We start from the raw sequence: 72,089 nt of genomic DNA, 5'->3' as shown, positions 1-72,089 counted from the left end.
CACACCAAGACACATTGTAATGAAGATGGCAAAGGTTAAAGACAAAGAGAGAATAGTAAAAGCAGCAAGAGTAAGGCAACTAGTAAATTATAAGGAAGCTCCCATAAGATTATCAGCTAATTTCTCAACTGAAAATTTGCAGGCCAGAAGGGATTGGCAGGAAATATTTAAAGTGATGAAAAGTAAGGACCTACAACCAAAACTACAAGACAGGGAAGAAGGGGAGCACCGAGAGGAAGATGCAGCAGAACAGGAGGTGCATGAGGTTGGGGAGCAAGAGAAGAGGCAACGAGCATCGCAAGGGGGTTTGGGGATCTTTATGAAGTTTGATCGTGTGTGTGTGTGTGTGTGTGTGTGTGTGTGTGTGTGTGTGTGTAATGGAAAGGCTCTTTCTTTGCCATCTCTCCACCAATGTATTGCCAAGTACCCATTTCTTATTAACATGCTGCGATGTGGCCACCTCCAAGGTGTGGTACAGTGCTGAGCCCAGCTTTCCAGGATGAGAATAGATCCTGTGCACAGAGATGTATGTGGTCACATCCAGATTTGATAACCATCCAGGAAAATGCCTATCGTCCTCCTTTCAGCACTTGGGGTTCGTCATTGCCATCAGACCCTCTGGTTTCCTTCATAAGGTTCAAGTTTAAAGCTGCCTGCCCCTACAGTCAGGTAGGTCTCTATGTAGGTGTGTATGCAGACACCTGTGTGGAACCCTCCCTCTTTATCATGGGCAAGATTCAGCAAGCCAGACGCTGTCACCAGGAGAGTCTGCGTTAAACAGATTACATTAAATAAACTGACAGTGTCCTCTGCAGCTGTTCCAAACAACAAAACAGGTCTTCATGCACTGATAAGCAATAACCTCCAAGGTAGATGTCTAAGTGTAAAAAGCAAGATGTAAAGTATCATATGACTTGTGAGAAACCAATGGCACAGTAATACACTGATATATGCTCTTATGCATTAAGTACCTTGGGAAGAAACACAGGAAACTGGCACAGTGGTTGCCTCTGGGAAGGGAGAGGAGTGTGGTAGGGAATGAGACTTAATTTGTATTCTATACTCTTTGGTACTGTTTGATTTTTCTTTTTTTTTTTTTTTACCATGCATAAATTTTATCTATTAAAACAGTAAAAATTAAGAAATAAAATGAGGAAGGAAGAGAGGAAGAGAGGAAGGGAATGAGGAGGGAACAGAGTATTATTATTAGATGGGCGATAGTTCTTGAAAAGCCAGTTGAGCATTCAGAGCTGTTCCAGAGCAAGAAGCAAGCACGGGCCCTAGAGGATTCCTGCTGGCCACACTAGATGCCCACAGGCAGCAAGCAAAGTCTGTTCACCACGCCTGGGGCTCCCTCCTCCATTGCTTCATCCACAGGCTGTGGTAAGAACGTGTGGTCTTGAAGTCATGCCGACACCCGGGGTGGAAAGGCTGCATGGTGTGCCAAAGTGGAATTTCCAGCAGCTCCTCCAGCATGGTGTTAAGAGTTCAGAGGTTGTTTGGGGACTAAGGTGGCCATGGCAGAAGCAAGAAGGCTAACGTGCAGAAGGAGCAGAAACTTGGAAAGCTCTCTAAGGGCCCCCCGGTCACTGTCGGTGTGTAAGAGCTGACAAGCAGGAAGAGGCAGTGGTTATGGCTCTAGGCCCAGACTATCTGGGATCAAATCCCAGCTTTTCCACTTAGAGACTGTGAGACCCTCAGGAGGATCAGTCCCCCAAGTAGAATGGCAGAATCTACCACATAGGGGAGAGTGAGACTTAAATGGATTAATGTTTTCGGTTGGTGCAAAAGTCATTGTGGTTTAAAAATAAGTGCAAAAACCACGATTACTTTTGCACCGACCTAATATATCGTGCTTAAGTAAAGCCTGGCACAGGAGAAACACACAGCAGATGTTAGCTATTACGGCTCATATCTTATTTGAATTCTAACAGTACTCTGTCAGGCAGGAAGAGATGAGTGGCCTATTTTACTTTGATACACTAACATTTAGATAAATAGACTTTGTAAGGTCTAGAAAACAGAGTCTCTGATACCAAGGGTTTGGTTACTTACATCAGCATTTCCCACACTCGTTGCAAAGAACACTTCATGTCTCATCACCAAAAGTTTCATAAATGTCCCTTCAAAACAGGGTTTTGTGACCAACAAGTTTCAGAAACACTGGGTTAAGTGAAATCAAGCAGGTTATGTCCTGCAGGATTTACCAGAGCTTCTAAAGTGCAAATGTACCTGTGACTCAAAGCTGGGGTAGCATTTCCCAAGTCATCTGACCATTAAACAATTTTTTTCATGGCATTCCTATTAATACCTAGGGAAACATTAGGATTCCATGGAAAACAGCACTGGAGATGCTATCCTACACTTCAGGACAGGCCTGATTAGAAGAAAGAAGAACGATTCAACATCTGTTTTCATATCAGTCTGCATCAAAGAGAATGTCTGCAAATCAGAAAGAGTAGAACACATTTGGGCACGGTGGTTAAGAGGGAGACAATGAGTTGTGAGAACATGTGGGATCTGAACTGAAATCCTGACTCCGCTGCTAGGGCAGGTCATTTGCTCTCTCAGAACCTCAGTTTCCTCATCTGTGAGTTGGGAGAGTAGCATTTACTTCATTTGGCTGTTTTAAGGTTTAAATTTCAGTGGCTCTCAAGTACTTGCCACAGGATAATTTCTCAGCGCTAGTTTCCTTTCTTAATCAGTTAGAATGTTTTTAGTTGCAAATAATAGATAGCCAAGTGATTTGCTTAACTTGGCTCAAGCAAAAAAGGAAATTTACCAAAGTAAATAAACGTCCTGGGGTTTTACCGGAGTCTGTGATATCATAAAGTAGGTGGTAATTTTCACCACCAGAGAGCTTAATGCCCAACCCTGGAAAAATTCTACACTGATTATTGAATAATTGACCTATGAGTGCCTTGATTTCTCAGGAACAACACAAATTCACCAAGAACAAGTCATTGGAAGATTGTCATTTTTACTTTTTCAAAAGGCTTATCTCATCAGGGGACCAGTGATTCTCAAGCTGTGTGGGCAGGCACCCCTGGCAGCTATCGAAATTTCCAGAGGGAGTTTCCACCAAATCTCCTTGGCTGGTAGAGATACTTTAAAAACTAGAATAAATAATCATTACACAGGGCATGGAAATGAGAAAAAAAAGTTTGAGAAACACTATCTTAGATGTAGTATAACTGGATATCTGAAAGGACATTTGACAAAACCTCTCACAAAAGCTTCAGAGATAAGCTGGAGGAGTGTGAGCCAGCTGATAATAACAGCTGCTGCTGATGGAATGACTATATAGTTACATGGAATCTTGAATTTTCTCTTTAAGCAGAACTTTAAATTTGTTATTAAAGTGCAGTAGTTGTATGTACACTGCTGGGTGAATTTTTACATATACGTGCCTATGCCTATATGCCCACCCAGAAGGTTTCACCATGCCCCTTTCTTGTCAATCCCCTGCTTCAGAAACCACTATTCAGATTAGTTTTGCCTGTTGTTGAACTTCGTTTAAGTGAAATGATATAGAACTTCATGTACTCTTTTGTGTCTGTTGTTCTCGGCTCCTTATTATATCTACGAGAGTCACTGTGTTGTTGAATGCGTAATTCATTTTTTTCATTGCTATATAAATTTATCTGATGAGCAACTGGGTTTTGTAGGTATTTTGTTGATAACCTTTATTATCATATCAACAAAATACTTACTTTTAGTATCCAATTTAGTGGTAAAATATTAAACACTTTTCTTCTGAGTTTGAGAGTAAGACAAAAACGTCCACTATCACCACATATATTCAACACTTTGCCAGAGGTCCTAGCCAAGGCAATGAGTCAAGAAAAATAAATAAAAGAAGATTGGAAAGGAAGCCATAGAGCTGTCATTTTTCACAGATGACATGATTACATGCATAGAAAAGCCAAAGAACCCATTACTGGAATTAACAACTAACACTAGCAAAGTCGCTAGCTCGAAGGTCCACATAAAACATCAATTTTATTTCTATGCATTAGCAACGTTGAAAAATATCACTTACCAGTAATGTCTGTGTGTGTGTGTGTGTGTGTGTGTGTGTGTGAATGTATGAGAGAGGAAGGTGAATGATAAAGCAAATGTAATGAAATGTTCACATTTAGGGAATCTGGAAGAAGGGTACATAGAATTCTTCGTACTAATTTTGCAACATTTATTTAGGTCTGAAATTATTTTAAAATAAAAAGTTTTAAAATATCACTTATAATAGTATCAAAAGCATCAGATACCTAGGAATAAATCTATTGAAAGATGCACAAGAGCTTCACACTAAAACCATAAAATGTTGCTGAGAGAAATTAAAGAAGACATTAATAAGTGGAGAGGACACCATATTCATACATTGGAAGCCTCAATATTGCAAGATGCCATTGACATAAAGGTTCAATGCAATCTCAGCTAAAACCTCAACAGGACTTTTAAAATATAGATATGTAAAGGACCTAGAACAGCCAAGATTAGGGGATACAAAACTTTTTCTGTAAAGGGCCATCAATGTTTTAGACTTACAGGTCATTCAGTCTTTCTCACAACTACTCAGTTCTGCATTTGTAACACAAAAGTAACCATTGACAATACATAGTCAAACGGGCATGACTGTATTCCAATAAAACTTTATTTACAAAAACCGGCAGTGGGGCAAAGTTGCCATGTGGGCCATAGTTTGCTGATCTCTGGCCAAGATAATCATGAAAAAGAAAAAAAGGGTCAGCCAGTTGGCTCAGTGGTTAGAGCACAGTGCTCATAATACCAAGGTCACCGGTTCGATTCCCACATGGGCCAGTGAACTACACCCTCCACAACTAGATTGAAAAAACAACAACGACTTGACTTGGAGCTGAGCTGCGCCCTCCATAACTAGATTGAAGGACAATGACTTGGAGCTAATGGGCCCTGGAGAAACATACTGTTCCCTAAGATTCCCCAATAAAATTAAAAAAAAAAAAATTCATTAGTTACTTTGGAGGTTGAAGCAACAACTCATTCTGATAATTGATACATATTATCTTGCTTTCCTGGTAGGAAGTGTATTATTATCAACCAAATAATTGATAAGCAAGAGTACTTTATAAATAAATAATCATAGATACAAAAGGAATGTTACAATTAGAAAAATCATCATTTTGCAACTCCAATGAAATACTGGATCTAAGCAATAGCCTCCACTAAAATCACCAAGTGGGAGGTTGATGAGAAATATGATAATAGATAAAATATGCTGCCAACAGCTGAATCCAGTGATCTCGCTTAATATCAATTAAATGTAGACAACAAACACTATGTTTTTTTTTGCTGTGATGCAATAGATAATAGGAAGAACCACCTATTAACTACTCTTGAAAAAAAACATTAATATCATCTAGCCTCTAGGACTAGTTATTAGTTTAAGGGAAATACTGGGGATAAAGGACATATGTGGAATGCTATCACAAGGACACAATTAGCCAAATCCAGAATGGGGGCAAGTTAACAGGAGAACCGACCCAGGTGCTTCAACAAAGAGATGGCGTGAAAACAAAAGCTATGCCCACCAGCATAGCTAAAACAAAAAAAAGGCTGACAATACCAAGTAATAACAATAAATCCTCATACATTGTTGGTGGGAAAGTACTACAACTTTGGGAAACTGCCCAAAGTATCTATTATATAAAGCTACACATATGACCCCACAATTCCCTATACATTAACCCAAAGAAATGGGTTCACATGTGAACAAAAACACACATACAAAAATGTTTCTAGGAGTTTTAGTCATAGTAGTCAAACACTGGAAACAAGCCAAATGCCATCAACAGGACTAATTAATTAATTAATTGTGATGTAGTCATAAATGGATTAGGACAACAGCATAAAAAGAATAAACTCGGGTTTACAAAATGACATATATGAATCTCACAGATATTATGTTGAATGAAAGAAGCCAGGCACAAAGGAGTACCTACTATGTGATTCCATTTACATAAAGTTCAAGAATAGGCCAAACTACAGGAGGGGAGTACAGCATAAGGAAGATAGTCAATGGTATTGTAACAGTTATATAAGATGTCAGAGGGGTAGTAGCTTGGGGAAGGAGGGTTATCACTTTGTGAGGGGTGTAAATGTCTAACTATTATGTTGCTTTGTACACCTGAAAGTAATTTTTAAAAAATAGGCAAAATGAACTGGTGATGATAAAAGTCAGAATAGTGGTTACCTCTTTGGGAGGGGTAGACAGAAAAAGGGCACAAAGGAATCTTGTGGGTATGTTCTATTTTATAAAAATGTTCTGTCTTGATCTGAGTGTCCATATATAAAAAAACATCCGGGGCAGCCCGGTGGCTCAGGCAGTTAGAGCTCTGTGCTCCTAACAATGAAGGCTGCCGGTTCGATTCCCACATGGGCCAGTGGGCTCTCAACCACGAGGTTGCCAGTTCAATTCCTCAATTCCCGCAAGGGATGGTGGGCAGTGCCCCCTGCAACTAAGATTGAACACAGCACCTTGAGCTAAGCTCCCAGATGGCTCAGTTGGTTGGAGCGCGTCCTCTCAAACACAGGGTTGTCGGTTCGACTCCCGCAAGGGATGGTGGGCTGCGCCCCCTGCAACTAGCAACGGCAACTGGACCTGGAGCTGAGCTGCGCCCTCCACAACTAAGACTGAAAGGACGACAACTTGAAGCTGAATGGCACCCTCCACAACTAGGATCGAAAGGACAACAACTTGACTTGGAAAAAAGGCCTGGAAGGGGACACACTGTTCCCCAATAAAGTCCTGTTCCCCTTCCCCAATAAAATCTTTTATAAAAAAATCCATATACAGTTGTGTCCATATATAAAAAAATCATCAGGTTGTACATTTAAAATTAGTGCACTTTATGTACTCTACTGATATCATTTTTTAAAACAACAACATGTTTTAAAAAGAGAAGAAATTTTAGAAATCCAATTTAGGATCCCACGTTTGCATTGGGTTGTGATCACTCTTTAGGCTCTCCCACTGTGAGACCATTCCTCTGTCTTTCATGACCTTGACACTTTCGAAGAGTACTGGTCAGTGATTTTGTAGAATGTTCTTCAATTTTGATTTTTCTGATGTTTTTTCATGATTAGATTGAGGTCATGCATTTCAGGCAAGAGTAACATAGACATGATGTTGTGTTCTTCTCAGTGTCTTTTACTCTCTCCTATTTATAATTGTCTTAAATATTTCCTCTACCTGCATTGAGAACCACATCAGACAGTGTTATTTTTTTTATTATTATTGGGGAAGGGGAACAGGACTTTATTGGGGAACAGTGAGTACGTCCAGGACTTTTTTTTTTCCCTAAGTCAAGCTGTTGACTTTCAATCGTAGTTGTGGAGGGTGCCATTCAGCTTTAAGTTGTTGTCCTTTCAGTCTTAGTTGTGGAGGGCGCTGCTCAGCTCCAGGTCCAGTTGCCAGTTGCTAGTTGCAGGGGTCGCAGCCCACTATCCCTTGTGGAAGTCGAACAGGCAACCTTGTGGTTGAGATGATGCGCTCCAACCAACTGAGCCATCCGGGAGCTCAGTGGCAGCTCAGCTCAAGGTGCCATGTTCAATCTTAGTTGCTGGGGGCACTGCCAACCATCCCTTGCGGGACTCGAGGAGTTGAACCGGCAACCTTGTGGTTGAGAGCCCCCTGGCCCATGTGGGAGTCGAACTGGCAGCCTTCAGAGTTAGGAGCATGGAGCTCTAACCGCCAGAGCCACCGGGCCGGCCCAGACAGTGTTATTTTTTATTCAACCATTAAACATAATTTAGAAAACTTAAAAACAGAAACTCTATTGTATTTACCCCTAGTTTTACTCATTCCTTTGTTCTTGCTTCCTTTGTAATGTTCCAAGATTCCTTCTTTTACCATTTCCTTTCTGTTTCTCGAACTATCTTTAGCCATTTTTTAGGGGAAACAAATTCTGGAGAAAAATTCTCTTAATTTTCCTTCATCTGCAAACGTCTTGATCTATCCTTCAATCCTGAGGGATATTTTCTATGTCAATGGATATAAAATTCTGAGTTGACAGTTATTTTCTTTCGGCACTTGGAAGATGTTATACAACTTCCTCCTGGCTTCCATGGTTCTGTTGAAAAACATACTGCCATTTGAATACCTATAGATAAAGTGTCATTCATTTCTCTCTATACTTTCTATATTCTCTATACTTTCAATATATATTTTTTTGTCTTTATTTTTTAGAAGCTTGATTATAATGTGTCCTAGCACAGATTTCTTTAGGATTTTCCTGTTTGGGATTTTCTCAGCTTCTGGAATCTATGTCTTTTGCCAAGTTTGGGAAGTTTTTGCCCACCATTTATTTAAATACATTTTAAGTTTCACTTTCTTTCTCCTCTCCTGGGATTTCAATGACACAAATATATCTTCTGTTATAGTCTCACAGGTCCCTATGGATTTTTTTTCCAGTCTATTTCTCTCTACTGTTCAAATTTGAGGATTTCTGTTGTTCTATCTTCCAGTTCACTGATTATTTCTTCTGTCCCCTCTATTTTCTAAGTCCATCATCAGAGTTGTCAAGCTTTCGTTACTGTATTTTTCAGTCCTAAAATTTTCATTTGATCCTTAGGTCTTCTATCTCTTTGCTGAGATTTTCTATCTTTTCATTTGTTTCAAGCATGTGTTGTCATTGCATGTTGAAGCATTTTCATGATTAAAATCCTTGCCAGATAATTCTGACATCTGTGTCATCTGGCTGTCTGTTAACTGTATTTTCTCATTCAAGGGGAGATGTTCCTGGTTCATGGTATGCTGAGGAAGTTCCAGTTGAGTTTTGGACATTTTGGAGAGTATGTGATGAAACTTTGCATTTTATTCAAATCTTCTGTTTTAGCAGGCTTCCTCTGACACCACCCCAATCAGGGAAAGGACACTGACATCACCACATGACCCCGCGTGTTGCCCTTTAATAGCCACATCCACTTCTCTTCGCCCACTCTTGCTCTTAACCTCTGGCACCCACTGACCTGCTCTCCATCTCTGTAAGGGAACAACACCGCATTCCACCCTTTGCAACTGGCTTTTCTCACTCAGCATTACTCTCTGGAGATTCATTCATGTTGTTACATGTATTGTTTTCATTCCTTTTTTTTTTAGCTGAGTAGTATTCCACGGCATGGATATACCACGGTTGACTTAGCCATTCACCCACTGAAGGACACCTGAGTTGTTTCCTGCTTTGGGCTATCGCAAGTTGCTATAAACATTTATGTATAGGTTTTTGCGTGAATGTAAGTCTTCTTCTTTCACCTGGAATAAAAACCCAGAGTGGGATTGCTGGGCCATGTGGTAAGTGTCTGAGAAGCCTGCACCAGAGCTTGGCAAGTGAAATGTAGCAGGGCGACCTCGTCCAGAATCCAACCCACACAGTGAGAACAGGATCAGAGGGCAACAAGCTTGTGGGCGCTGGCCACAAGGAAAGGACCTTGATGATTAAGACACTGCTGTGTGACCCGGGTCAGCACTGTCCCCCAGGGAGAAACAGTCCCAAGGGGACCAGCCTTAGAGATGAAGACCCTGTCACAGAAGTTCCAGACCTGAGCTTAAATGGGTCTGGAAACCGTGTGAAATTTTATACAAATACAGCACGGTGGCCTGAGATGCTGAGAGAATTGGTTTCTGTTTTCCCAAAACTGTAACTGGAACTGAGAATCATAGGGACTAGATCTATCACATAGCAAAGTCTGTGAGCTACCAGCTTGGAAGAAAGCCACCTTCCCAGCAAGCCTGCCAAGCGGTACCACTTGGAAGAACCAGAGCTACAATCCCCTTCCCCACCACCCTGGTCTATAGAAAGCTGGTGGTTGGGGAGGAGCAGTAGATGCCTCTTGGGGGAGGACAGTGTTTGTGAAAAGAAGTTACTCCATCCTTCCTCTCCCTGGGGTGGAAGGGAAATAGTGGGACTTTTAGTTTGAAGAGAGATGAGGGTCCATAAAAATCCATGGGTACCTGCACAATGGGGAGACAGACACCTCATCGCCTCTTTAAATGTCTGCAGCGCCAGCGAGCTGCCCTGAGGCTACCTGAGCAGTATGGTCAAGAAAAGGCAAGGATCTCTCCCTTCCATCCCAGTTTCCCACAGCCAGGGCCTGCAGGCACCAGAGAAGGGGCCACGGAGAGTAAGATGGGCTGAGAGGCTGGCTACAGGTCTGCTGCAGACGAGGAGGCAAGCAGCGCTGGGCATAGAGGCAGGAACGGCAGCTGCTTCTGGCTGCGAGTTGACCTGAAGATACCAGGTCTCAAGGGACCATCAAGACCTGGCTTGACAGCATGGCATACCAAGGGGGTAGGTCTACTTACGTGGGAAGGAGTGTTCTATTACTGATGCTATTTAGTGCTATCTGTGCATGATGCCGATAGACACAGACTGGCTTTGGTCTATTTTATTTATTGCTTTTAAATTCTCTACAGACAGGGCTGCCACCTCCCCCCGCAATATGCCCCTGGACATTGATGTTGATATTGAGTCCCTTGTAGCAGGTGCCTCCTCTGACCTAAACCGATTCAAAGATCAGTGAGTGAATGTAATTCTTCACTGATCTGGAATCAATACCCAGAGTGGCACTGCTGGGTCACGGAGGGCGGCGGGGTTGGTGAGCGCAGACACTCCTCACACACACCCACTACACACACTTCAGAAGGAAAGGAGCCCCATGGTGGCCTGGGAGGGGGAGGCACGTTTGGAATTGAATACAAGATTGAAGTTTTTGAATACGCAACACTTATGTTTCATTGTTAATATTAGGACAGTAATTTAAATGTGACTGTTGGATTTGTCCTCCTGGCTTTACTGAGATAAAATTGACGAATAAAATTTTATGTATTTCAAGTGTACAAAAGACATTTTAATAAATACAAATGACTAATTTTATGAGGACAGACCGAGAAGTCCTTCAGGCTGTTCATCAAGAGAAACCCGCAAAAAAGAGGTTTGATGGCACTTCTGGCAGCAAATATCAGAAAAATGATACTATTTCTTGTTAAATAGTCAGTTGCAATTCCTCAAGTAAAGAAGCTATATTGGACTTTTTTTCTGTGATAACATGTATGTACATTTTTTGAGGGAGAGGTGAAATGCTTCCAACATATTCTCAAAGGGCTCCTGGACCCAAAGAAGATTCAAGAGCATCAGGGCCTCACCAGGCTGGCTACTGACCACCCAGACTGTTACCTCTTTTACATGACACTTTCTTAGTACCCTGTGTTCAGCAGACATCTTCCCATCGCTGTGTGACCTTGGGCAAGTTACTAAACCTCTCTGTTCCCAAAGTTCATGAGGATAACAATAGCACCCACCTCACAGGGCTCTTATGGGTATCCAGTGAGTAAAAGTATGGGAAGTGCTTAGAAAAGAAGCTGGTACATAATAAGAGCTATATAAAGGATGGTTGTTATTATTAATATTTTTGCTAATGCTACTTCCTGGACCTCTGGGGGAGCCTGGAGAATTTCTGCATGGATGTCTGGCTCCCTTGTTAAGTGGTGCAGCTAAGTGATACCCATTTCTGAGAAGTGCTTTTTTCTAGAGTGAAGTCAAGACTTAGAGCCAAGAAAGGAAATTAGTCAAAGAGGTGAATCACTTGTCTCACCCAGCAGGGAAAACCCCGCAGCTACCATGCTCAGAACTGAACTGTGTGTCTCAGAATTCACCAGTTTAATGAACTGGGGCAGTTGGGGAGCTCTCTTCCTGTCCTTTGACATGACATTGGCTTAAGGTCCGTCCAGTAAGGGGACAAACCCTGGCCCCCTGCTTCCCCGTGCCAACTCATGCCCTCTGTTGGCCATAGAACAGCACACTGTCCTAGAGAGAAGACTGTCACTCATCATCCCACACCTTCCAAAGGGCACACAGCTGCAAAGAATCCATCACTGACCTGTCCCCAAGTGGAAACTCTCCCATTAAGAGGGCTGGTAGCAGGAGATGGAATGCCTGCAGTTTTTACATTTATTTTTAAGTAGAGTTGACATGTAATATTATATTCGTTTCGGGTGTACAACATAGTGAGCAGACATTCAGATACCTTATGAAGTGATCACCATGATAATTCTCATACCCACCTGGCACCATACACAGTTATTACAGTATTATTGCCTATGTTCTCTGTGCCGTCCATTACATCCCTGTGATTTATTCTATAACTGGCAGTTCGCACTGCTTAGTCCCCCTCGCCTTTTTCACCCATTGCCCTGGAATGTCTGCACTGAATTCTGTATCTTCTCCCTTGTGAGATGTGTTGGTTATCAATCCAGAGAAGTTGGAAGCCCCCACCCCCAACCCCCTGCCCCGGGAAGGGTCTATAGGAGTGATAGGGGTCACTCCTATAGTGACCCCTAGTGCTAAACATTTGTACTTGCAATGCAGATGTTTGCAGCTGGTTGCAAAAGAACCAGACGAGGGAAGGCAGGAAAATTAACTAATTGAATCTCTTGTAAATGTATATTCAGAATGGCAGCCTTTGTATACTAAGCCAAACATTGAAAATAGGCCAGTTTGTCTGCTGGTTCAAGGCCCAGGGCCAGGATATTTGCTCTTGGGCAGGGCAGGGACCACTCTTACTACAGATGCCAGGTCTGGCTTTCTTCCACCATCTCAGGAAGTCCACACTCTACGTGAAAATGCCAAAATGTACACACTGGGTATTTCCAATAGCTGAAGCTTCTGCTCAGTCCATGAAGCCAGGGCTGTTCTTTGTGTCTCCTTTGGCCAAGACTCTCCTGGTCATTTCATTTTCTCTTTTGACAGCATCACAGGGGGTAAATACAGTATTGAGCAACCTGTGGAAAAGAAGGCATGGGGATTTCTGGTGTTTTGCTCAAGCTGGCTTGTTTGTGTTATCTGACACTGGCGTGTCTCTAAAATCCATCTTTCTGGAAGTCAACTCATTATGAGCAACCACCTTGCACTCCTGAACCAAAGATAAAAATAAATATGACAGGGGAGCAGGCATTGATGCAGGAGCCTAATTATGAGTTGACTGCTCTCCACAGAAGAACCATAATTGATTTGCACTTTCAGCTTTTCACGGTGAGGCCCAGACCGTTTGTGCTCCTGCCAAACTACAGTAGAAGACATCTTGGAGCAGGTTATCTCAAGTCCCTTGTGTAAGGATCTACAGAATCTAATTTCCCAATAATGTGATGCCAGGTGAATGTCTGCTGATCCAAACAGAAACAAATATGGCCCCTACTGCTACTTCCCTCCTCCACCATCTCCTTCTGCTTCTCCTTTTCCTTCTTCTTCTTCTTCTTCAGATGATGAGACTCCCGTGGCCCACCATTTCTCTTCTTGCCGTTGGTGCCAGAAAGCTCGGAGTTAAATTTCCTGCTCCAATGACTCTATCCACATTCCTGATAGAATATTCCCTGCTTTTCCGTAACAAGCTTCCAGTCTCTTGTTGGAAATGCTCATTTGCACTGTATTTAAAATGATAAAACCCCTCATGTCCCTTCTCATAAAGAGGCAGAATATAATTAATTAATTTATTAACCCTGACGTTAGGGGTTAGCTCCCCTGCTAAAATAGAATTAAAATAGAATTGAGCACCTAACGCTCAGGGAGGCATTGGTTACAGCTATTGTTCAGAAAGAATTGGCTCTGGGTGGGGTTTGGCTCACTGATTTGAACCTGTTTTCTTGGATCTGATTTGAATTGACTGTGAGGCTGAGGGACCATCACTTCCTACACTCCTTTGTTTGAAAAGATTGTGTTTTGCATCACGGCCCAGGGAGGCAGGCAGGTGCACTGGCTCAAAACAATTTTTTCTGCCCTGCACAAAGCACTTCACACGGCTACACACATCCACGTTCTTATCTTTCAGCCAGACCTGGGACAACAAGCAGCAGCCCTGCCTGCAAAACTCTCTATAGAACTGAGGGACGAGTGAAGATAGGAAATATGCAAAATGGAGTCACATTAACCAAGCTGCTAAAATGATTAACATTATGAAGGTTGAGGCGTGAGGAAAGACTCCATTCTTGTCCTAATCAGGCTGGAAACTTAAACTTTTTTAATTTTCCAGTCATAGGCAATGTCTAGATGGATACCCATCAAACATCCAGTCCTACGGAGACGCCCGGATCTACAGCTGGGCCTCCAGGTAGCCTTCTAATTAAACCCGAAGGACTCACGTATCCAGGCCACCCAATTACCCCTGGAAGGACTCATAGATACATCCACCTCACATCCATGAGCCCGACCACCGGGACGTGACCAGACCTCCTGGCACCCAGCTTCCAGACCACCTGGCACTCATTCTCCTGACGGCCTGTCATCTGACTGATAACCATCCTGGACCAATCCTAGGGCTAAGAACACAGGACTGATAATTCTCAAGAAGGTACTTTTCGCTATAAGAAATTGTAACTTTTCTTTCATCTTCAGAACATTGCTGGGTTTTTGCCTGGCTGTGTTTCCAATTTGCGCCCCCTACGACCCTTGAATACATCTCTGTCATCTATTTCTAGCAAAGCCTCCAGACGCTTTTTGAGTTCATCCTACAGAACAAAAGATTCCCAACCTCTGGGAATTAAAAGAGGTCCACTTATTAAGACAACCGTCAACTAACAAAGTAGCAGAACAGCTACAATATCTGGAGTGACCTCACGTCAGTCACCATGAGGCGTGACTCTCTCTGATGTAGGCCCCCATTATTTTCCAAATCAATCAACTGCAATTCATTCGATTAGAACCCTCAGTTAATTGTCATCTTACCTACCCATCCCATTCTCAAATACAGGTGCTCTGCTGGTAACATCAAAAGCCAAATTACAAGAAGTGACACGCACATCTGAGATGTAACAAAAGTACCAATATCCAGGGACTGTCCTTGACTTAACCCAAGTTCTTATACAGCTGTCGGTACCCGTACTGCAAGCAGCTGTGCTGGACTGAATTTGTACAGTCCATGTACAGAACAGCACACTGTCTGTTCCTATTTTGTAGGTGTGATAGCATCCTCAGTTCCTGCAGGCGAAAGCATCTTCTTTCAATATAATTTTAACAAGGGATCAACAGTGTCTCAACCAAGATAGAATGGATTTCTGTTCAGTTAAACCAGAAAGGGAAAGAGATCACAGCGGTCTCTTCAATGAGCACCCTGGCAAAGCAGTTTGCTAACGTGCTTCCCTTCCAAATGCCTCCTTGAGGCATTAAAAAATAGCCCTTCTGTGTGGCCTGAAAGGTTCAAGTAAATTCCTGAAGGAAGTAATTGTGTCCTAAGGTCAACAAAAAGTTACTGAGGGTCAACCCTGTGTGTGGATGAAGGCAGACCAGGATGCACGTGACCCTGCTTCCCACCCCTGCGCGAGACAGATGTGGCCGATGGCCCTGGGGTTCTTGCACAGCACCCAGCAGCCGCTAGGAATCCATGGAGCCTGGAAGACATAAGCAGCTCCAACCTCCTACAAGAAGGTTCACTGGGCACCATGTGCCAGGCTGGGAAAACAAACATGAATAAGGCACCATCCCAGCAGAAGTCACAGTCTAAAGGGAGAGGCAGATGTACAAACTGACTCCTAAAATAGCCGGAGAGGGACATGACCAAGATGGCAGCTGGTGCTGGGTGAGTACCGGCGATGTGGGGTGGTCACCCAGCCCAGCCTGCGTGGGCGGTCAGAAAGGCCTCCGGGAGGCAGGGACTCAGCCTGAGGCTTAGCAAAGAGGTCAGGCATGTGGGCTCCGGAGGCAGGTTAGGTGGGTTCAAACCCTCCCTCTACCTCTATCTAACCATCTGACCTTGGGCTCGTTATTTAGCCTAAGTTTTCATTTCCTAATGTATGAAACAATAATAGTGCCCGCCTCACAGTGTTGCTAGAGGATGAAATGATAGACTCCACAAAGACAGTTAGCATAGTGCCTAGTGCACAGGAAGAACCAGTTAAATGTCAGGGAAGCCTGCACTGGACAAATATGTATTAAGTGTTCACTGTGTGCCAGGCATTGTGTGAGGTGCTTGGGATACAACGGTGGGCCACACGCACACAAATCCCTGCCTTCCTATTGCTTACCTTGGAGTGGAGGACTCAGGTGGAAACTAAACCAAAAGGTGGTCAGAAGTTCCCATAATTTCTAGTTGTGAAAACTGGCAGAAATTATGGCTGAGTGAGACGAAGGGCAGCTGCATACCCAGGTGCTCCTCTTAAACAGACCACACACATGGACTTACCTTAGATGGACTCACCCGCTCTGAGCTCCAGCACTGGGGCAGTGGCTTGAAAGGCACCAAGGACAAACAGAGAGGAACTGAATTGTCTGGCTTCAGGGTGCGGGATGGATGGGGGGGCTTTCTCCCGGAGGAGCTGGCCTGGTGGAGGCTATTGTTTCTTTGTTGAGCCCTCCCCCTTCCTGGCCTGCAGATGCAGGTGGCCACCATATCAGTCTCCATCAAACTGGCTCTCTCCCCTTTCGTCTGCCTCACCCTAGTGATTTCCTGAGACCATGCCCCACCCGACTTTTGGGCACACCCAAGCCCTTTCCAGTGGCTTTTCCATATAAACAGCCTGCCTTGGCTTATGCTACAAACTTTCCTAAAATCTCTCAAAGGTTCACAAAACCCAAACAAGCAGCATCTGGCTTCAGTGTGTCCTGTACATCCGGCTGAGCAGCCCTAAGCCCAGCACTAGTGACAGCTGGCTTTGGTTCTTGGCTTGGCCTCTCAAGGCACGTCTAAGCACAGCTTGGGCAGGGGCCATCCCTGGATTGCTTTGTGGCTCGTGCCAGCTGGCCTCAGGCAGGGCACAGACTGTGGCTGAACTTGGCCTCAGGAGGGCCCCTCCCAGGAGGTGCTTATTCTCTCATGGAAGGGCTGGGTCAAGGCAGCCGCTGCATATGTAGCAGAGAAACAAACTCCCACATCCTTCTTTTCAAAGGCACCATTGTACAAGTCATAGTGAAGCAGAAAAGCACACTCACTACATTGTTAACTGCATAAGGTGTTTCCTACACAACTGAGACCTTATGCGGATATAATCTAGAAAAGAGGGGAATCAAACATAAACACAAAAATCTAAATCTGTTTCTTAGTGGACACAAGAGGGCTTACAGAAAAATCCAAATTCTGATGGATCTTTGATATGGATCTTGTGAAGCAATCAGTGGAAAGCTACACCTCTAGGAAAATAAATAGCAAACGGTGGTGGTTTTGAGGATAGTCTTGATTGGAAGGTCAAAGAATCCAGATAATTGGTGGGAAGATGGTGTTCTCGTAGCTACTATATGTCCGTCTATCTGTCAGAATGGTGGCTCCAAAATCTAACTAATGCCTTCTTCGTTTTTGCCTTCCACATCTCATGCAAGTGTGGTTATTAATGAATCAAACATGGAACCATAAAGAAGTAGATTTTAGAAAATCAAGTTCCTAACATTACCCATGGGTGAGCATGTCTCCAACTCTAGATTTTGTTGCCCTATCATAGGTCTCTCTTCTTAAATCAAAATCTATTCACCAAATACCAGTCAAAAGCAAGGACACAAAGCAAAGGACCAAATATGAAAACAATAATTTACATAAAACTATATTCTTTCACAAACTTGCCATATATCACATTTATTCCAATTGTTTATTAGGATGGAAAATAGAATTGTTACATATCTACAAAAAGTTGTGTGATAAATGAAGGCTTTTCCACATCCCTTACATTCACAGGGTTTCTCTCCCTGGTTCTTTCATGTGTTTCTAAGGAACTGGGATCTCTCTAAACTTCATCACATCGTTTACATTCAAGGGGTTTCTCTCAAGTGAGATTTCTTTCATGTTTTTAAGATCACTGGGATACCTAAATGCTTCACTACATTTTTCACATTCTTTCCAGTGTGATTTATTTCATGACTTGAAGAAACTGAGACAACTAAATGCTTCACTACATTTGTACATACTTATAGTTTCTGTCCGGTGAGTCATGTGTTTGAAAAGTTTGATAATATCTGAAGCCTTTCCCACATTCCTTACGATCATCAGGTTTCTCCCCAGTATCAATTATTTCATGTGTTTTTAAGGAAAGTGATCTCTGCAGGCTTTACCACATTGCTTACATTTACAGGGTTTCTCTCCAGTGTGAGTCCTTCTTGTGTCCTTGTTAGAGTCTGTGAGGCAGTCCTAGAGGCTCTCCCACATTCCTTAAATTCAGAAGGTTTCTGTCCCGTGTGATTTCTTTCATGTGTCTGAAAACTTTGATAACATCTGAAGGCTTTTCCCCATTCCTTACACGCACAGGGCTTCTCTCCAGTGTGGGTTCTTTCACATGTTTGGAAACCTAGATGAGAACTGAAAGTTTCACTGCACTGCTTACATTCATAGGGTTTCTTGCCTGTGTGAGTCCCTTGCTGGGTTTGCAAGGCACTGTAATATATGTAGGCTTTGCCACACTGTCTACATTCATAAGGTTTCTCTGTAATATGAGTTCTCTCATGTATTCAAAGAGAACTGAGACAACGGAAGGCTTTACTACATTTTTTACATTCATAGGGCTTCTCCCCTCTGTGAGTCCTGTCATGTGTTGGAAAAGTTTAATTATACCTATAGACATTTCCACATTGTTTACATTGATAAGAGTTTCTCTCCCATATGGGTTATTTCATGTATTTGAAGTGCAGTTGAAGAACTAAAGGTTTTTCCACATTCCTCACATTTACATGTTTTTCTCTCCATTGTGATTTCTTTCATGTTTTTCAAAACACTGGAGATAACAGAAGGCTCTCCCACATACGTTATATTGATGTAGCTTCTCTCCATAATTCTGATACTTGTATGGCTTGTGATGCAAGTGGCAGTTTGACATGTGATGTGCATATTACGGGATGAATGATGCATAAAGACTTTTCCACACACACTGTATTCCCATGGTTTTGCTCCAGGAAGAGTTTACTTGTTCAGATTGAGATTTGGAATAAGGCTGAAATTTTCTTCACATTGACTACCTTCTTTCCCATCACAGATTCTATCATATGACTTCTTAGTATTCTCCCCTGGTTTTTGCACTGATCTTCAGTGTCATGATTCTCCGTTTTCTTTTCCTATTGAGGCCAGTTTCCTGAAGGTTTCCCACATCACATCTCAACAGTTCCTTCTGTGAAAGACCCAGTAAAGCTAACTCCTCCATGGTGAAGATCACAGCCACATCCCCAAAGACCACTGAGTCCATTTCTAGGTTTCCTGGGTCTCTGAGTCCTTCCTACACAGTTCACAGTAGGAGAGAGGCTGTGAAACAGCCACCGGAGCAATGAAGGGCAAGAGACACCTAGAAGGTAGTTTCTCTATGCATGTTTCTTTTCCCTCCCCAAGTCTATGCCCGATGATAAGTACTTAATATATCTTCTGTTCACTCAGGGCAAGGAAATACAAAGGTTGCCAAAAAAATATATACATGTTTTAAGAAAGGAAAAAACTGTATTAATTGTAATACACAATATATACCGATAATAAAAGGTGAATACAAGTCACATTTGACTTCTGCAATTACAAGAGGTGCTCAAAGTGGTTACCATCTGCATCCAGACACTTCTGATTACAGTGAACTACTGCTTGACAATAGATAACATTTCTTAAAATGTGTATACATTGTTTGGGCACCCGTGGTATATATGAACAAATACATGGTACAAATACATGTTAAATACCCAGGCTCAAAGCAAACAGGCATACATGCTATCAAGGAAATTCTCCTAATGGATGTACAGGCTGTCATTCTATGATTATGGGAAGTTTGGTAAAACACAACTGTAGAAGGAGAGGGACGTGTGGGTCTCTGTCACATGGGCCTGTAGTAGGCTGTGTCATGGCCATAAGATCATAGCTCAGTGTGTACCCAGGCAAAGGACAGGGCAGGTTAGGGGTTGGGAGGACTGCTTTTCAAACTATGGTAGTTCTAGTAGGTAAAATCATAAATACTGTCCTAGACCGCGGATACTGATAAACTGGCTCTTGGGGGTGCCGTGATGTGTACCATATGCTGAATTCCATGGTGAATATTCTCAATATGGAAGATTTCAAGCTACCAAACAATTGAATAGCCTGTTTGCAAAGTACCTGAATATTTAATCATTGGCTGTGGGGGCGGGCAGTGTGAGCTGGTCCCAGCACACCCCTGTGACATCTGCTATCGGAGAGCCCAATTTTGACATGGCAGGTAGCATAATATTTTATTTATAGTGCTTGTAAATACCTTCAGATTGCTTTATGATAAATCTTATGGGAGGGGGGTAATCGCACTGAAGGAGAATTTATGAATCCTGCCTGAGTCTCAGGAGACCAAATTTATACTTTGAATTCTTTCAGTAGAAATAATTCTTTTAACTAGACTGTCTTATCACTGCACCTTTTTTGACTGACACTTGTGAAAACAGAATCACCAAAATTATATTGAATTGAATAGAATGTTAATAACAATATAAAATAGATTATAAGGTAGGGGCAAACTCCTTCATAATCTCTTTAGAAAAAGATAATTATATATAATTTACCTACATACTTATATTACATGTAAATGTTACATAAATATTAAATATTAAATACATAAACATTTTGGCATTATTTTAAATGGTTAGATATTCAGAAGATTTTATTTGTTCTAATGTTTCTATTTATTGCTGACAAGAAGAATTTTCAGTCTATTGCCTTGTTGACCTAAAGTAACTTAGATAAAATGAGTTATAGTATTTTGAAGTGTGATAGTTGGCCCTAATTACAAAAAAAAAAAAAAAAGGAAACTTTTAGAAAGAAAATCACGGTTTTATTTTTTTTCCTGTGGTCTCTGGGAAAAATATTATTTTCACTGTCCAATTCTGTTTATTTTTTAATCTCAAATTATCTCCGGATCCTTGTAACATCATAAATAAGACAGTGGGATAAATTGAGTGCAAGTGTTTTAATGTTACATAAATTCAAGTCTTAAAAATAGCCACCTGCATATACATGTGATTTATTTTTTATTTACATCTAGTACAGTTTTTTATATTGAAAGCAGTTTGCTATTAAGAAATGTAGTACAAAAAGGGTGAGAATCCCATCTTTGAATATTTACAAAACTTTAAAAATGCTGATGGTGTTCAATCTGCCTGCTTATGTCCTGTTTAATATGAATTGTCTTCATTATTTGGAAAATGCTAATAAAAATATGAAGGAAAAAAATCATCTGGGAGCATTTAAAACATATCAACACCAAGGCTCTCCCTACAGTTTCTTACTGAATTGGTCTTGGATGGAACCCAGGCATCAGAATTTTTAAGCCCCTCCCTCCAGGTGGTTTTAGTAGGTACCCAGGGACAAAAACAGTTGCAAATAATATGGGTTAGCAAGCAACTCCCAAACCTATAGTCTATTGCCGTAGTGCCCTGTATGAGAACAAATACAGTATTATACTCTAATTATTCTAAAGTTGCTTTCGTGTGTGCGACCCTCCCCCGACATGAGGCACTCCCCAGGCCAGGACTAGTACCTCCCACGACAACGTATTAGGGTTCTGTCCTTGGTGTGTGCTCAGATGCTAAATGGGTGTCTGATGGCCAAATTTCTCTTAATAAAGACCTCTTTGGGTTTGACTTCAAAATACCTGGCCACGCTAGAAGGACACCACCTTCTGTAGACATTAGCTGACAATCATCAGAAGGAAAGATGGGGGACCAGTAGGGAGACGATCCCAGCAGCCTGTCAACACTGAGGAGGATGCCTCTTACCAGTAACGTCTCAAAATTCCCTGCCCCTACTTCCACGTGCCTTCACTTAGCATAAGGTACCTCCATATGCTAAGGTACTGCTAGGAGTTTCCTGGAAGTGTTTCATGTGTGCCCATGGTTGAGTCCTCTCCTGCTGAGCCCTGGCTTCTGTACAGAGTTGTCACAGGGTACTACTACCGTGGCCACCAGACACCACCATCTCCTATCATAGTCAGAACCCAGGAACCCTTGAAATACTAAACTTACAGTGTTTTCTGGAGCAGAGGGAGAGAGAGCCTCTTTGCATTATAGTCCTTTGAGAGGGAATCCCTAAACAGTCCATGACTGGGCAGGTGTACAAATCTGAGTGAGAGTCATCAGAATCACTGCCCTCTTTCCCTGACTCAGTCATTCTTAAGGTCTCCTTCTTACCCCTGGCCATTATCACCTGCTTTACTTAGAACAAGTTCTTGGAAGATTCCATCCTTCATACAAATAGGGTTCTGGAAAGCCATTCCATTGGTCTTCAGACCTGTCTGAACCCCAGGTTGGATTCAACCTGGTATCACTATTCAAATCTCAGTCAATATACACCAGGGGCAGCAGTCAGTGTCTAGAAGCCAAGAAAGGTACCTCCAGAATGTAAAGATAAGGGGCCTCTCTAGCCAGCCAACACTTAATAGATGAGATTAGCCATCTGTAAAAGTGATCTGCCCAAAGCAGGAGAAGGGAAAGGGGAGAAAACAAACATTTCCTGAACACTGAGCGTTTCCTCGATATTTTATATATTTTGGCATTGAGTGCTCACACCACCCTTAGGAGGTGGGTAAAATTACCCCCGTTTTACAGATGAAGAAACAGAAGCTCAGACAGACCACGTGGCTCAGATTTTGATCTCAGAGATGTTTGGCAACCACTGATCTATTTTCGGTCCCTACTGTTTTGTCTTTTCTAAAATGTCAAATAAATCGAATCAGACAGTATGCAGCCTTTTAAGTCTGGCTTCTCTCGCTTTGCAAAAGGCATTTGGCATTCATCCATGTTGTTGTATGTATCAGGAGTCGTTTCTTTTTATTACAAAGTAGTATTTCATTGCATGGACATGCCACAGTTTGTTTATATATTCTTCAATTAAGGGACACTTAGGTTGTTTCCAGTTTGGGGCAATTACAAATTACACAGCTGTAAGCATTCACGTACAGGTTTTGTGTGACTATTCAGTTTTCATTTCTCCAGGAGTGAGATTATGCCAAAATGTTTTCTAAAATGGCTGCAGCATTTTTGCATTCCCACCAGTAATGTATAAGAGTTCTAGTTACTCTGCATCTTATCATCATTTGATATTGTCAGTACTTTTTATTTTAGGCATTCTAAATAGTGGTATATCATTGTGGTTTTTATCTGCATTTCACTAATGACTAATGATATTATGCATCTTTTCATGTGCATATCTATATATCTTGCCATCCATATTTTTTGCCATCCACATATCTTCTTTGGTGGGGTACCTTTTGCCTTTTTAAAATCGTGTTGTTTGCTTTCTTATTGTTGAATTTTGAGGGCTCTTTACGTACAAGTCATTCATCAGTTATGCAATTTGCAATTATGCTTTTCTCAGTCAATGACTTGTGTCCATTCTCTCAACAGTGTCTTTTGAAGAAGTCCAACTTGCAATTTTTTTCTTTTATAGATGATACTTTTGGAGTTGTATTTAAAAAATGTTTGCCTAATTCTAGATCACAAGTATGTTCTCTTATTTTTTTTCTAGAAGTTTTATAGTTTTAAGTTTTACATTTTGGTTTATGATCCATTTTGATTTAATGTTTATAGATGATGAAAGGTATAGATAAAGGTTCAATTATTTGGATGTCGATATCCATTTGTCCCAGGACCATTTGTGGAACACCCTTGTCAATTTTGATTTAACATTACAGTTTTTGCCCCCCATAAATTTTACCTTTTCTACTACATGCCAATTTCTTAGGTCATTCATTCATCCATCAATCATCATTCACGTCCTCTTGCTTACTTAATGTCAGCCATGCTGGTCTTCCAGCTATTCCTCTAACAGGCCTATTATGGACCGGCCTCAGAGTCTTTGCACTGGCCAATCCTTCTGGAATGCTCTTTTTCCAAATATTCACATAGCCCACTCCTTCATTTCATTCAAGTCTCTGCTCCAATATCACCTTATTTAAGAGCCCTTCTCTAAAGACTATTTAAAATGGCTCTCCCATCCCTATCTAGTGCTACTGTTTTACCCTGCTTTCTTTCTTTTCATAGCATGTATCACAATCTGACATATCATGTATTTATTGGTTTATTTGTCTATTAACTGTATGCTTCTTCCCCCAACCACTCTCAGAATGTTAAGCACCTTGAGAGCTGGAGATTTTTCTGTTCTATTCACGAATGCACCCCCAGTGCATAGAACAATTCCCGCACATATAGTCAATACTTAATAAAGAGCCGTTGATCTTACTGAATCAAATCAAACAACAAATATTTATTGAGTGTCTGCTAGGTACCAGGTACAGAGCTAGGCTCTGGAGACACAGTGACGAGAAAAACAGACATGGCCCTGCCTTTCTGGAGTTCACAGACCAGCAGGAAAGAATGACATTGAACAAATAATTACAGACATGAAATGGATAATAGCTTCTGGACCTTGAAGGAGGAGTACATGGAGCCAGGGAACTAATAACCTAGTCAAAGGGAGTTAGTCATGGAGATGAAGGAAGGGTTCCCAAGAAGGAGGGTGAATGAGCTGAGCGCTAAGGATTAAAAGTCGTTAACTACGTGAGGAGAGGGAAGAAAGGACCTTCCGGGCATCTGGCACTTCATGTACAAAGACCCTGTGAGGGGAGAAAGCTTGGCATGTTTGGGGAACTGAAAAGGGTGGGTGTACCTAGGAGAGGTGAATCGGGCCAGGAGAGAGGCAGGCAATGAGGCTGGGATGGGAGCAAGGAGCTCACAGGCTGGGTCACACAAGGTCAACAGGGGGTTGCTCATTACGCGAAGAGCAAAGGGAAGCCATGGAAGGCTAGTTCCACCTTTTTAGCCACCCAATGTACATGGAACATAATAAATACTCAAAAACATGCTCACATGTTGCAAACACTCTGACAAGTTGCTGGTAGAAGTGTAAATTGATCCAACTTCTATGTAGGGCAATTTCACCATATCGTTCAAAATTACAAATGTATATACCTCCCACTCAGCAAGTCCCTTCTAGGAACTTATTCTACAGATAGACTTGGCCGTGTCTGAAATGACATCTGTACCAAGTTCTTCACTGCAGTGTTGTTTATGATAGCAGAAGAATGGAAACAAACCAGATGTCTCCCAACAGGAGATTACTGAAAAAGTTGTGATGCCTCCAGGCTCTGGATTAAAATGAATCATCAGAAAAAAGAAATAAAAACCAATAATAATGAAGCCTTTTATGCATTGTTTTCAAAGAATTCCAAGGTATATGAAGTTTAAAGAAATCAAGGTTCAGGGCAGACTTTATAAATGACTACCATTCGTGTGGGTTAAAAAAGCAAACAAACCAGGCACAGGAAAGAAATATGTACAGCTTTTCTGTGTATAGCATGTCTCCAGAAGAAGACCTAAGGAACATGTAATGTTGCTTTACCTCTGGAGAGAAAAACCAGGTAGCTGGGAAATAGGTTGGAGGGAGGCTTGAACAAGGTACCTTCTGAATTTTGAACCATGCAACTATCTTACCTGTTCTATAACTAAATAAATTTACATTCATTGTTTAAATGAACCAATGAATTAGAAAATTAATTTGTTAAACAAATGGCTTCAGCCAGTATACCCCTCTGTTATTTAGAGGAAAAGGTTTTAAGGAGTCCTGGCCCCTACCCCACTCCGTAATTCCTGGCGGGGATTCACCAACAGAGGAATCCTTGGGGCCTTTGGGAAGGAGCGTGGGATAAAATTATTTATTCTGGTCCATTGGCATCGCTTCCAGGAAAGGGTCTCCCTCTTTCATCCCAAAACTAGGCTTGTCTCATGGCCTCACAGAGACACATCAGTTTGGGGACTTGCCCAAGCTTTTTTAATTAGGCTCCTTGCTGAAAAGCTACATCATTGGTTTCTGAAGTGGCAACTGGCCTCTAAGATGTAATCACTTCTCCACAAGGAATTCTTATTAAAAAGTGATATTCAGTGCTTTCCCGCATAAAAAGCATCCAAACGGACTTTCAATATCGGGGAAAGCAGCACCAAGTGGGTAAGGCCAGGATGCCTTGAGCTCCCCAATTGCAACAACCTATAGATTTTGATCTGTGAGTTCTGATTCAATTCAGTGCAAAGGGCAGTTGATAGCACAGGTACATGTCTCAAGCCACTCGATGTCATCACCCTGGCTTGATAAGGAAGATGAAAGGGAGACAAACGGGCTCACCTCCAGAAGGAGTTCCCTGTTTCTCTGGGCAGGGGAGGCGGATGGGCTCCAAGTGCTAATGAAGAAAAGCAGCTGTGACCTCTGTCCTGGAGTCTCCTCTGCCAGGCATAAGGCTTAGATCAGGTAAGCAAGTCTGGGAGGGGACAAATAAATGAAAGGAGCAACAGAAAAAAATGAGAAGTGAGGATCGTCAACTCTCTGTCTGTGTGTGCTATATCGTGATCATTTAGAACAAGCCTATGGAGAAAGGATTACTACCCTCCACTCCATCTGCCCCATTCTACAGGTAAGCAAACTGAGGCTCAAAAAAGTACAGTAACTTGCCTAAGTTCTCACAATTAGCAAATGTCCAAGTCACGATATGAGCCGAGGTCTCTCTGATGCCAGAACTCATTCACTTTTTAAATCAGAAATAAACATTTAGCTTTTTAAAAAACTGTGCCTTTTTTTCTTTTAAATATTGTACCTCAATATGCTATGTGGCATCTATAAAATATTTTTATTCCAAAGAAGATGAATTCTTTCTTTTTTCTTTCCTTTTCACTGTGGCTTCATCCACATGAGCTGAATGGGAGAATCTCAAGTCCTTTACCAGTCAAGACGACAAACAGGAACACCCCGCGGCTGCCAGAGCCCCTTCCTGGAGGCAGGATCCAGCTGCTTCAGTTACTTGGGTATTCTAGATGCTAAAAGCTTTCCACGGGGACAAGATCAGTATATTTTTCATGCTGGGACTTTCCATAAACTGTGTCTTTTGCCTCTTTTGAAGACAAAACTGCGGTAAACGACTTTACATTAGCAGTGTGGACTTGGGTTAGACATAAGAAAGAACTTTCGGACAATGAGTGGATGGATGTTGGATCATAAAACGAGTGACCAAGAAAGGACAGGAGTGTAGTAAGTTGGTTGGTGCCATGCATACAGTCCAGACTCTGGATTGTGGCTGATTTGCTTTGTTGATTATCTTCCATCTCCTGCAAACACCCTGCCATCTAGTCTGAGTCTCAGCACATGGCCACATTTACTGATGTGAGCCTTTGCTCTTGCTGATCCCTCTATCCGAAATGCCTCTCCCTCCCGCTGACTATCCCAATTCTACCTACCCTTCAGGTTCTAGCTCAAGTTCCTGGGTCTGCTCAAACCTCTCTCTGACCTCTGCAGCCCACGTGACTCTACCCCTCTCGGATTTCTCCATAGACGGGACTTAGTCATGATCATCTGGGTGGAGGATAGCTGGTTCTTGCAAAGTCAGATAAGAGTGTTATTATCAGAGAGAGAGGGAAAGGACAGAGGGAAAGGACACTGAAACAGCAACTGTGGCAGTTGTCCACTCTGCTGAGAGCCTGCCACATGCGACCATCTGACCCTCATTTGCATTCTCTGGGCCTGCTTCTGGGAAGAGAATGCCTTGAAAGCACACATCGATATCTGTCAAATACATTTCCCAAATTACGCCAAACGATAAAGGTGGCTTCTGGGACACGCCAGTTTAACGTTGGTTTGGAACACAGCCAGTCACTCCTGACACAGTGACGTGTTACCATGTGAAAGATGCTTTCACACATAAGATTTCATTTTATCCTCATAACAATCCCATAAAGCCCATTTTGCAGATGAGAACACTGAGATTAAGATAGAGCAAGTGGTTTACACCAGCTCACACAGCTAGAAGATAGCAAAACCAGCACTAGAGGCCACCCTCTCCAGACCAGGGTACTTTTCCTTATGCCATCCTGTCCCTAAACCCAACCCCACGCCATACTCCTGAGATGGACATGTAGTGGACATTACCCATATTGCCCCTTGACAGATGACCAGCCAGTCAATGCTGGTACCAGTTAAAACTCAGGTTTTCTTCGTAACAGAAATACAACTACTTATTCATGTCTTGGTCTAGCATTTGCATTCCGCTGTCCACAGACGCTCTGCAGGAGCGTCTGAGTCAGCTCCACTGTTTCCGACAGTTCACACCAAAGGCAGGAGACAGACCAGCCTGGCATACCAGGCTCTGGGCGTGAGGCATCTCCTGCCCTTTAAGCTCAACGAAGGAAGCCCAAAGCCATCTGTGCCCGTCACCTGGCGCTCCTGGATTATTCCCAGCCTGCGCTCCTCAGGCCCGTCTCTGACAGGCCCTGAGCACTTGGCTCCAGACTACTCTGCAGGGTTTGCCTCTGTTCTCTGGGCTCCCCAGCAGCTGATTCTTGGCTCTGCCTCAGCGGCTTTGGCTTGGTCCTGCCTCCCTGCACCAGAAAACAGACGTGGATTCTAACAGGTCTTTATGTGAGTTAACTAACGTGTGTCAGGTGCTTAGCACAGGACTGGCACACAGTAAGCGCACTGGAAGAGTTTGCTGTTACTGAGCTGGGCACCGTCCCCGTATTACCAGCATTTCCTACTTGCCCCGTAGAACACATCCCAGACACTCAACCCAGGCTGCCCAATCTGCCGGCGTAAAGCCTCACACCCACCACATAGCTCTCTGGCTGGGCTCTCCTGGTCATCCCCTAGGACCCTGCTCCTTGTGCTGAGAAACACCTGGACTCCCTTTGAGCCCGTGAACATGCCAAGCTCTCTAGACCTTTGCTCTGCTGTATTTTCCATTGAAACGCTCTTTGTTTCCTGCCTCCATCATCACACCACACCCCCAACAACAACAAAAAACCTCTTCCTTCAATTCTCAGCTGGAGTCTTACTTCCCCTGGGAGGCCTTCCCTAAGTCCATTCTCCGTCCTACCCATCCAGATGAGGTTGGGTCCTCCTGCTATGCTTTCCTTTGACAATGATTCTAAATAGACATATACTACTTACTTCTTTAATGTCTGTCTTCCCTCCAGACTGTAAGCCTCTTGAGGACACAAGAGCCATATTTGAAGATGCTGGGCCGTATCCTCAATGCCTAGTATGAGGCTTAGAATAAGTAGCATCTCAACGACACATCGAACTGCACTGAATTGAAGCGAAACGGCTCGGGAAATGATTGTAGCATCAATGCCAATGACAATGATGGCCTACCGTGTCATCTCACCTTAGAGGTGGAATCTAAAAACCAAAGAAACAGAGGCAAACTTACAGATAGAGAGAACAGATTGGTGGTTGCCAGAGGCCAGGGGTGGGGGGTGCGTGAAATGGGTGAATGGGGTCAAAGGGTACAAATTTCCAATTATAAAATCAATAGGTCATGAGGATATAATGGGAACTAATAATACCACGGGATGGTGACTATAGTTAAAAATCCTATATTGTATATCTGAAAGTAGCTAAGAAAGTAGATCTTAAAAATTCTCACAAGAAAAAAACATTGGTAACGATGTGTGGTGATGGATGTGTAATTAGACTTATTGTGGTGATCATTTTACATTACATACAAATATTGAATCATTATGTTGTACGCCTGAAAATAATATAACATTACTTGTCTATTACATCTCAATAAAGAAATATAAAGCTTGATGTGCTATTATTTATTTACTGTATTTGCCATGGCCTATTCAAAGCCAGAACCTAACATCTGATCAGTAATAAAAGGATGAAGAATAGAGGAAACATAACAACTTCGGTGCTTCTTTGTGCAACAGGACCTGTAACAATTGCTTCCTTCAAAGGGGGCACCAATTAAAGCTGAAGGGAACAAAGGAGAGTCACAGGTTATCAGGGATCAAATGTCAACAAGCAAGTTACTCATCCCTGATTGGTCAATGCAGAGAGCGCTGAACTTTGCCCTGCGCACAGGAATCCTGTGTGGCACTACTGGTGATGTCATTTGAGGATTGCTGAGCATATCTTTACCAACCCAAACAAACCTGAAATGACCAACAAGGAAAGGGAACAACAGCTCATTGGTTTCTGTCTACTAGGATCCAAGGTTCATCTCACTTCCAGTCAACAAGGACGTACCCAATTCCTCTCTCTGCCCACAACATTGAGTAACTTCTGATTTCGGTGGCATGCACTGGAGGGCCTGCCCCACAAGATCCGTCAGGTTCTGATCATTCCTACTAGTTTTCATCACTGAGAGCTTTTGTTTTTCCCCCTGTGCATTAGCGTTAAGAGGCTCTCCTTGATTTTATTGTTGTTAATAATAGCAATTGTTTCTTGCTAGTCCCAGTTAATTTTTTATTTTTGGGGAAAACACTAAATAGTAATTGAGGCTCCCTCCTCAGGAGCATGGAAATGCTGTTGAATGCGAGCTTTTTTAATGGTTGTTTGTTACCGGCACCCACAAAATGTCTTCTCTCACACGCCCCTTTGGATTGGAGAGTCCTCTAGGGAATGGCCGGCCTCGTCTGCTCTCTGTGAAATGCCTTGTTGGATCCGACTCAGCGTGGATGATGCATTTGGGTGACTGGTCATCCTGATATAGACACGCGACTTCCTGCAACTGCAGTTCTGCCTTCTGCGTCCCTGGTCCAGCCCTCTGCCCCCAACTTTTCCTTGATTCCATCCACAGTGGTGTGAGAGGGGTGTTAGCCCCCCATAATCGCCATCGAGCCACTCTAAAGTCACCTTATGCAAACAGGCAGTCCATGAAAAGCAGTATGACTGCTGCCCGAATGCAGTTTCAGACCATCTCCTAGCGACTTCCCTTGCAACCAGACTACGCCCCTAAGCGCCTCCTACGACATGACTGCGGAGAATGCACAGCCACCATCCCCTGCAGCAGCCACCACCTCGCTGAGTAATCCAACTCAATCCTGCAAAACTTGACTAAGTGTTGGAGTCACACAAACCCAGTATCAATCCTGGGTCTACTGTTCACGTCTGTGAGAGCCGGGGCCCGTCCCTCACTTCTCTGAGCCCTAGTGTCCTCATCAGTAAATGGAAACAACAGTGCTTCCCCACATGGTTGCTGCCAGAATCCAAGATAAACATATTCCAAGCACCAAGCTCCATATCAAGTACCCACTAAATACATGCAGAAATGGTGGATATTGAATAAGCGCAAGAAATGTTCTAGAGATCGTAGAATTTTTAGGGAGAGATCAGTGTTACCTTTCTAGAGACTGAGAACGGCTTTGTAAAGGAGCTTTGAAAGAGCCCTGAAAGAGGGGTGAGGAGTTTGGCAGATGGACTGAGGGAGGACATACCAGGCTGGGAAACAACACAAAGGCTGGGCTTGGGCCCATTTGGCCAATTACATGATGCAGCTGGAGGGGGCAGGGAGCCCTGGAAGGAGCTGGACTGGAAGAGCCTTGCAGGGTCCTTGTTAAGTTGCAGGGGACATGGTTTGGTCCACAATATAGCCAGATTCTTGTCTGCAAGTGTCATATCAGGATAAACTAATTATAATAGCAACTGGATAATGAAAATTGAATATCATCCATTCAAACCCCACAGTTTAAGGATCCCTGAGCTGATGGACACCTTTGTACCATCTAAGAAGAGGTTTCCTAATCAGAAAAGACAGGAAATAATGGTGAGGCTGGTTTAGGATAAGTGAGTCCTCCAAATGCTTCTGACAATCAGTTCCCGTCTGGTCCCAGAGGCTGTCTGGCAAGTCAGGTCCCTTGGTCAAGTCCTAAGTTCTAAAAAGACAACCTTGGAGGTTATCTCTATTCAACCCTCAGTGTGCTCTTATCACACACAGAACATTGCTTTTGGCCTTGGGGACACAAAGACACAAGGGACACAGTCAGTCTCAGTCCCGTAAGAACGTAGAGCGCGGCCTCAGGGCCCAGCCCAGGCGGATACCCACAGTGAGGGTACAAAGATGGTCAGGGGCCAGCTGGGGCTGCACAGGAAGCTGAACAACCAGGAGGGGAGTAACCTTGGAGGAATACGTGCCCCCAGAGCCTCCTTCTCCTCTCCAATCCCAGTGCCTGGGGTTTATCATATTAGACCCATGTTTCATTTTACACATGTTGGGTAGCTGTCTTTTTAAAAAAGTGTGTGTGTGTGAGTGTGAGTGTGTGTGTGTGAGTGTGTGTAGTTTTTTTCACTGAGGAACATTTGACAAACTCAGAAAAATAGAAGGAAGAAAAAATTACCCACTATTTCTCTAGCACCGTTCACATTTTGGTGGATCTCTCTTCTGGTTCCTTTTCTCTACATAGGCATGTTTGTCTGATAGTTTATTTGTTAAATGACCACACTACTTTTTCTAGGGAGCTTCATTTCACAGGCATTTTTCTTTTCCTTAAAAACGATTTTTAATGATCATGCAGTGCCTTTCATTGCACAGATAGACCTAGAAACTTTATCACGCCAATGAATGCCAGGAAGGCAGAGTGAGTACAAATGCAGACCAGCTAAGGTGCAGACAACAGATACCAGATGCTTTCCTCCTGCTGGCACTGGGCTCGTGTAGCGCACACTAGGGGGGAGAGGAGAGACCCACCTAAAGAGAAGGGTGCCAGCAGGTAAACCGAAGACCAGGGAGGAGGTCACGTGACTGACTGCTATCTGAGCACTGTCTTAATCTCACCGCCCTGTGGGACATGCGTCCTGCTACAGGTGAGGAAAGTGTGGACGACAGGTCAAGGAACTCACCCAAAGTCACATCACTGCTAAGTGACAGAGCTGGGATCTAAACTCAGGTCTGTCTGGCTCTAGAGCTCACACTGCCTGAGGGGAACAAACCGTCCCCTCCTTGTGTTTGCTTGGAGGCTACGCTGTAAGCCTTCATCTGTGCCCTGGGTGATTTCAGGCCTAGGGCTCATAGGGGTGGAAGTCTGAAGGCAGGCATGGGAAGGCTGCTGAGGAGGAGAGAGGCTCCCCCAGCCTTCACACAGCAACCCCACTCCTGACTCCAACCACCTCTCTGCCCACGTCTTCCTGCTGCCCCTACCTTGTTTCTTCCAGCTGCACTTCCGGGGTGCACGTCCCCAGATGACCATGCTCAGTACCCTCTCTGGCATCACTGGGGCTGGTGGAGAGCAGCCAACGTGCTGTTAACCAATCCATCCCCCTTGCCGGTACCCTCACGGACCAGCACCTCACCCGAGCTGCTCATCCACTGTCTGCCACCTAGGCAGGTCGGCATAACTGAATTAGCACTGACAGTGAACTGAAGGTTATGGGACCACCCCCAAGAACCAGGCACGGGCAAGGGCGCTAACCGTGGCCAGCCTTTGCTCACACCTCTCCCGCTGGTAAGAGGCCAGGGATACAACCAACCCCACTGCTGCTGACCAAAGATGGGCCCCTGACTTCAGAGGGACTGAACAACAGGGGTGGGGGTGGGGAGCTGGTTCAGCTGTGGGACTGGCGAAAACCCCTCAACTTGCCCTCACCCTGGTGGGCAAGTCTGACCTCATCAACTGTTGTGTAGCCGTGGGATCACAGCCTCGTCATCCCCTCTGAAGAATGGTCCCCTCCCAGGCAGCTTGCGCTCTGCCTTCCCTAAGTCCTCAACACCCAGTATGACAGCACACCGTAGGGAACAACATATGGCAAGAAGACGCCAGAGCTTTCACAAGCAGATGTATTTACTTTATTATTTGCTGATCAGTCGAGCGCACCTACATGTAGCTGAGTCACTTTAAGTCCTACCGTGTTTCCCCGAAACTGAGACCTAGCCAGACGATCAGCTCTAATGCGTCTTTTGGAGCAAAAATTAATATAAGACCTGGTCTTATATTTTTATTTTATTTATCTTATTTTATTTATTTTATTATTTTACTTTATCACCTGGTCTTATGGTATAGTAAAATAAGACCGGGTCTTATACTAACTTTTGCTCCAAAGACGCATTAGAGCGGATTGTCCGGCTAGGTCTTATTTTCGGGGAAACACGGTAGGACTGCAAGGACAGAAACACTAGCTAGCTCATCCCTCTGGCTGAGGGTCCTTGGGGGTATTCACGTCCCAGTGAGGCTTCTCTCTGTGTCTTCTGGTTGCTCCACCTGCTCTGGCCAGTTCCCCCTGAACCTTCCCGCTGCTCCCTCCTTCCTTTCTACCTCCCTCCCTCCTTTTTCCCCTTCCTTCCTTCTCCCCTAGCTACTCCCCTTTTCCTCCCCAATCTGTGCTATTTGGTAGATTCAGACAGACCTGGCTTAGTAGCTTTGTGACCTTGAAAAGGGTCTCAGCCTCTCTGAGCTTCCATCTCCCATCTGCAGAGCAGCGCTCCTTAACAGTGGTAGCTGGTAATGGCCTGCCGTGCAGCCGGCTCCCCAGGCCAGGTGCTGGGTGAGCACTGCGCATGATTAGAGCTAAGTACTCCTTACCATGGCCCTGCAGGTAGGAACGGTCATTACTCCACTGGATAGACGGAGAAACCAAGGCTGAATGGTGCAAGGTCATGGAAAGAACAACCTGAGTGGAATTGGGATGTGAGCCGGGTCTGGCTTTCTCCACCAATTTCAGGCTCATGAGACCATACATGACCGCTTGCCTGCTTCCTCCCTCCTTTCCTTCCAAGATGGTGGCAAAAGAGGGAAGGGTCAGTCAAGATGGATTGCAGGTTCACAAAAGCCTAAACACATCGGCACTACTGCAGCCGCTTTGGTGTTCTTGTTTCACGCAGGCTGCATTCACCACTCTGGGACACTGTAAATTCCATGAAGGTAAGGACCAGGCTTCTGCTTCTCTGGGCAGGGAGCGCCGGTGTTAGGAAGAGTGGCTGCTTGGCAGGCTGCTGGGCAGAGTGTGACTGTGAGGCTCAGGGGCTCGGGAGGTGACAAGCAGGGATAGGACAAGTCCACAATCAATCAACTAAGATCCGGCGTGAAATGGGCTGCACGGAGAAAAGACGGATGCATGGAGCACAGTGGGAGTAGAAGAGGCAGCGGGGAGGACGGCTTTCTCTGAGAGACATTTATTGGCACCTCCTGGTACCACACGTGTGTCAGGCTCTTCAATTTCATTTTATTCAAATGTCACAAAGGTGGAAATTGAGCTCGAAGGCAACACCCTTGCAGAGCCGCTGAGCTGGGATTCAAATTCAGATCTGTCTGGTTCTAAAATCCATGCCCTGTCCTCTGGACAGGCTGCCATCCAAGAAGACACCCACTGCAGTCTCAAAGAATGACGCCCAGAATAAATGAATCACTTTCAAAGCAAAGTGAAAAACCACATTCTCCCCAAATCTCGTACCTAAACCGACTGGAAAAGCAGACGTAAAGAACGATGGGGACACAAACATGGCGAGAAAAGCCATCTGAGCAAATGTCCGTTTCTCCTACCCCTGATTTCCTGTTCTCTCATCCAACAAGGCCAATGGATATTCCAGAACTGCTACAGTTGATTAGTTCCAGAAGAGAGATCTCTCAACTTCAGTGTCTTCAGGACAGCTTCACTCCTTGGGCCCTGGAGTCTTAGTTTTGTTTTTTATACTGAAAGACAGAGAGATTGTTAGAAGTGGGCGAGGGAAGCCAACGGGAGAGGGAAGACCCAGGAAATCCTGATAATGGGGTCATCTAGGTCTCAGACGCCCCCTGCTGGGGCTTCTTGAAGGTGGCGGAACTCAGATGGTGGAATCTCTAGTTGGTACCTGGATTCCCTTTCTTCTTTAATGGAAAAGGACGCTGCAGGGGTTGACGGGGAGGATAAGAAAGACACTGAGGAATTAGAACTGAACATTGTGGATTCATCATTCTCTTCAATAGGAATCTTGTTCGGAGAAAAAAAAAAAACTCAGGTAGAGGAGGACCCGCAGAAGCCAATCACTGAGTTCAAGAAAACGAATCCTAGACCCCATATCTGGAGATTTTGAGAGAGAAGGACAGAGAGATAGGGCATGCTGCAGCTCTTTAGGTTGTTCTAACACCAAAGTGTAGGGACCAGCAAGCCAGTCCATATTCCTGACTCCCTCCCTGTCTCCACCAAAACAGATACTTGAATGTTTCCTCAATAACCCTGTCTCGGTGGGGATACCTCCAAAGACAGGGGGCTCACTACCCCCAAGACAGCTCTCTTCTCTGAGGCATCACAAGGCTGCCGCCAGCTTTGTTACTATTGCTTCTAGGAAGACCGTTTTTCTTCTTCCTGCTGCCCATCTGTTTACTCAGATTGTTAGGCAAAAATTTTACTTTAAGGCTTGAGGGTGCCCCTCTACCCCAACTTCTCGCAGAAAACAAATGCAATCAGAATGGCATATCCCATCCCCTTTCAGCTTCTGCAGGAGAGGGAACAGCTGGTTTGTTCTCAACTGTGGGGCAGAGACGTCCCCTGGTGGTCATCACGGAGATTACAGCTCACAGGTGGAGGTGGCAGCCAAGCACTTACTTTGTTCATGATCCAGTCGGCATCTTCAATGGCTCTTTTAATGATCTGCTGGATTCTCTCGGGATTGTCTTCATCTGAATGAACCTGGAAACTCTGAAAGTTTAAGCATAAAAAAAGATGACGACCAAATTCACAGGACTGGCAGCTTCAGAGCACCAGTCACAGGCCAGGACACTGCAGGCACTTTATACTCAGCATCTCTTACCCTTACATAGAGATTTACGATCCCACATAGAGATAAGGAAGCAGAGGCTCAGAAACCCTAACTTTCCATTAAGCAATGGTGCCAGCATTTGAATCCTGGTCTATTCAACTGCATAACCCATACTCCTGCCAGCAGGGCAGTTGTGAAAAGGAAGACTGGTACCCAAATGACTCCCAAATCAAACGAGGCCCAAAGGTTATAAGACAGTGGGGGCCTAAGGGAAATTTCCCTCTCTCTGTTTTCACTAGGGTGAAAGGAAGGTGCTTTCACTAGGGTGAGACCTTTGCACAGCCTCACTGCTGGGAAGCACAGGGCTTCTCCTGGCCCATGCTGGAAAGCCAAGCAGAAAAGGAAGGAGCAGGGGTGGCTTCGGGAAATCCAGCCAAGCCTAGTGCAGAGCCCAGGCTGCTGTTTGCTTCTGTCCAGATGTTCACCCTCGAGAAGCTCACAGTGTGACCTTCAGGTTCACTGGTGTGGCACTCAGGGCCCTTCCAAAGCACCGGTCCCCCGGGGCCCACACATCCTCTATCCTCGTCTCAGGAGCACCTCAAATGCTCACTTCCAGGAAGCCCTCCCTGACTCCCTCACACAGCCGACTGCTCCCTTCTCCACGTTTCCACAGCCCTCTGTTGCTACCACTAGTTTTCTTTTTCTGCTTTCCACATTATGTTTGTATTAATTTTAGTTTTTAACTTTTTATTTGGAAATAATTTCAAGAACAATACAAAAGAATGCTCTTCAGAATCAACAATTGTTAACATTTTGCCACTCTGGCTTTATCATTCTCTCTTTATATGTGTTTGTATCAAATTTTGGGGAGCATTGAAAAGTGGAGGACATCATGCCCTTAACCTCTAAACACTCCAGTGTGTATTTCCCAACAACAAGGGCTTTCTCTTACTAACCACAGTAATCAAATTCAGAAAATTTAACATTGATACAATACTATTATCTAACCTATAGTCCATATTCCAATTTCACGAATTTTCCCAATCATGTCCTTTCTAATAATTGCGTTTTTCTGGTCCAGGATCCAATCTGGGATCCCACATTGCATTTAGTGGTCACATCTCTTTAATCCCCATTAAACGAGAGCACTTCTTCTGCCTTTCTTTGTGTTTCATGACATTGACATGTTTGATGAGTACAGGCCAGTTATGTGGTAGGTGGTCCCTCAGTTTGTGTTTACCTGCTATTTTTTCATAATTAAATTCAGGTGCGTGTTGTTGGCAGAAACGCCTGTCAAAATGATGTTGCACCCCACGCTATTTTAATTATCCCCTTAGCTGCCTTATTCACAACCAGGCACAGAACTGGATGCTGGATGCTGCATACTGTTTCCTAAACAGAAACCAGACAGAGGAGCCGGGCTGCCCAGCAGTGCCTTCCAGTGGCTTTTACCAAAACGTGGCCCCACCACCACCACCTGAAAGACCATCCCTGCCCCTGCCCCTGGCTCCCGACCCCATGATAGGCCTCCTATTAGAGAAAGCACCCCCCACCTGCCCCAGGTGCGGCGCACCCTGCTCCCACCTGCCTGATAGCATGTTTGTAATGCTCCTGCATGCCCTTGGTGGGCAGCTGCCGGCAACAGCGCAGCAGGTATCGGTAGAGCTGCAGCGGCTTCTGGACCAGCTCTGCCCCCGGTAGTGGGGCCATCCGCAAGACTGTCTGTTCCTGGAAAACACAGAGCGTCACTTATAAGGCATCAAGCCAGTACTCAGCCCTGGCCCCCAGGTTCCAGCGCTCTGTGAAGCAGGCCTGATACAGCGTAGAGGCCAGAACCCCCACAGGCCACACCATACGGAACCCAGACCCTGAGCTCGGGCTGGGCATTTAGTCCTGCAGAAGTCTCAGCCCAGAGCAGGCCTTCCAGGACCAAGGGCACAATGTGCAGCCTCATCCTGGTGTCTTCTTTCTGGATGCCATCTTCAGGTGGTGGGTTAGGAGGTGTCACTAACAAGTGGAGTAGGGCAGACCGGCAGGAAAACCCCGCCAGTGCAATTGCTGAGAAACCAGCTAACCTCAAACAACGGAGGGCAGGATGCCCAGAGGTCTGAACCTCACTACTCCCAGGGTGGCCCTGGGCCAGCAGCATCCACATCACCTGAGAGCTGGTTAACATGCAGAGTCTCAGGCCCCACCCCAGACCTACTACACAGAACCTGCATTTTTAACAAGATGCCCAGGAGATTCAGATGCAAATTAAAATTTGAGAAACACGATTGTAGAGGGCTCTGCATGAAGAAGCAGCTGCTTACAGAGTTGTCGGGGTGTACCAGGGCCTGGGCACATGATTTCATCTTACTGTGTGTTATAAATACTCATAGGAATAATACTGAGGGCTTGTTCTGTCCTGTTCGCTTTACTTGTGATTAATGCACACATTTAAAAAAACAATCAGCAGAGGGGGCGGCCGGATGGCTCAGTTGGTTAGAGCGTGAGCTCTGAACTACAGGGTCGCTGGTTCAATTCCCGCATGGGATGGTGGGCTGCACCCCTTGCAACTAAGATTGAAAACGGCGACTGGACTTGGAGCTGAGCTGCTCCCTCCACAACTAGATTGAAGAACAACGACTGACGGGTCCTGGAGAAAAACACTGTTCCCCAATATTCCCCAATAAAAAAAAAAATTAAAAAAATTAAAAAATAAAACAATCAGCAGAGAGGTCTGACAAGTTGTCCAAGGTCACACAGCTGGTCCAAGGACAGAGTTGGGATTTGAACCCAGACAGGTTCCAGAGCCCACCTTTTATTAAAAAAAAAAAAAAAAAAAAAAGCTTATTGATACGTAGTTAACACACAATCAACTGCACATATCTAAGGTGTACAATTCGATAACTTTTGACATACGTACAAGTATATACCTAAGAAACCATCATCATAACCAAGAGTCAATATTTGCATCACCCCATAAGTTTCCTCGTGTCTCTTTGTAATCCCTCCCTCCTGCCCTCGCCACTCCCCATTACCACAGCAACCACTGCTTTGTCACTACAGATGAGTTTGCATTTTCCTGTGTTTTACATAAAATGAATCATATAGCATGTACTGTTGGGTCTGCAGAACCTGTATTTTTAAACTCTGTATAATAATGGCTTTTTCCAAAGAACCCACAACTCTAATCTGGCTGCTTATTTTTTAAAGCAGGACACTCTAATTAAGAGTATGGATTTTGGGAGCGGCCGGTTGGCTCAGTTGGTTAGAACGCAGCACTCGTAACACCAACGTCACGGGTTCGATCCCCACATGGGCCAGTGAGCTGCACCCTCCACAACTATAGACTGAAAACAGGGACTTGAGTTGGAGCTGATGGGTCCTGGAAAAACACACTGTTCCCCAATATTCCCCAATAAATATTTAAAAGAGAGAGAGAGAGAATTATCAACATTTAACAAAAAAAAGAGTATAGATTTTTTTTCCCAATGGTAGAACATAAGGACTTGTTAAGCTTCCATTAAGTAACTTGCAGCCCATAACCGCCTCCTTCTCTATGCTCACTGCCCGGTAGGCTCCTGCCTGGACCTCTGCCATAGCATCTTACCTGGCATCCCTGCCTCCAGCCTGTCACTTCCCAGTCTCCTCCACACTGACTCCGTGTCCTGGGCTCATCCCACAGTCAGACACCCGGAGCTTCTCCCAGATCCCCCAAACCCGCAAGTATGTCACCTCTCGGAGCCTTTGGACATGCAGCCCCCTAGTGTGGAGCTCCTTTCCCCTCTCTGTGTAAGGGACTCACATTCATCCTACCAGGTCCAGCGCAGTGTCACTTCCTCTGGGAAGCCCTTCCTGACTGCCCCTCCCTCGGGGGGCTGAAGTACCCTGTTCATGGAGCTTTTACAGTGCTTCCCACACTGCCGGGGATTCATCTGCGACCAGGCCTGTGGAGCCTGGCCCAGGCCCCAGCGCTTCGTGCCGTTTGTGGAACCAGACTGAATGGAATCTGTTATCTCCTCTCTGCAGATTTCCCCTCTATGACAGAGAAGCTCACTATGCTCCAAATGAAGGAGCTAAAAGACCAAGATTAAGTGACTGGCCTTAGTTTTAAAGTAAAAGAAGAAAGAAAGAAAAGGAAAAAAAAGAAGAGAGAGAGAAAGAAAGGCAACTCTCTCCTCATCAAAAAGAGAATCAGAATTCTAAAATTCTAAAACTACCAGTGGTCCTTAAACTAAGAAAAGAAACTCATTAAGTAGCTGGTGTCAGAGGCTCCTTCATTCCACTTCCAGCATTCTATCTTCCTGGCAACAATAAATGTCTGTCTCCACAGCTAAGTTTGCCAATTGTTCCTGGTACTCTAGGCTCTAGTTTGGACACTGGGGTGGGCAAGTGGTTGTCTGCTCTCACCATGCATCCTCCCTTCTAGTAACAGCCCTACATGGGAGACTGGTGATCCATTCCTCCCCAGGTCTCAGCCCACAAGATCTATGGGTGGGGCTTCACTCCGGGCTTGACCAATCAGAGACCTGCATCCATGTGGTCACTGGGATTGGTTCAGATGGGCACATAATGGAAGCTGAGAGAATCGCAACACCTCTGCAGCAACGACTGGAAAGGACTCAGCTCCCTGTCTCTAGACCTGATGCTGAGAGGACTTCATCCTCTCTTAGGAAAGCCATCTTGCCTCTTCTTGAAGCCTGAGACTAGAGCACAGCAGAAGGCGGAGCCAAGAACTTCAGCAAAACCAAGTCTGAAGTATTCATTTGAGCCCTAAAAACCGTCCACCTGAAGGCAGTCCCACCCATAGACCTTTCAATGACCCAAGCCAGTTAGTCCCCTTTACCCAAGCAGCTTGGGTTTGTTGTTTTGTCACTTGTAACCACGAGTCCTAAGTGATCGAAAAATCTTAATCTCCCAAATTCTGCTCACACGATGAGTTCTGATGGTTCCAGCTCTAAGGAAGAGTGCAGACAGGGCAAGGCCCTCAAGTCCTGCTGCCACGAGTATCAACCTGCCTGGCTGACTGGCCACGCTTCAGTCCAACAAAGTGAGGGAAACCCACACAACGGGGGCAAAGACCTTCAAGGGCCATCCCAGACGACATACCACGGAAGCCCCCCACCTGATGGGCAGTCTCCACTAGCAGGCTTCCCCAAACCATATAAAGTGCTAATCAAATATTGTAAAATGCTAGTCGTGTGACAGATGGTTACCAGCTGCAGTCTTCAAAATTAACCTTTGGAAAGAGCACAACTTTGTTTCGTTACTTAAAAATCCAAGCAATACTTAGAAACCAACCCGGCAAGTATAGGCGGGAGATTATTTTCAGCTCAATTATAATTCTTAGTCATTCTCAGTAATAACTAACAGAGAATGCATGTGTGGGTCCACTCAGAAGAGTTAAACTAAAAACGCTTTAATTTAATTTGAAGTGTGGGTTTGCTGTCACGGAAGGGGCAATGAAACTCACAACATCATTGCTACAACTCTAGTCCAACCTTATGGCCTTGGGAGCACTCGCCTCACACATCCTGCTCTTTGGACTTGACCTGAGCCTCTCCACCTGGCTCCTGGCCTCTGTGAAGGCAATGCCATCTCCCCAGGCCACCACAACAAAACCATCACAGAGCCAACCCAGACTCCTCCTTCTCCCTCACCTCCCATGCCCCATGGTCCCTCTGTCCTATCAAATTCTCCCTCTGCATGGCCCCTCAAATCGGTCCCCCTTCTCTATTTCCACTGCACATCCTTGGTGAAGGCTCTTACCGTAACTCGCCTGACAACTCCAAGAGTTCCAGCGGGTCTCCCTGTCTTCCAACGTATTCTCCACTCATCGGCCAGAGTGAATCTTTCCAAAACATAACTCCCAGCATGTCATGTTCCCACCTAAAAGCCCTAATATCCACCCTTACGCCCTATCACTTATGACAACTTTTCCCAAAATGTGGGGCAAATATGAAATTATTTTAAGCAGTGTATGGACCAATATCTTTTTATTGTAATGATTTTGTATTGAGTTTCATGTGTAATGAGAAAAAAAAAAAACCCCACAGTTTCATAGGTATTGTGGCTTAAAACAGTTTTAAAAATGAATGACATAAAACTGATTTTTTAAAAATGTATCAAGCAAATAAGAAGGCAGTTGAAATGTGGATATGACAAAACTCAGGAAAGTGGTACTGAAGTTTGGCAAGTCCTGGTCTCCAGAACAGAATCCATACTCCCTTCCATGGCCTCCAAGGTCCCCCCTTGTTCTGGACCCTTGGCACATCTCTCGCTACTCACCGCCAAGGCAGGTAAACTGAGCTCCAAGCGGCACACTCCACGACCGCCTGTGTCATGTTCACCTGCTATGACAGAATGCCAGGCAAATGGCAGATGTGTTAGGATTCGCCAGAGACAAAACCAATGACTGATAGATAGATACATAGATACATAGATACATAAATAGACAGATGGGAAGAAAGACATTCAAAATCTGAAGAGCTGATGCTCCGTTTGAAGCCATCCGGCAGGAGAATTCTCTCGCTCAGAGGAGAGTAGTCTATTGTTCTATTCAGGCCTTCAAGTCAAGTGCTTGGATGAGGACCACCCACGTTGGGGAGGCCAATCTGCTTCACTCTGTCTCCTGATTTAAATGTTAATCTCATCCAAAAATACCCTCACAGACACATCCAAAATAAGGTTTGGCAAAATATCATGGCCCGGCCAAGTTGACACGTAAACTTATCCATCCCAGTAGATGTTCAATATCCATGTGTGGAACGAACCTTCCTACTCCTTCCCGCAATACCCGTTTCCTGTAGCTCCTGATTCTTCAACACTCTGTCCTGAGGTCTGGCACTGCCTCCAGGAAGCCCTCACTGACCTAGCGCCCCTGCCACCATGCTCAGCCCTCATCACCGCACAACACTTTAGTTCAGGCTTTATCACCTCTCACCTGGATTACTGGAAAGTTATTTACCTGCCCTCAGCCCCCTTCCAGCCACCCTCCACATGGCAGTCACAGCACTTTCTCTAACTCCCAACTGAAAATCTTCCCACAGCTGGACATGACATCATAGTGTGTGCTATTAACTATTAATTTTCTCAGGTATAATAACGATGTTGTGGTTTACGTGGGAGAATGTCCTTAATCCTTAGGAGATGCAAGTGGAATTATTTAGAGGTGATGTGCCATCACGTCTGCAACTGACTTTCAAATGGTTCAGCAGAAGACAATGCAGCAAGGGAGAAGACAGGGCGAGAAAGATTAAAGCAAACTGTTAAGACTGTTTTTAGATGGCAGGTATAAGGGTGGGCACTGTGCTGTCATTTCAACTTCTATGTAGTTTGAAAATTTTCGTAACAAAAAGTTACGTTAGACAAATCCTTCCAGAAAATTCCATCACTGAATGGATAAAGACTGATACCAATTCCTAAAGCCTTTTCTCCTGCCCAGATTCATCCCACATCACTCCTCTACCTGCCAGGGGCATTGACACACCACCTATATGTAATTCTTTTACTAACAACAACAACAATAATCACTTACAATTACTACCACAGCTGCCTTCCTGACTAGTTATCATGGGACAGGTCCTAAACAATGCACGTGAAGAAACTAATTTTAATCCTCACAATAACTCTACAAGAGGATTCCATTATGCTCTCCCTTTACCAATAAAGAAAAAAAAAAAAGAGAGAGAGGCAAAAAGAAAGTAGGAAATTCGTCCAAGGTCACATAGCTGTGAGTGCAGAAGCCAGGATTTCTGCCCAGGAAGTCTGGTTCCAAACGTCATGGTGGATGCCGCCTGAAACCAGCCTCATCCTCCAAATGGATTTGTACTCATCCTGTGGTTGACATTTGTGGTTCTTCCTAACAGCTGCCCCGTCCCAATTTCTTTTTAAGGGATGACGTCTTCCCATTGAGTTTGGCCAGTGGAGACTGTCACCAGTGCTCTCTCTCTCCTAGCCACAAGGAAAGCATTAGAGACAAGCTAGGCCAACTGAGGATCCCCACCTCTGGAAAGGGGTTCGTGAACATGATTACTAAGAGCCTGAAAATGGGTGCGTGTCCCGCAGCAGTAGCGTGTCCTGACCAGCTTCTTCCTGCTCTGCACTGTCCCTGTAGGTCCTGCTGCCTGGCCTTCGAGAAGTGTCTAGATTCTTGCCCAGTTCTCCAGCCTTCTCCCTTGAGCCTGTGAGCTCCTAACACTCTTTCAATACATTTGCTTTTGGGTTCGCCCTCCAATCCCCTTTTACACAGAACTAGACTCTCTCCCTGCCTGTCTGACTATAGCGTTAGGTCAGGGGATCCCCTGTGCTCCTAGGGTCCAGGTCCCCCACCACACCAAACGCCCACGAGGGCAAGGACTGTGTCAGATTCCTCCATCTCTGTTCCCTCAATGCCTGGCACAGCACTGGGCATACAGAGGACTCCTCCATAAATGCTTGCTGACCTAATAACCTCAAATTCTGACCAATGCCCAAACTTGAGAAAACAACAGCTCAGCCTTCTCCCTGCCTTCTGGTCCTGGGGATCCGAATGTGGCTGAGACTGACCTGTGCTCCTGCCCACTATAAAGGGATGATCTCTGCTCTCTGCAGGGTCCTCCATGGCCTGGGTGCGCCTGGCCATCACCTCTGGCAGAACACCCTCCCTTTCCCACTCATCTACTCCAAGCCTTTTCCAGTCTCCTCAGCCTCCCTCCAGCTCACGGGCAGGAACTCCCTGCAGGCAACAGATGCCCCCTATTCACTCCATCTGGAGAGGCCATCAGATAAGAATATCCTCAAGCTCCCCCCACGTGAAATTCACCCTTGCCTGAGAGCTGCCTGATGTACTAAGAACGCCACCAGACATTTTTACAAAAAGCATTATTATCCCCATTTTTCAGATGTGGAAACTGAAGCTGAAAAGTAAGCTGACATGCCCACGAATACACAACTAGGGAGAGGCAGAACTGGAATGTGGGCTCTGGCTCTAATTCTAGTGCTTTCACCTCCCTGCGTTCATGAAGGAAAGGGGGCCTTTTCTTTTCCAAGGCTCTGTTAGGCTCTCAGAGCCGCTCTCCTGGATCGATCCAACAGCCTTCTGACATGTCTCCTTTTCAATCCTTCCCTATGCTCGGCCAGAATGGGCCTTTAAAAACAAAACTCTCGTCTTTGAGTCCCTTGCTTGATATCCTTCAATGGCGCCTACAGAACAAACTCTAGGGCCATCGGTCTGCATATGCCTGAGTGTGGTCCCACGCTACATGTGGGAAGGTGGTGTTCAAGGCTTTGCTCAGTCAACCACCACCTGTAACCAAATCCCCCGTGCACTCTACCCTTTTCCTGGCTCTGTCCCCTCTGTTACTTTGTTTCCCCCGTAATGCCTGGCACACAGGGGTCACTCAATACAGGGGCTCCAATGGAATCCTCCTCGCCCCAACAACTTTCAGGCCACTTTCCTGTACCTTGAAGACTGAGGAGAATAGTGCGAGCACATGGGGCCCAAGTCATGGCAGGACTGACGTGAGAATGGAACAAGAGAGCACACGTACGTGGTTCATGGCAGCAGCTCACTAAACAGGAGGTCCCTCTCCCCGGCCCTTCTCCACCCCTGGAAAAGTAGCAAAAGGGAATGCTGCGTGTTAGGATGCCCTTTCAATGCTTTTATCCAAAACAAGAATGGCCTGCCAAAGGACGCCTGTGGGGACAGAGCCCCAAAAAGCAGTTTCCAGGCTCTCGGCCTCACATAGAAAGGTGCTGGCTCAGGTAGTAAATGGCCGTCGACTGTGATCAAATGGCCAGCAGCTGTGGCTAGTTGGCCGTCAGCTGTAACCAGTGAGCCATTGGGCACTAATATAACTGCCGTGGCTAGGCTAGCAGAAAAAAATGGGGGCTAGCAAAGAGATGGTGGCTGAGCCTGCAAGCGGCACAGTGAGGGTTGAGAATTGTGTTGCTCCTGGTTCCTGTGTCTCCAACCCAGCCGCCAGTGAGAGTATAATGGTATGACTCCCCTACCTATGGCTCCGTGGGTGTTCCTTTTTGGCCTCACCATGTCCTGAGTTCTTATGTGGGGAGTGGGACCAGAGACCCCGCCGGACGCCCCGCACGACACTTGGCGTAGTCGGCAGGATCCCCTGCACTACAACGTCTCTGCTACAAACGAGCTGGGGCAGAGGTTTGTGGGTTTCATCGATTCGGTGAGCTCTGACTACATCAGGAAGGAAAAAACCTTTTTTTTTTTTGACCAGGTGAAATTTATTTAGCTTTTTCCAAATCAGAACTGAGTTCTGGTTATTTATCCTGTAGCCTTTTATGAGGCAGAAAGTTATAAAAACCCCTGAGGCAGCATGGTTTGGCTCATCGTTGGCCCTCAGTGAAAGGTGTTAACTCAAGGGACAGAAAAACAGTCCAAAGTGGGCAATCTTCCGACAGCAGAACACTGAAGAGCTGAAAGCCTCCTTCTCCCCTCTAGGGTAAAACAAATCTCTTCTCCCTCTCTCTGGCAACTCGAGCTGTCAGAAAACCCTTTTGTTTCTGAGCTAAAATCTGCTCTGTAAAATTCTACTTATTGGTCTCAGCTCTGTCCTGCGGGGCTGAAGTCTCTGTGAAACTTCCCCCAAGTCCAGTCCTTCGTTATTCCAATTACCCCAGCCCCTCAGTCATTTCTTTTCCCAGATAATCATCCTGAAGGTGCTGTCATCTCCCCACTTCTCCCACCCACTCACCTTCCTCTGGACACACACACACAACCTCATTACCAGTCTCACGCTGGAGACCACAGTTTGCTTGCGTTCTGACCCGCTCCATGAGCTCAGGTGGTAATCTCACCTCTCTTCTACCTGGGAATTTAAGGAATGCAACTCAGACTGCATTCTCTGCTTGGGCCCTTCCGTGGCCCTGGCATTCAACTCAAAGGCACCTTTTTTCCATGAACCGTTCTTTTGTTTTCCATGAGCTATTCTTTTTTGTTTTCCATGAACAATTCTTAAGTCTGTTTCCCCATCTTGTATTTTATTAGTTCGTTCCAGAGTCACAATCTGCCACAATCTCTGGGAGGCCTGGTCTTGTCTGTTATCCAACTCAACTCAGTTCAGCACAACAAAAGCACAGAAACAACCACACACCAGGTACAAATGGGGTACAGAGAGAGAGAGTGGCCCCAGCAGGCGGTGTCGGTCACCCGTCCCATGCCATTCAGAGCATCTAGCATGTGCGTGGCTCTGGACGTGGCCCTAGGACGACGGAGGTGAAAGGCCTGCCGTGTTACCAAGCAGGCCTACGCCAAGTCTGCACAGCTGATGGCATGTCTCACTAGCTACCAGTGCCAGGTAGGTGTTGAAAGCTTTACCTGTGTTCTCTCATGTATCCTCACAACAATCTTATGGGGTTCATATCATTAGCCCCATTTTATAGATGAAACTGAGGCTCTGAGAGGTTAAGTAACTTGCCAGAGGCCATCCAGCTAGTACAGGGTCAGGTCTGTTTGATCCCAAAGCCCATGCCGTTACCTGCATCTAATACCACCTGCTCTGTCCATATCTGAGCCGTCCACAAAAGACTGCCCAGATCAGGCCAAGGACCTCGCCGAGAACTCCCCGCCCTGCTTGTTCAGGACCAGGTCCAAGCATTCATGAAAGCACTTGATTGTTCTATTATTCAGTACTTATTTTTTCAACCTTTACCATAAAACCTTTCTTCAGGCTTTTCAGAAACCCAAGGACACCTGGGCTCCCCCTGCATAAAGATGAAAAGAAGTCAACGGGTTGATGTCAATTACACAGACAAAAGAAAGGGGCAACTAAGGATTTGCTAAAAAGGCTCTTAGGAAACCCAAAAGAAAACATGATAGAATAAAGGTAAAGAGGGAAAATAAAGCCACAGAGGGATTTCCTGGAAGCCAAGTGGTATCACTGGCACAGATGCTAAGAAACAGGCCTACAGCCCCATTTAACCCTACTGTCTCCTTCCCTAACCTGCGCCCTGACACCTAAAAATAAGTGGGAAAATATTATATATTGGAAGGAAGGAAGGGAGTGTAAAAAGAGAATGGAACTAGAGAAAACAACCAGAAATTATACCCTATTGAGCACTGATACAAGCTAAAAATTAAGCCTGCACAGGCCATTATTTAAATGTGCAATTATTCTTCTGGATGGGAAAAGTCACGATATAGGATCAAAGTGGTTCTGCTGCCCCCAAGTCTGGGGCTCCAGTTTGTACGTGCACCTTCTCCCAAGCTAGAAATGGGGCAGCAATCCTCACTCATCTAGTCCCTCTCCTACACTGTCAATGCTCTCCAGACACTCCCCTAAAGTCCTCACCCCTCCACTACCTCCCCGTGCCCCTCTACACCCCCTGGGCACTATCTTGGTTCTCAGCTTTGTAACAACGCCTCCTTCAGACTATCCCAATACTTCCCAACCAGCCTCTCTCCTCCCAGTCCAACCCCCACATTGCCACCCAAGGACACTTTCTAAAAATCATACCCTGTCACCCATCCCTTCTCCAAAACCTCTGTGGAGTATTCTTTACCCATGGCCTCCCAAAATCTGGTCCCAACTTCTGTCATCAAACTCGTCTCCTGCCGTCCTTCTCACCCTTCCTGTATTTTAGCCACGCTCGGAACTTGGAGGTTAAGTTCATGGACTTTAGGGTCGGACAGTCTGGGTTCAAATCCTGGCTCCGTTACTTGCCAGTTGTGGGACCCTGGGCAAGTCTCTTAATTTCCATCTCAGAGTTTGTTACACATCTGTCCACGGAGCCACTAACAGTATTTTCTACATAAAATCATTCTGAGGATTCAATAAGGCCCCTCAACCCCTTCGCATGGTGCCTGGCACATCCCATGTGCTGACTGTTCACTGTTAACAGCACCTCGGAAATGCACTGTGCTTTTCAGCACCTCTCCTTCTCCGACCTTGAATTCTTCACCAACCTCAAGAATTCCTTGTTTTAGCTTTACATCCCATGACTATATATATATATATATATGTATATATATATATATATATACACACACACACATACAGAGGGTGCCCAAAAAATGTATACACGTTTTAAGAAAGGAAAAAATTGTATTAAAATTGTAATATTCAACATACACCAATAACAAAAGACGAATACAAGTCATATGTATAGTTTTTGGCGCCCCAGTATTTTTTGATTAGTAGACAGTAAATATGATTTGATGTTACTTTCAGGTGTACAGCACAGTAGCGAACATTTATATAATCTATGAAGTGATGCCCACGATAAGTCCAGTACCCATCTGACCCATACATAGCTTTTACAATCTTGACTATACTCCCCAGACTGTATTTCACATCCCCGTGACTATTTTGTGACTCCAATTTGTACTTCCTCATCCCTTCACCTTTTGCGCTCACCCCCCAACCCCACTCCCATGTAGCAACCATCAGTTTGCTCTCGATAGCGATGAGTCTATTTGTTTTGTTTGTTCATTTCTTCTGTTGTTTAGATTCCACATATGAGTGAGATCATATGGTCTTTGCCTTCTCAGTCTGACTTATTTCACTTAGCATTATATCCTCTCGGTCCATCCATGTTGCTGCAGATGGTAAGATGTCACTCTTTTTTATGGCACAGTAATACTCCGTCGTAGGATAGAGTATTATCTATCCTAGACAAAGCAAACTGGAAAAATTTCTTCATCCAGTCATTCAAGAATTCCTCTTTAACAGTGGAAATGTAATGGCTCTGTGCGATGTCAGAGGGATAGTGGATGGGGGGTGGAGGGTTCACACAGTGTGAGGGATGTAAATGATAAACGTCTAAGTATTACTTTGTCTTGTGCACCTGAAACTAATTAAAAAAAAAAAAATTCCTCTTTATCCTTACAGATCCAGCTCCTAGGTCCCCTCCTCCAGGCTTTCACCCCATGCTGTCCATACCCTATAACGGGTCATCACTCTGTACTATAATCATTTATGTAACAATGTGGTGGAAGAGCATAGAGTAGGTTTTGAAGACACACAACTCTGGTTTAGGAGTCTACCTCTGCCATTTACTAGCTGTGTGATCCTGGGCAACTTGCTTGACTTCTCTGGACTTCTACCTCCTCCTCTGTAAACTGGAGAACAGAATATGTACCTCATGGGGCGGAGGCGGGGAGTTGCAAAGATCGAGCAAGCTAACACAAGGGGCTGGCACATATTAGGTGCTTGAACATCTTACCTTTTCCTACTCTACCTGGCTATCTGTGTTCCTTGCTGACCATAAGCTTCTGGAAGCCAGAGACTATGTTGTATTAGACACCCCTCCACAAGCAACAGTGCCCAAAACATAACAGAAGCTCAATAAATGTGTGTTGATTGATTCCCTTTTACGAGAGAGGAAACTAAAGCCAGGAGGCAAGTGACTGTTCTGAAGTCACGAAGCCAACAAGTGGCAGAGCCACATCTCAAACTCGGGCCCAGTGGTTCTGAATCCTCAGCTTTTCCTACCACACCTGCTATCTCCAAGGCTAAGGAATCACCCTGAACATCACATCCGTCAGCCCAAATCGCCCCGAGCCTTTACAAGTCTCACGGGAACCTGGTGAGCTATCCTAGACAAAGCAAACTGCAAAAATCGTGCAAAAGGCAAACAGGTTTGTCTCAGAGCACAGCAATCAGCAACCTGACTGAATCATTTAATATTAGACTGCTTTGTGCCAATGGCCTCCCACCACGGGCCACAACACACCACCCTGGTTTGAGGGCAAAAGAAGAGAACTAGGTATTGTACACCTACCAGGTGTCAAACACGGGGCTGGGTACTTTACAGGGGCTGCTTAATCTACAACCCTATTATTCCCACTTTACAGAGGAAAAAAACTGAGGCTCACAGAACTAGTTGAGAGCCACAGCTGGGCTTTGTACCCAGGTCTCTGCCTTCCTAACGCAAGCTCTTTCTACACATACCCAGGGCTTGTCTGAGAGGACCTTTGAGCTTAAAGTACCTGGATTTTCCTTTTCTTCTCTCCTTTCCCCTCCCTCTGGCCTCCTTGCTGGCCCTCACATACCTAAGCACTCTTCAGGGTGCCCTATGGTCCAGGTCTCACTCAAGAGGCCTTCCTTGATCACACTATGAGGCCTGACAATTAAGTTTGCGAACTCATCCTAGAAAAAGTGCTGCATACCTCACTGCTGAATATCACTATAGTCACCTTCAAAGTATTCCACTTGGGAAGTTATGCACCATTGCCAGCACCTAGTCCACCCTTCAAAGCAATTTTGGAACTCTTTTTCTGGAATGGCCATCAGAGCTATCCTCGTATTACCTTAACGTCCTGTCATCAAAATGTCTTCCTTTCAATATTTCCTTTATCTTCAGGTAAAGAAAGAAGTCATTGGGGGCCAGATCAGGTGAGTAGGGAGGGTGTTCCAATACGGTTATTTGTTTACTGGCTAAAATCTCCCTCACAGACAGTGCTGTGTGAGCTGTGCATTGTGGTGATGCAAGAGCCATGAATTGTTGGTGAAAAGTTCTGGTCATCTAATTTTTTCATGCAGCCTTTTCAGCACTTCCAAATAGTAAACTTGGTTAACTGTTTGTCCAGTTGGTACAAATTCGTAATGAATAATCCCTCTGATATCAAAAAAGGTTAGCAATATCATTGCAACAAGTTCACGAACTTAATTGTCACACCTTGTTTTCATGACACTCTTCACCAGCTGAATTACATCTGTTTCTATTTGTATTCCCCCATTGGAATGTAAGCTCCATAAGAGCAGGGAGTTTATCTTGTTTGCAGCTGTATTCCTAGTATAGTACAGTGCCTGACACATAGTAAGCATATGTGTGTGTGTCATTGAGCACCAACAAGGTGTTAGTTGCTGAAGATACAGAAACAAACAAGACAGCCCCTAACCTTATGGACTTACACATTCGTAAGAGACGGTGAAAACCAATCATTCAATTATAACTAAATACTACAAAGTGGAATTCACGTCCTTGAGAGACTGGCTCATGAGGTCCCTCACCCAGTCAAGAGTCAGAGAAGTTTTTCTGAAAAAGGGACAATTAATCTGAGATCTGAAGGATGAGTCGGATTTGGCTGGGTGAAGGTGAAGATGGAGGGATGGTGAAGGCAGAGAGTGCAGCCTTCAGCCTGCATGAACGCCTAAGGGAGAAAGGGACTGCCAGGCCCACAGGAGCCCAAAGAGGAAGGGAGGGCAGGCAAGAGCAAAGGAGATACTGGCCAGGAAGGTGAGGTCAGATCCAGAAGGGCCTGGTAGGTGGTGAGGAGTTAAGATTAATCCTAAGGGGGCCGGCCTGGTGGTTCATGTGATTGGAGCTCCGTGCTCCTAGCACCGAAGGCTGCTGGTTCGATTCCCACATGGGCCAGTGGGCTCTCAACCACAAGGTTGCTGGCTGGACTCCCGCAATGGATGGTGGGCTACACGCCCTGCAACTAACAACGGCATCTGGACCTGGAGCTGAGCTGCGCCCTTCACAACTAACATTGAAAGGACAACTTGACTTGGAAAAAGCCCTGGAAGTGCACACTGTTCCCCAATAAAATCTTAAAAAAAAGATCAATCCTAAGGTCCATCAACTGATGAATGGATAAATGAAACATGGTATCTTCATACAATTGAATATTATTTTGTAATTATTATAAAAAGAAATGAACTACTCATACATGCTACAACATGGGTGAATCTTGAGAACATTCTAAGTAACAGAAGCTAGCCACAAAGGACCCAATATTGTATGATTCCAGTTATGCGAAATATGCAGAATAGGCAAATCTATAGACACAAAATGGATTAGCACTTGCTAGGGCTGAGGGGAATGGGAGACGGGGGAGGTGACAGCTACAGGAGGGGTTTCTTTGGGGGGTAATGAAAATGTTCTAACATTATGGTGATGAATGATGCTCAACTCTGTGAATGTACTAAAGACATTAAACTGTGCGTTTTAAATGGGTGAATTGTACGTTACGTAAAAGCAAACAGAAGATTAGTCTTAAGGGCTAAAGGGTTTCAGCCACGGAGTGACTTGATCGTGTTATTCAGACGCACGAATCAAAACGTGAAGGTTACTCCAGGTAACTGCGATCACAGGGTGTTCTGGACAGATGGACCGTGCAGGCCCCTTTTACTTTTTAAAACGGGCAATCTGAAGCTGACCTCAAAGGTATGTGCCAGACAAGGAACATTTCACTAGTGGGCCCCGCTGCCGGGCTTCTCAGACTCCTGGGTGCCCGCGGCCCGCACGTCCCTCCCGGCGTCCTGGGGCCTTCTCCGCTCCTCCCAGCCTTCCCGGCGAGGCCTTCAGCAGGCCTGGCGCATCCTGGAGCCGCGCTCCAGGGCACCTGGCTCTCCAGGGGCACGAGGGCGGCCAGGGAGGAAAGGGGAACGGCGCGGGTCGCCGCCAGGTTTTCCACGGGCCACGCAAAGCCGATCACGCCCAATGCCTCACATCCCCAGGTGGTCCCGCCGCCCCGGCGGCTCCCGGCCGCGCTAGCCCGCGCCCCCGCCCTCCGCCTGCGCCGCTCGGCTCACCAACCTCCACTGGGGAACTTCGACTCGGGACGCGGCGGACGCGGGGCCGCGAGTGCGCCTGCGCCCCCAGCCCTGCGCAGCCCCGCCTCCGCCTGGCTACTGGGGGCGGAGCGCCCTCTGTCGGCCACACGCGGGACTCGGGGTCTGTTTATAAGGGAGCCCAACATGCGATACCTACTGGGTGCCCCTTCCCTGATCGGACCCACCCAGTTGAAAAAGAAAGCTGTCCCACTAACAGCCTTCTTTACCATAAACATCCAGTCGTCCTTCTGGCTGTTGCTACCTTGGAAATAAGCCCCGAAGGCAGGCTGTCCCCCATATTTAGCAGAACATGGATTGCTGCTAAAATATTAGGGGTGTTCAAGATCTGTGAAAAGCTTGCTAGAGGACTTTTCCTAAACCACTCGTGCTGATGACAGGAATTATATTTGGATTGGAATCTGCGTTTTGAGTCATTTCATCAAATTACAGCCCCATAACACCTGTCAAAAGAATAAATATGACAGTAATAGGCACGCTTCCTTTCAGACCCATCTATAATTATAATTGAAGAAAAGAATACAGAATTTAAACTCAGAGCTACTGCCAGTATCATTCTTTGAAAATGAAATAATGCTATTTTATTAAATAGGTTCTCCCCACTCTCTCATGTTTAAAGCTAAAGTGCTTCTCTGAATTGATTTAAATACAAGTTTTATGTCCTGAAAGAAATAAAGATGAGTCTTTATCTTCAGACAAACCCCCTGTTCAGTGATGCTGCTGATGTTCTCTCAGCTGATGTCTAAAAGGGAGTTAGGTTGTTAGTGGATAATATTGCTTCTGTTCACGTCTCTCTTCTCTAAGGCTTTTAAAATCTATTTGTAATGAAAAGGCTGATTTCCTTACACAGACAGACTCCATGTGTAGTTGATTTAACAGGACAACTTTTTTTTCTTCTTTTTTCTTTTCCTTCGTTTTTTTTCAAGGAAAAACATTGCTTCCTTGTGGCACCTGTTAATCTATTTTTCTCCTTTTAGGATAAGAGAAGTGGAGGATATTTCTTAACAGAAGTGGTTTTCTCCCTTTTATTTTTTCTCCCTTTTATTTTTTCTTAACTCCCTGTAGAGTTTTCTCTCCCTTTTTTGTTTTACTTCTTCACCTTACATACTAGCCTTGCTCCAAATCAGGGGGAAGGGGTCCAACCCCTGAAATATTCAGATAATTGCTTCAACCTTTCAATTTATTTTTAATATGTAAATTTAGACCAAATATATCTGAAAGATACAAATGAACCCTCATAACTCAGCCCTCTTATTTATACATGCATATTCAGGGTCACATCATTAGTGCAGATTCAATCAATAAGTCATTAAGCTCTTAAAAACCCTTATTAGAAACAATCTGCAGTATCACCATCCATTCCTGTTTTCAGCCTTAGGATCACCTATTATTTTGAAGAAATTTCACAGTCCGTTCTTTGGCCCCATCTCCCTTTTGTTCCTAGATTGCTGTGTTCCTGCATCAGAAACATTGTTTTAATACCTAGATCTCGTAAAATATTCAAGATGCAAGCTGTTCGCTCTACCTCGGAAAGACTGCACCTTCAGAATCACTTGTGCCTCTTCTGTCTTTAGACAATTCCTTATAAACACCAAAGAAAAAAATAACCCAAAGTAGGATAGGCTTGGACAATAATTTCCAATTTTTTTTCCAAGTCATAATGGAACCGAAATATTTTAAATAATTGGATTATAATACCTTGAAGTTGACATCAACTTTAGGTTCTTACAGCCTCAGTAGTAAAACTAAAGAATTCTTATCAGTCCAAACAGTCCCTAAAATGACACGAGGCTCATAATCTAATGAAAACCCAATCTTTCTTACTATTATGTCATTTTCCTTTATGCTGAAATTTTAGCAGAAGAACACCCTCATGTCAGACAATACAAGATATTTATAGATAAATGGAATTAAAAATTTTACTTGAAGTATTTGTCACCCAAGAGTTGGCTGTACAGGGGACATATTCTCACAGGGGAGTTTATCGACTTTCCTGAGAAATACATCACCACATTCTCTTGATTTCTGACATTATGTCAATTAACCTGACAACTGTAGGTTTGTAACCAATGTTTGTAGGAAAAGATACAAGTTTTGATGCTTCTTTCAGTTTAAACCTGTTTTTAGATTTTAAAGAGAAATGATACATTTACATCCCTGATTAAATCAGGTTATTGTCTCAAAGGTTGACCATGTAAATAATTCAAATTAATTCATCACTTACAATAGATTTAATAAGCATAATAAACACTTTGAAGAAAACACTTAGGACCCTCGGTCTGCCCTTGCTCTCCACTCCATTATCTCAGATTTCCCTGTGAACAGAATGAGTGGTACCACGTTGTTCTCTTCTATTCAAAATATGCAAAGTTGCTATTTACCAGTTTGCAATTTGCATGTCTCAAATCCTGCCAGCACACAGGGTGAGGGGTTTGGGGTGACTGGTGAATGTGTCAAAAGGGGACATTAGAGTAAAAATGGAAAACCCAATGAACGGATCTTCTCCACCCCAGGGTGCTGTAAAGCATAACCCTCACCAACTACTGAAGATTTGTTTTAAGACAATGAAAATATTGGGTATAAAGATTATGTGAAATCTCAGACATCTAGTGTCTTTTTTCTTTAATTGCTGGGTTGAAGAAGTGGATAAGCGAGGATTTCAAGATTTTTTATAAAAAGGAGCACAAAAAGGAAAAGGGTACAATTGTGACTATTTACAGCATACTCTTAGAGAGTAATTTACAGCCTGGATTTTAAGCCTTCCTGGACCTCTGTCTTGTGTTACTTTCTGCAGCTCCATAAATCTAAACTTGCTGACTGGTAAATATCATTGTATATTTCTTGTAGTAATATATTTACAGTGGCTACACATGAGACCACACCGATGATCAGATGTATGTCATTTCTGAATATGTCTCCACTTTTTCATCTCTTAAAAATATGCTCAATGTCTCATGATTTCAGATTATAAATAACATGCACACACACACACAATTTTTTGTATAAATCACCTTTGAAATGGATTTTTTCCCATAAAAAGTACAAGTGAATGCTGGATGTGTATATGGTGATATTAACAAAGGCGAGAACATGCATGGAAACATTCTTCTTTGCATTTTGATAGCATTTGACTAAAGATCGGTTTAAAATAACCTTGTTCACAAAGTATAATTCTGTTTCCACTGACTACATCTGTAGAGTCTTAAGACAGCCACAGGTAAGAATTAATGCTACAATTAATAGAAATGGAGACTACAAAATAATGAATATTAAATAGGATTATTTGGAGGAAAAGGAGAGCTAGAGGGGTGTAGAAGAGAAGAAGGGGAGAGAAGGGGGAGAGAGAGAGAGAGAGAGAGAGAGAGAGAGAGAGAGAGAGAGAGAGAGAGGAGAGAGTGGAGAAAGAGAAAAAGGAAGGAAGTTATCCTTTTGGTGTTCTCCCACAGAGAAAGACCTGATAAAGTTAAGGGAAGCAGCCCTGAACAAAGGGTCATCATTAATTAAGGGAAACCATTATTCATTTTGACCAGGAAATTAGGTGTCTGGTCAATCAAATATATAGTTAATAGTTACCTTGCATTTCAGTAAACATTTATTGAGATTCCTCCAAATGCAAATCTCCATGCAAAATCCTGTGTCATAGCAGAGTCCCCTGAACTCCCTCTCTCCCACTCCTGATCTCCTGTCCACTTTTTGTTAGAGGCAGATCTGATCTTGTCACTGTCCTTTTTGAGGCCCCTGAATGGCTTCTCATTGTTTTCTGAATAAATACGCTAAACTATTTTATCACATCCTACAAGACCCTGTAGGGTCTGGTGTCTTACGCTTCACTCCATGTTCCTGGTCCCCTGCTGCAGCCAAAATGGCCTTTCAGAACCTCGAATGCCCCATGTTCCTTCTACCTTCTCCTCCTCTAGCTCCCAACTCACAGGTCTCTTCCTCAACTTCCCTCATGCCCCCCGCCCCCACTTCCACTCGACATCGAAGCAGAAACCCCCTGCCCCCAAATCGTAGCCTGGAACTTTCTCCATGGCGTGCATCACAGTTTATAATTACTGTATCTACCTTAGTTTGGATTCTCCCAGGAGACTCTAAAGCAAGGATTTGAGAACAAGTAGCTTATTTGGTAGATGATCCTAGAAAACACCCAGTAAGGGAAATGAGACCACGAAGGGAAGGCAGCTCATAAAGAGAATCTTGCCCAGCAAGTTACCACCATGGGCAACTGAGCTTCATCCTGCTGGGGAGCCAATATGGAACACACACCACTTATCCCGTCCTAGAGTCATGAGAGCTGGGTATTTATACATTGATTCCTGTTAGTTACTGATTGAATGATGCTCTCAGGGGTGCTAACCCCCTGGTACTACTTCTGGCCTTCCATGCTCTTAAGCAAAGAGATTCAGATGCTGGCAGTTGTAAGTTAGCCAGGTATACACAATGGTAAGGGTCAGGCACTCTGGGGGCGGTTCTGCTAATTATGTATACATATACATTTGCATATGATACGTTTGCATATGGTATATTTGCATATGGTACATGCATATGTATATTTATTATCTTCTCACTACAGCCCCATGAGAGCAGGGACTGAGTAGCAGTGTCTCTCCCAGTGCCTGTGCTTCACTGTGGTCTACCATTAAAATCACTCCCCCTTACCAATACCCTCAACTCCCTGGTTCCTCTCAGCCTCTGTCACTCTCACTGTAGATGAACCTACCATCCTTCTTCTCCAAGCAGGTTACTGTTGAGAAAATTACACAACAGAGCTGATGGGTTTTACTTTAAATTTATGATTCCACTTCGAAGGCATACTGATGCTGCCTGGGAAGAAAATGACTATTTCTCAGAACTCCCATAGCCCACCTCTACCCTCACTGTTAGCTGATGACCTCATAGAAAAGTTAGACATCCTCAGTCAAGAACTTCCTCCTCTTCTCACCGCTTCTCCTTTCCTGTTACATTGAGGAAAGTTTCCCTCCACCTTTGAAAAACCAATTCCTGGAAGAGGCCCTGGCTGCTGGGTGAGGCACGGAGACCGTTTGGCGTAGAGTCTGGGGCCGGCTGGAGCTCAAAGTCCCAGACCCCGGGAGAGGCCAAAAGAAACTGAAGGGCTTGTTCCGGAGCAGTCGCCGCTGGCAGCTGCTTTCCCGCCTGCGGCTGCGGACGCCTCCCCCCGCGCTGCCTGAGGATACGGTCCTGAGAGGCCTCTAGGCCTAGGCGCGGCCCGCGGAGCCAGACGTGTTGCTGCCAGTGCTGCTGTGAGTAATACGAGCGCCCTCTCCACAGTCGTTTACAGATTAAAATGGAGGAAATTTCGTTGGCTAACCTGGATACTAACAAGCTAGAGGCCATCGCTCAGGAGATATACGTAGACCTAATAGAGGATTCTTGTTTGGGCTTCTGCTTTGAGGTGCACCGGGCAGTCAAGTGTGGCTACTTCTACCTGGAGTTCGCAGACACTGGTAGTGTGAAGGATTTTGGCATTCAGCCAGTGGAAGATAAAGGAGCGCGCCGCCTTCCGCTTTGCTCCCTTCCTGGAGAATCCGGGAATGGGCCTGAACAGCAGCTGCAACGCTCACCTCCGGAATTCCAGTAGCTGCAACGTGAGAGAGTCTGAGGGTGACCGGGACAGTAACATAGACCGGTCCTGTGGTCTGGAGAAATTAGGTAGCTAAATAGGAAAAAAAGAAAAAAAAAAAATCTGACAAAAGTTCCAAATCCCATTGAAGATCTTAGCCTTCAGATACTCAAAGTGGAGATTTAAGAATTTGGATCCTTTTATAAGTGTATTACCTGGGATCAGCTTTGACAACCTGGGCAGGAGGAGCTGTGTATCCTGTGCACCATGCAATGCAGATTGGTCTCTAAACACACCAGGAAGGGCACAAGATCCCTGTACTGTCTGTCCCCGGTGCACAGGTGAGCAGCTGTGTGCCCACTATACAAGATCCTTTGGTTCCTCAGCCTTTCTGTCTGCCTGATGTCATGGGCTTCCTGGATAACTGTCACTTTGGACATAACTGATGGTCAGGTCTTTATCTTTGAGACTCATGGGACTGCTCCTCTCATCTCTGAGCCTCCGATTTGGGTTTCTCCAAGACAAGTGAAAGTCAGGTGTGAGATCTGGATATTAACTATTCCAGTTTGGGAAAACCAAGAAAAGAAATTCCCAGCTGAAGCTGGTAGGAGAAGCTCTGTGGTCTTAGTTCCACCAAGAAGAAAGGGTCAAAGCCAGCAGTTTTCCAAAGGTCCAGCATTTACAATGACTTCAACGGACATGGAGACAAAGGCTAGCCTTTTGCTGAACAGAGCCCTCTTCCTGGCACCCACCCGGTGTCATAGGCTTAGCAAATGGACAATTGGGTTATCCAGGCAGGTTGAGGCTTTAGTTCTAGTCCTTTGGAGAGGTAGCAGGGGCCTCTGCAACTATGCACGATCTCTCAAATTGCAGGATTCCTATCTGGATATGTTCTGTGGACAACAATTTGGTGGGGCAGTGATCTTCCAATTCTGAGTTACTAGTTACATAGCCAGTCCCTGGGTCTGACGTGGTCATTATGCCAGGGGCAAGACTGAACTATAGAGGAGCATCATGGCTGTGCAGAAGGCTGTAGTTTGAAAGCTGAGGCCAGAGGGGCCCTCTTCCAGCTGCCCTCGATAATGTGAATGGGTTAGTGCTGGGAACCAAGGAGCAGAACTGGGTTGTCTCACATCCAACTGTGCAGTATCGTGTTGAATGCCTCTGTTCCTTGGATTGTGCCGTCACAGAGCTCTGCTATGATGAACCTCTAAACTGTCTCCACTTTCTCTGCCCCTCACAATGGGCAGCCCTTTCTGCTTGGTCCTCTTTGGACCTTCTTGACTACAGGAGCTGTCCTTTTGTTGTTGAAAGCCAGGGAAGGGCCCCCAGAAATCCCCTGGCTGTAGGAAATAGGCTAGGGGAAGATGGGAAGTGTGAGCCACATATCAAAACTACCTTCCACTTGACTCCCTGATGAGGGTTTATGAAATGTAGAGGGGTGGAGCCCCAAGGTGAGTGGGAACGGTGCTGCTTTATTTGAAATGTTTTCTTACCTCATTATGTGCCCCAGTAAGGAGCCCAGCCTCATCTGTCTGGCTTGGCTCCATATTCCTCCTGTTTCCTGCTCCACTGCCTGTTGGTGCATCTCATGACTCCAGGTGCTGCCTGCCACCTTTCTCATTGACCAGTTTCAGTTCATCTCTTGATGCTCCTGCTTCTGAAGCCTGTCCAGTTAGTTTCCTTTTCCTTGGTTTCTTTTAAGTACCCTCCCCCGCCCCTCTTGTTTCTGTGGAAGACTCAGAGAAGAATCTTATGGCTCCCTCTGTTGGGATTAGGATGGCAAAAAAATGGAATTGTTTGTGAAAGGCAGTGTGATGCCCAAGCCCTTCTCCTATAGGACTGCCTTGCTGGTATGCCTTCCTGCTGTGTCTTACTTCATGAGGAGTTGTATCTTCCCACCTGCGCTTGGATATTGCTTCTTAGGACCTAAGCAGAAGAGCAGTAAAGTCTAAGAGAGACACATGGATGGAGTGGGTCCTGATCCGTTTTCTCTAACCGTGACTGTGCATGTATCGTTCCTTATCCCAGAAGGAACTATTTGGACTCTGGACTGATTTGGGTTACATACTCTAGAAGGTGCAGGAAACCATAGTAATAGGGCCTCAAGACTGTCTGTTATTGCATTCTCCCCCTAGAGTTGCCCTGGTCAGTTTTGGGGCCTAATTATAGATTGGTCCTAAAGAATTGTGGTAACTTTAAAAAGTCAAACCTTGGCAATAACTAAGACAATTTTGAGTTAGCTGGCCTTGACTTTTTGTAGGCATCTCATTCAAAGGGGATGCAGAAGGAAAAGAAGGGTCTAAGTGAGACACTGGCCCACTTTCAAAAAATGTCTGGGAAACAGGCCGAAGGGAAGGCCATGGTCCACTCTTCTTCAGAGAGGGAGCTCAGATTGTGATATCACCATTTCCCTTCTGATCTTTTCTCCTAGTAGAGGAGGAAGAAATGGGAAGTATTGCATAATGGTTGGTTCATATTACCTCCCTCTTGGTTTTTGTTTTTTGCCCCCCACTGTTAGAGCAGTAGCCCCCTACCCTGGATGGGTAAGAGTGGGCTGGGGACAAACTAATTTTGGGGGAGAGAATGCTCCCTACCATATAGTTGGTTAGGAATTCTCCCTTTCCCTACCTATCTTCCCTCTAACAGCAGAATTCTTACCCTTCCCTCCTCAATTAAGTGTATTTATCACCCTGTAATTCTATTATGTACCTGAATGTGTGTGTGTGTGTGTGTGTGTGTGTGTGTGTGTGTATGTGTGTGTATGGGGGAAAGGGATTCCTTACAAATTTTCTGTGGTTTGTGGCTTATTCTTCCATGTATTAGTTCTTGCCACCGCATGCCCAGTATCGCATGCTGGGATCTTTGGGGAAATGTAGTGAAACTCACCCCTGTCCTTTATTTTGGAGATTCTTATTTTTGCATAAGTAGTCTATCCTATACAGATTGCTAACTGTGTATTCCCCTTGCCTCTGTGGCTGCTGTGTAAATAAATTGCATCTCCCCATTGGTAAACAGTAATAATAAACAAAATTTTAAAAAATAAAAAAAAAAAAAAAAAAAAAAAAAAAAAAAACCAATTCCTCCACAGGTTTCCCTCTGCCTCCCTAAAATCTTTGCTCATATAGTTATGCCCTCTCTCCTCCTTCATTACTCAATTCTGTTCATTTTAAGCAACATACCAAAGTGGTCTAGAGACCTTGCTACTCAAAATGTGGTTTTCATGGACCAATAGCATTGGCCTCACTTGGGAGCGTGCGAGAAATGCAGAATCTCCCACCCCAGACCTGCAGAATCAGAATCTGTATTTAACAAGATCCCCAGATCATCCCTAGACACATTAAAGATTGAGAAGCACCATGAAATTTCTCCACTCTCAGTCACCACCGAACTTTTATGCACTCATTCAACAAATGTTTTTTTTTTTTTTTTTTTTTTTTTTTTTCTTCAACAAATGTTTATAGAACACCTACCAGGTACCAAGGAGCCTGTTAGGTTCTGGGGAATACAGAAAAATAAAACATCATCATTGTACACATGCGGTGTCCTAGTGGCAGAGAACCCCAAAGAAAGGAAGAAGACATGATCAGGTCATAAATAAGTTCTGTGCAGAGAAATAAAATATGGTTAAGTGATAGTCACCAGATGGCTACTTTAGATCACTCCAAAGAGGTGACATTTAAACTGAGACCTAAGTGACAAGAAGCCATCATTTGAGTTGTCTACCCTTCTTCATTCTTTCCCCCATTCACCCCTCAGGGGATACAGTTGGCTTCCATCTTCACAGCACTGAACCTGCTCTTAACAAGGTTTCCAATGGCTTCCCTGTTGTCATACATAACAGTTCCATCTCTGCCCTTCTCAGCATCCTTGGGTCAGCTGACTACACCTTCCTTGAAAAGTTGTAAAATGTAGTCAGTCACCTACTTAACCCTTTCCTTGCCACATGTTGTTCAGTGTTAGCTCTTGTTAGAAAAAAAAAATTAAAGACTTTTCTAGGTAAGAGAAGAAAGGGCAGAGAAGATGAAGGGGAAGGAGATAAACGAGGTTAATTTTATTCAAGCATAAACATGGAATTCCAAATCGGGAAAAAAATACATTTTATTTTATGATTTTTAAAAACGCTTTGTTATGTCAGATACACCTGGAAACAAGATAGATAACTGCTTTGATCCAGCTCACAAAGGAAAAAGCTGGTTCAACATTCCTTCCAGACCTGCCTCCCTCAGCCCTGTCTTAGCTCTCAGGGAATCTGGGCAGGAAGGAGAGCTGGCAGGGGCTGTGAGACTCCCCACCAGACCACTCTGTCTGTTTTAACTCTGTCCTAGTACTGGAGGGCAGGTTGATGCAGTGAGGGGTGTAGGGGTGGGGAGGAGGAAAATCATTTGCTGGAAACTACAGAACCTCACCCAAGAGACGGATGGAAGTTATTATTAGCCTGCTGATATATGGAAAGACCTAATTCGGCCCAGGGAAGGTGGCTTAGGGCTGTCAGAGTACAGTATACCAAAGTGTGGGTTCATAAATGTAGAGGACACTCTGAGTACTACATTTACCATACATGGATTGTCCAAACTCTTGACCTAGGTCTTTCTTTTTAATTACCAAATATGGTTCAGTCCATCGGGAGCACACAGCCCCCACGTTGCCCTAGCGCTGCCTGCTGAAGCTTGGTCCTGAGTCCACAGCAGTGATAGAATCACAACGCCCAATGTGTGCATATGCCGTTATAGTCACTTGATGCCCTATGTTTGAGGATCTCTGTCCACTGGATCCAAGCTCATCAGCACGTGGCTCTCTGTGGTTATGCGGATATAGCCAGGTTGGGCTGGCCCGGTGGCTCAGGCGGTTAGAGCTCCATGCTCCTAACTCCTAAGGCTGCCTGTTCGATTCCCACATGGGCCAGTTGGCTCTCAACCACAAGGTTGCCAATTCAATTAAGTCTGGCAAGGGATGGTGGGCAGCGCCCCCTGCAACTAAGATTGAACACAGCACCTTGAGCTGAGCTGCCTCCCGGATGGCTCAGTTGGATGGAGCGCATCGTCTCAATCACAAGGTTGCCAGTTCGACTCCTGCAAGGGATGGTGGGCTGCGCCCCCTGCAACTAGAAAATGGCAAGGGACCTGGAGCTGAGCTGCGCCCTCCACAACTAAGACTGAAAGGACAACAACTTGACTTGGAAAAAAGGCCTGGAAGTACACAGTGTTCCCCAATAAAGTCCTGTTCCCCTTCCCCAATTAAAAAAAAACAAAAAACTCGGAGGTTCGGGGATCGTTACAGCTTCACGCCCCGGCCTGCCCCAATAACAGGACAGTAATAACATCAAAGGAAAATGTCTTATGACACATGGAAATTATATGAAATTCGTATTTCAGGGCCCATCAGTAAAGTTTTACTGGAACATGGCGATGCCTGTTCATTTACATGTTGTCTGTGTCTACTTTTGTGCTACAATGACAGAGTTGAGTAGTTGTGACAGAGACCACATGTCCTGCAAAGCCTAAAATATGTACTCTCTGGCTCTTTACAAAAAAAAAAAAAAAAGTTTGCCGACCTCTGATCTACAGAACACGGTGCAGATGTTTCAGCCTGGATTCTAGGTCTTGCGTAATGAAGCCCTGATTTACCTTCACAGCGTCCTCTATAGTGCTTCCCTTCACATTCCTCCTGTAACGGCCATGGTAAACTTCTTCACGTAAATTTCATGCTGTCCCACCTCTGTGTTTTCTTCCTGCTGTTTCCATCATCTGGAAACCACACCCAATACTCTCAATTTGCTTTGATGCCAATTTTCCCCAACCTGCAAGCAGGCCTTCCTGAATCTCTCAATTATAATTTATTTCTCCAGCCCCTTTTTTGCCCATAATTCTTTCTGCACTGTCTCCTGACACACCAGTTTCCTACTTTGCATTATAATTATTTATGCACATGTTTTATTCCCCCACTCGACTATAAACTCCGTGAAGAATGCATTGGCTCATTACAAAATTAGCATTCTGAGAACCCTTATTTGCATCACACATAAGATCTCTTGTCTTCAGCAAAAAAGAGTATACTTATGACACATATAATTGGCACTCATCATACAAATCAATGATAATGGGGAACAAGGGCAAGACGGTTAATTAAAACCTACAGCAAATTCCTCTCAAATTCATTTTTGCCTTCCCTATCGCTTTATCAATGTAATATACACGGGTTTGTATTCAATGCCCTTTCTGCACACTTTGTAGATGTGTCACTGCATTGACCATGCAGTTCTGGGGGCAAAAAAATCAGAAGTGACTAATCCAGCAACTGAAATCATCAGGCCTCCAGCAATGGAAAGCCTTCAGGGCTTTCTTTGTAGTGAAGGTTGTGAGCCTCTGAACTTTCCACTCCCGGGTCTCCATAAAGATTTGAATTTGCGTCTCTGTCATTTGGAACTTAGACACGGCAAATAATCTTTTAGTGTGGCACTTGATGCTCAAAAGGATAGATGAATTGAATATAAAAAAAAAGTAAAATAAAATAAAACAATCAAGTTCCCTGCACATAGGTTTCATTAGGCAGGCCAAAGATTCTATCGCAAACGTGAATTCAACAAGAAATGATAAGGAAATAAAATAAACATGAAAAGTAACCTTGCTTGCCAAAGCAACATATGTGTTTGGGATGATTCTCCGCACCCATGACTCGTGTACGCAAATATTGTGTTAAGCCTCTCCTCCGAATAGCCTCATTTCTTACATGCTCTTCAGAGGAAAAACAATGTGATGCTAATTTAAGATGACTTATCCTGCTAAGCCCATAAATAAAAAATAGTTCCGAATCCAGAACATGACAGAACTCCCCTTTCATGTCTAATTAAGTACTTTTAATTGGCAATTTCAATTGGCAGACTGTGTATTTGGGGCTGGAGAGAGGAAGGCAGAACAGATCCCTAGTAAGATACAACGGAGAAGATGCGGGGCACGTGCAAGTGCTTTCTCGGCTGTGATGCAGAAAGGTGGTGTGAGGCAGGAAAACAAGGCGACTATCTCTACATCTGGGGAGGAATTCGCAGTGAACAGGGCAAACGCGAGTGGGTCTGCTCGTGATTATAAAATGTCATTGAGAAAGATATTTACATTGTTAATTAAGCAATGAAGCTGATAACTGCTACTCCATAAATTGTGCTCATTACCTCAGTGCCTTGGAAGGTTTTCTAATCAGCCAGATCAATAGGCCCCAGGTTTATGCTAATACTGCCATGTCATCCTCCTCCTGAACTGCATTGCTTACAGCAGTCTGGACCCAGTACAGCTCCGCCCACTGTCCTGGGCTAGAGGCAGCCAGCATCCATCTGTCAGCCCACATCCCAGTGCTAAGGCTGATGCCCACTCACCCCCAAGGCCCTCGGCGAGGAAATGACAATCCCACCATGCACTGCGTCTCCATCGACTGTTCAGGAGAGAGGCTTGAGCCTTTGTGCTCCGTGAGATTTTTATGTGGCTGCAGCCCTGTTTTTTCCCAACAATTAGAAAGATCACATAGTCCTGAGAGATAAGGGCTACGAAGGAAGACCTAGATTCAAGTCTCCGCCCTGGCATTGACTTAGGGGTATGACCTTGAAGCGGGACATGGCCAATTGTTTTGATGAGACCAAGTAAGAGGGTCAATTCAGTTCAACTACCAGATGGACTTTTAGGGATTTTTTTGGTTTTGTTTCTCACCAAATTAAGTGATTGTTAGTATGAATCTGGTCTTTTTGAGCCAGAAGAATCAAACTGCTATGTCTCCCAACATATCATCAGCCTCTCTGGAACCCCAGCATGACAATAAAGGGTCTGAAATATGTAACAAAAGGCAAAGACAGCTCTCAAGTGTTCACCTGGCTCTTGGTCATCTATAAGGACTGGGGAGAGGGTGCATGAAGGAGACTGAGAAATAATTCATTTACTTTGTTGCAACCTGTAGTTTCTATCTCCTTCCCCATCAAACCTCAAAAAACAAACAAACAAACAAATCATCAGCTGGTAGCCAAAGTGGCCTGGTTTGAAAATTATTTGCTTTCTCTCTCATTCCTTGGTAGGTGTCCGAATGAACAGTGAAAATCTCACTTGGACAGTAACAGGGTAAAAAAGAGAATTATAATAGCAAAGGGCTTCCGTAACTCATGGGGTGATAAATCAGGCCCCAGAGACCTGAAAGTCGACTGCAGGTGAACTTTAAACAGCAGCCAAAGGAGGGCTTAGAGGTGGAAAGTCAAGGTGAGAGAGACGAAGCCTCACAGTTAGTGCTGGAAACAGCGAGGATCCATTTCTTCCCTTGAGAAGCAGAACTCCTTCTGTGTGCCTCTGCATGGGGCTCCCGAGCTTTCATCAAGAGCTCCGCAGTCCCTGCGGGCAGAACCTCTGAATTCAAGGCCAGCTCCTGTGCTAGGCTTTGGGACTGAGCCAATTTGTTGAGTTGTTTCAGTGCTTTGATGTGTAAACTAATCATCTGTCATTGTGCTCTAATTAAACCTAAATGGTGCAATGGATTTGCCGTCATAGAAGCCAGGGCCCTTCTTGGATTGGGGGAGGGAGAGGCAGCGGCTGTCCACTGAAAGTAACCCCGCCCTGAGAGAGCAGAGAGCAAGGAAATGCCAGACATGAGTATGAAAAAGAACTGGAAACCTTGACATGGTCCAAGAGGCTGAAGAAAATGTGACCAAGCAGGAACCAAAGCGGGTCTATGATCTCTTTCCTGGGTGATGTTGCCCTTAGCGTGAGTGTCTAGACATAACACACTCGGGTCAAGTGGGTAATCACAAGGTGACCTTACTGTTTGCCATGGTAACAGACTTCTCAGGGGCCCTCTGGCCTGGCATCGTCAAAATGTAACCCAGTGTCATAAGGTAAATTTGAGTGATTTCCATCTCTGCACCCAAACCAGATGACCAAAATGTACAAGAAGGGCAATTTCAGAACTCTTTAGAAAATGTCAATCCTCATGACTATCCTCCCCACCAAATATTTGCATTCTAACTCAAAAGAAGTGTTTCTAACATTCTGAAGGGGAGAGCGGGTCCTCCTTATGAAAGAGAGCCAGAGGGAAGGGGGAGAGGACAGTGGTGGTGCATTGAAATTGTGACTTTTGTCCTGGGAGTAGAGTCAATATGGTACCGGATCTGACTCTTCCCTGGCTCCAGTGCATTACCAGAGGGCAGGGAAGAGGATGTTTAAGTTCCTCATTGCTCCAACATTTTGTGAGACCTCACCCCGGATAATGCTGATTTATCTGTGCTGTTGGCACAATGTTATTGACCAATCCCACTCCATAGACACAAGGTAATGGGATAATGAAAAAGCACTTCTTCTCATCCATGTATTCAGTCAGCACTATTGACTGAGCATCTAAGTATAAGGCATGCTACAAGATCAAGGCTGTGCGAGATACAGCCTCTGCCATGAAAGAACTCATGCCCTCAGAGGATAGATAAGATGACCACACACAATTCGACAATTGCAATAAATTCAATAGTAAATGGACCTTAAATATTAAAAATAGGTCAAGCACATCCTACGGAACTGTCTGGCCATCTACAGTAAGGCAGTATAGGAAAAGAAAGGGTGGCAGACGCTGCCAGTGATCCCTCCCCTTCCCACACCCCTATATCTGCTGTCTCCTTCTCTGATAATAGAAATTTTAGCCTTAGATGGCTGACCAGATAAAAACTATCTTTTCTAGTCTCCCTTGTAGCTAGATCTGGCTATGCGACTAGGTCCTGAAAACGGGATGAGAAGGAATGTGATATGTGCTACTTCCATGTTGCAACTTCCAAAAGAAAGCATCCTGTCTTCCCTTTCCTCTGTGCCCCTTCCTACTGGCTCGAATATAGATGTACTGGTGAGCCACCTTCAACCATGCAGATGAAGGTGACATACTAGGGATGACAGAGCTACTAGCTAGCAGCATGTGGGTACCCCACACCATATCAGTTTAGACTGCTTCTACTCTTATTCTAACGTGGAAGTGATACACTATCTTGTTTTAATCACCGAAATACTGACTCTTAGTGTTTCGGGTGTATCCCAATCAATACAGAGTGGTACAAATCAAATAACAGAGAGGTGCAGAGGAGAGGAAAATCATCATGAAAAATTCAACTATTCAAAAAAAAAATTTTTTTTATTAAGCACCTATTATGTGCCAGGCATTGTTTATCTCTGGAGATTCAAATATAAATGAAGCAAAATCCCTGACCTCAAGAAAGAAACACATGGGTCAGGCATTTAACATGAGCTTGGAAAAACCAGGTTGTATTTTAGTGGTGAAAATGAGAGGTGGAAAAGAGGGGAGGAAAATCTATTAGTAGAGGCTGCCTCTTTGCCTGGCTTGCATTAGCCCCCCTGTCTGGCATGGTTACCTGGGAGGCTTTCCTCTCTCTCTCCAGGTCCTAACCATTCTTGCATGCACAGTTTAAAATCCCACCTTCTCTGGAAGATTCTGCTGCTCCTCCGTCACTGTGACTCTGAAGGAATACCTCCAATGATATTGGCACCTAACTAGCGACACAAGGCCACATGTCAAGTTATGTTTGCATGATTGACTTCTCTCCCCATTTAATTTAAATTCCTCCAGGGCTGGAATGATGTTTTCTGAAGTTCTGTGTATGCCGCTCAGCGCATGGCACAGAGCCTGAAATTGGGAGCCGAGACCATTGTAAAAAGAACTTGCACTCTGGACTAAGGCTGACGGAAGTTCAACTCCCAATTGGCTGTGGGGGACCTTGAGCAAGTTACTTATCCCTCTGAGCCTCACTTTCCTTATCTATGCTAATAAGAATAACAGAGCCTATCTGGAAGAATTGTTGTACCCACAGAATAAGATAATGTTTGTAAAAGTACCTAGCAGGGTGCCTGGCATAAAAATTTCATTTTCCTTTTTAAAATAAATATATTTGTCCAAAAAATCCTTAACCCTGCGTATGTTATATTATTTATTTGAAACTGCAATGCACATTCAGAACGACTACATGCTGAGAAGTTTGGAAGATTCCAAACTCTGCTCATTCAGAATGACTACACGCTGAGAAGTTTGGAAGATTCCAGTACGCAGAGCCTAAATTTAACTGAAGTGTCAGGATCTTCGCCAGTGGTAATCAGGGGAGGTGTGTGCTGAGTGTGTGAGAAACAGGTAGGGGGAATTTGCTGGTCATTTCTGGACCTCATTTACAAAGTTGGCTATTTATTAAGCCTTTAAAACCTGCCAGATTGGACCTACAAAGCCAAGATTGTTGTCAGCAGGTCAAGTTAGAAGGATGGATCATCTTTGTCCTGGATGCTTCCGAGAGGCATTTCTCTTACGTTGAAGGAAGATTGCGGCATACGGTAATAGTTGCAATTGCCTGGCCTTAAGTTTTTTTGTTTTGGTTTGGTTTTTTGTTTGGTTTGGTTTGGTTTGGTTTTTATAAACTTTTAAAATTTATTTTAAGTGTGTTTTTCCAGGCTCCATCAGCTCCAAGTCAAGTAGTTGTTTCAATCTAGTTCTCGAGGGCTCATTTCACGCTGGCCCAGGTGGGGATCAAACCAGCAACCCTGGTGTTATGAGCATCGCGCTCTAACCAACTGAGCTAACTGGCTGCCCTCTGGCCTTGAGTTTTTGATTCCTCCTATATACAGTCACCTTTCCCACTACAAAAGAAGAAGAAAAGAAGAAGAAGAAGAAGAAGAAGAAGAAGAAGAAGAAGAAGAAGAAGAAGAAGAAGAAGAAGAAGAAGAAGGAGGAGGAGGAGGAGGAGGAGGAGAAGAAGAAGAAGAAGAAGAGGAAGTCTGTTCCTGCCCTGGTCTTCCCGATGTCAATAAATGGCACTACCATCACCTGGTTATCAAAGCCCAGAAGTCATCCTTGCTTCCTGGCTCCTCCTTTTGCCTCACTCCACTTATGTCCTTCAGTAAGTCCTGTCGATTCTCGCCCTGATCTCTCTTGAATCCATCCTCTTCTCTCCATCCCACCACCAACCTAGTCCCAGCCACCATTGTCTGTTCCTTGGAGCCTTGCTACTCAAAGAATGGTCTAGGGGACCATTGGCTTCACTCAGGAGCTTGTTAGAAATGCAGAGTCTCAGACCTGATCCCAGACCTAGGGAATCAGAATCTGCACTTTAATTAAAGATTCCCAGAGGATTCATTTACACATGAAAGTTTAGGAAGCCTGGAGAAGACTACAGGAGCCTCCTCACCGGTCAACCTCTCCTCATCCTACCGAACTCCAACTCATTGCTCTAGAACTAAGTGGCCAATTGCCACACCACTCAATGTAATTATTTTACTCCACCCTTCCGCATGGCCCAGGATTGAATTTCTAATAGCGTACCGTTCTTTCTTCTACAAAACAAAGACAAGATTTCTTATTTCATCCTCGAGCTGGTGAGGGAAAGTATTTTAGGCCATTTCATTGGGTGGGTAGCTCTTCTGAAGCCCCTGCATTTATGAAGGGGTTTCAGTTCTAACTCCCCTTTTCAAGTAGGCCCAAGCCTTGTCCTTGACTCAGTACAGGCATGAAATCTCCAGCCCATCTCCATTAGGGTTCATATTCTGGAAACTTCCTCTGACCCCACTCCCACTCC

At 44.6% G+C, this 72,089-nt stretch overlaps 2 protein-coding genes across 3 annotated transcripts; one reads left to right on the top strand and one right to left on the bottom strand.

Moving 5' to 3' along the window:
* Positions 1-23,395: 23,395 nt before the first annotated feature.
* Positions 23,396-53,974, bottom strand: LYRM9 (LYR motif containing 9). Of its 2 annotated transcripts, none has more exons than XM_033090908.1 (5): positions 53,900-53,974; positions 38,006-38,149; positions 36,268-36,360; positions 34,093-35,375; positions 23,396-29,145 (listed from the first exon to the last, which is right to left on the bottom strand). In XM_033090908.1, the coding sequence occupies exons 2-4, from the start codon at positions 38,129-38,131 to the stop codon at positions 35,358-35,360; spliced, it is 237 nt and encodes a 78-aa protein (XP_032946799.1). In that variant the 5' UTR covers positions 38,132-38,149; positions 53,900-53,974; the 3' UTR covers positions 23,396-29,145; positions 34,093-35,357. The 2 variants fall into 2 exon arrangements, with proteins under 2 accessions (XP_032946799.1, XP_032946800.1); XM_033090909.1 differs by having other exon boundaries at positions 53,896-53,938.
* Positions 53,975-58,943: 4,969 nt separating this feature from the next.
* Positions 58,944-59,625, top strand: LOC117013672 (ataxin-7-like protein 3B). Its single transcript, XM_033091037.1, has one exon. It carries the CDS (start codon positions 59,240-59,242, stop codon positions 59,531-59,533), a length of 294 nt encoding a protein of 97 aa, XP_032946928.1. The 5' UTR covers positions 58,944-59,239; the 3' UTR covers positions 59,534-59,625.
* The last annotated feature ends 12,464 nt before the right edge of the window (positions 59,626-72,089 follow it).

This window comes from Rhinolophus ferrumequinum, chromosome 21 (genome assembly GCF_004115265.2).
Source record: "Rhinolophus ferrumequinum isolate MPI-CBG mRhiFer1 chromosome 21, mRhiFer1_v1.p, whole genome shotgun sequence".
NCBI lineage: Eukaryota > Metazoa > Chordata > Mammalia > Chiroptera > Rhinolophidae > Rhinolophus > Rhinolophus ferrumequinum.
The sequence above is the reverse complement of the archived record's forward strand: the minus strand, read 5'-3'. Positions and strand labels throughout refer to the sequence as shown.

Coding starts and splice junctions, on each gene's coding strand:
- LYRM9 (XM_033090908.1), bottom strand. CDS start 38,131: ATGGCCCCACTACCGGGGGCAGAGCTGGTCCAGAAGCCGCTGCAGCTC. Junction 36,361..38,005: donor ACAAACATGCTATCAGGCAG/GTGGGAGCAGGG, acceptor TTAAACTTTCAG/AGTTTCCAGGTTCATTCAGA.
- LOC117013672 (XM_033091037.1), top strand. CDS start 59,240: ATGGAGGAAATTTCGTTGGCTAACCTGGATACTAACAAGCTAGAGGCC.